Consider the following 72,089-nt stretch of genomic DNA (forward strand, 5'->3'; position numbering starts at 1 on the left):
ATTTGGGATCAATAACTAATTAGATCACTGTTCTGGTCTGTGGATGCCAACCGAATCCTCCAAATACCGCTTGCTCCTGGGCGGGAGGATCTGATCGCATGACAGTTTGTTTTCAGTAAAATCTGCCAATCACTGTCAGTGGAGTCATAGCTTTGGGAATTATATCCAGCAACCCGGGGCAAGTGGAATGGGGGCGGCGTCAGTATGGAGACAGCTTTGGAGTCTATCGCTACCGAGCAAAATCAAAATCTTTGGATGGCGTGTGCTTCACCGTTGCATTCCGTGCTTTGTTACTTTGGCTAACAAGCATATTATGACTTCAGGAACTTGCCCGATGTGCCAATCAGAAGTTGAGGACGTGAGACATGCTATGTTTGCCTGTTCTCGTGCTAAACAGGTTTGGAGGGCACTTGGGATTGAGCAGGAGATCGAATCGCTCCTGGCAGTAGACAGATCGGGCTCTGTCGTGATTCAAGAAGCCATCGGTCGGGGTCGACGAGCTATGCGTTGGAACAATATTGGTCTAGCGGAACTTATTTTGACAGGGTAACGAAGACAAACTGTCCATGGAGAGGACATCCAGTCACCACCACGGTCATCTGTGTCCATTGCCGCGATCACAGCGAATTATAAACTGACTTCAAAGAAAACCACTGAGATAAACAAGGGGTGGAGGAAACCCTCTGAAGGTATATTGATGATTAATGTCGACGCAGGTTCTGATGAAACTAAAGGAGCGGGTAGCACAGGAGCTGTCGTTAGAGACTCCACGGGTGGATTTATTGCTGCTTCACATATTTATATCCCGCATGTGGTGGACGCAGCCATGGCTGAAGCAGCAGCTCTAAAAGATGGATTATTAGTGGCACAACAAATTGGTTGTAACCGTGTGGAATTTCAATCAGATTATATGGAAGTCGTCACAACAATGCAAGGGGAAGGTTTTTCGGCCACGGCAGCTGGAGCAATCTATGATGAATGCTATCAATATTGGAAAGCTTTTCATTCTATTTCCATTAGCCATTGTAGTAGGGATTGTAATGTCGTGCCTTATGAGCTAGCTAGGCAAGCTTTGATGATAGACAAAAATTCTTTTGTTTGGATAGATGAACCCCTACGTCTATTCGGCAACTGCTTGTATATGACGTAACTATTTTGAATGAATAAAGCTTGCTCCGAGAATTTAAAAAAAAAAAAGCATTCCCAGGGGGCACCTTGTTGCTCGCAAGTGAGATAATTAACTTTTTACCATTATAACGGATGGTGCCTCCTCAAATAACAGCTTTAGATTTGGCGCTATACTTTTAACAGCAGAGAGAGAAACACGATACATATTTACCACTTGTGCTCGCGTAGCACGCCTACTCCGCTGTCCAGCTCGGATCTGAGTCAGCAGGCTCAGGTAAAATGGCCGCCCCTGCCTCTGGCTTCTCCCTCCCCCGTTACAAACACATGGGCTCCACAAGTCATATTCTTCATCAACCTCCAGCCATCACCACACAACGAGGAAGGGGAGGAGCTCGTGCAGCCCATGGGCAGCTAGCCAGTCAGGCACGAAATCGAAGCGATCCAATTCAAATCCCCTTCTTGGCTAGCTGGTCTCCGAAATCGTTTTCGCTGCAAAATCAAAAGGATTTATTTACTACGCCTTTGTAGATTTCCTGAGCTGAGTGCTTGACGACGAGGTCGGAGGCATGGTGGCGGAGTCGCTGGTGCACAAGGTGCTCTTCATGGCAACAACGTCGCCAAGGGCGGCGCCGAGGCGGCGGCCGCAGGCGACGGCAGGGTGGGCATACTGTCCTTCGAGGCGGCCAACGCCATGTCGCGCGCGGCGAACCTCTACCGCTCCCTCTCCGACGCGGAGGCGGCGTGCCTTCTCAGCTCCCACACCGTGCGCGTGCTCGTGCCCGGCGACGACGCGCGCTTCCTCGCGCTCGCCGAGAAGCTCGACGCGCTCAACCGCGTCGTGGCCGTGGCCTCGTGCCTCGGCCGTCGGTGTGCAGCCCCGGCACTCATGGGCTTTGACCACGTCTACGCCGACCTCCATGCTGGCTACTCCGACGCGGGCGCGTTCGCCTTCGCCTCCGACGCCGCGTCGCTCGTGCGCAGGCTCGACCGCCTCGCTGCCGCCACTGCCACGCTCTACGCCGAGCTCGAGGCGCTCACATGCGCCAGCTGCGCGCCAACTGGAACCGCGCCGTGGCCGCGCTCTCCTGGGTCGCCGACATGGCGCGCTGGATGGAGGACACCTGCTAGCGGGCGGTGGTCAGGGAGCAGAGCGCGTGAAGCTGCGCAGGCACAGCATGCAGAAAGCCAGCTCTTGAGCCATGACATCATGATGATGTCATATACGTTCTTTTTTCCTTTGCAAAATAAAAATAAATATATTAAAAATACAAGTATACGTATCTCTGTCTGCGGCTATCCTAAGCCGTCCATCCTTTAATCTATGGCAATGAGGGGAGGGGCATGACCGACTTTTCGCATGGGGCTGCTAACTCGAATCCGAGCTGGACAGCGGAGTTGGTGTGCCATGCGAGCACAAGTGGTAAATATATATCGTTTTTTTTTTCTCTGCTGTTAAAAGCGTACACCAAACCTAAAGCTGCTATTTGAGAATGCGCCGTGCTTTATAATGGTAAAAAGTTAGTTGTCCCCTCGCAAATGGAGCTAGAATGGTGGCTGAAATAGTGAAATGGTACCCGAAATAGAGAAACGAGTGGAGGAAGCGGGCAACGCCAATCTCCCGTGCATGCAGCGAACGGTTCGTCGTCATCATTCATCAGTTTCAATTCGAGGAAAAGAAAAAAAAAATTAATGGCAAACCAAGAGATTTGGAATGTGTCCGCCTAATCCCGATCTCATTCTCTCCATTGCAACTTGACGGCCTTATCATCCGGCGACAGCAACGACCCATCCCAGTTGGATCGATTGAATCCAGTTGAAGCTAAGCCTCCATTCACACGTTGATCTGAGGCCAGCCGAGCAGCGGGCCGCGGCGGCGACATGGCGCGGTCGAGCGCGGACGACATGGAGCTGAAGCGCGGGTGCGAGGCCGGGATCCTCGCCAAGGGGGACCGGGACAAGGTGGTGATGTGCATGCGCGTCGCCAAGAGCCGCGGCGGCGGCGGCGGCTGGGCCAAGGGCAAGCTCACCTCCCGCCACAATATGGCCAAGCCCCGCGTCCTCGCCGTCACCGGTCAGTATGCATCCCCCCTCCCCGCTTCTAATACATGCATGCACGTTCCGAACCATGATGATGATGACATGCTCATCCACTCGTGCGTGGCGCAGCCAAGGTCAAAGGGCACAAGACCAAGTCGTTCCTGCGGGTGCTCAAGTACTCCAATGGCGGCGTCCTTGAGGTGCGTGTGATCTTCCTCCAGCTGTCTCTTTTTTTGTTTGTTTGTTGTTCTTCCCCAGATTGATTGTTTCGCCAGAATGGAAAATTATTGTAAAGATGGATGATTGATCACATTCTGATTGCCCATGCATGTATCAGCCGGCAAAAGTGTACAAGATCAAGCATCTGCACAAGATAGAGGTCGCCCAAAACGATCCCAGCGGCTGTACCTTCGTCTTGGTATGCATGCCACTTCCCCGTTCTCCGATCCAGAATAAATACCAGAAGATCAATGGATCCAGAGAATTTGACGGTGGCCCAGATTTCAACTTTAGAGTTGTAAACAACTGGTTAAAATTAAATTGCATTTGGTTTCTAAGGGAAGCAGCGCACACACACATAGTAACTCCTTACTAAGTTGTTTACTATAACGTTATGGTAAATATCCTCATATGTTACTAGTAACCCAACTATCGTAAATATGTATTGATATTATCGTAAATTAGTATATAAAATTATTGTAAATAGAGGTGGCTACAGAATAACTTATTTTATAGCTGGCTACTGAATAATAGCCAGCTGCAGGGTAGTAATTATATATATATATATATATAATTACTACCCTGCAGCTGGCTATTATTCAGTAGCCAGCTATAAAATAAGTTATTATATATATTCCATTACATATATCCTTTCCTTGTCATGACAAATCGACTGTTGTGCTTTCTCGAAATTAACTGTTGTTCAGGGGTTTGACAACCTGAGAAGCCAGAGTGTCGCACCTCCACAATGGACCATGCGCAACAAAGAGGACAGGTGACCGACGCATCAGCATCACGATTCCTAGCCCATCCTACTCCTGCATGTGACCTCAGTTCAAGGTTGTACGCCCTGTTTATCTGTTGCAGGAACCGCCTGCTGATGTGCATCCTCAACGTGTGCAAAGAGCACTTGGGAAGCATCCCCAAAGTCGTCGGCATGGACGTCGTCGAGATGGCTATCTGGGCAAAGGTATCATGTCTCTTGCTTAATTAGGCGTTGCCGATACATGTCTTTCTTTTGGTTTACAATGACCAAGCTGGTTCTGAATGTGTGCAATGGTTCGTAGTCTATATTTGGTCACTATCTCACTGATAAGGTATCATATACTTCAATGACGGTAAAAGCTTGGCAAGGTGATTGCATAATAATCAATTATTCCCAAAGCAATATAATGGCAAAAATGTATCAAATATTATTCTCACATGATATTATGGTTGTCGCACTCACACTCTCTTTCTCCTGTGTGGAACACGAGTGATGATGGAAAACCATACACCATTGCTCAACCTATCTTCTGTGGTTATGCTCTGCCCGCAATTTTAATTATAGCTTAGATGAGATAACACTAATTCATTCCCACATGTGAAAATTAGTTAAGTTTTACTTCAATCCGTAGATTTGCAATTTGCCAAACGCCACCAAGGTCCTCCCCGTAGCTCCGCTATAGAATGCCATGGCACCCTCCACCACGCACCCTCGCGCGTCCGTGAGTGCCGGGTTACGGCACATCTTCCTGGCCGCCAGCACCCTCCCCTCCGACGCGAACAGTGTGGCGGCGATGGTGGAGTGGCACCTAAGTGGGACCGCGCGGTGGCGGTGGTGATTGTTCTGGGAGTGAGCGCGCCGTAGCCATGGTGGAGCAGGGAAAGGGAAACGTAGACGGTGGCGTCAGTCGTGTTTTGCGTGTGCCAGCGGAGCTTCAGCTGCCTGGGGCTGTCATTGTGGCCGCGGCTTGGGTTGCGGGGCCGCCAGTGACCTCGATATTGGAGGCAGCATTCCTGTAGTGCAATGCCATGGCGGCTGGAGCCCTTGCTGAGAGATGAATGGGCCTATCGCTTTGTTGCATAATGAGGTTGAGGATACGTTTTCTCTAAAAAAAAAGGAGATGAATGAGCCTTGCTGCATCATTGCTCACCAGCAATCGACACAGTTTTCTGCCTAGAAGGTGTTTGGTGAAATGCTTCATACAAAGAATTTTTGTATTGGGCCAGTCAAAGTCTGTCGTCCTTGTCATAGTGGCACTTTCAACTGTGGCGTGCAAAACATTACCAGCAGATTTGCAATTAGTCGTCCTTTTTCCTTGGCACATTTTCTGCAGCTGTAATGCATAAAGACATGTACTAGATTGTCCACTTGAGGTTAAAATTACTAGACTGTGATCTACATGTTTGAAGGACCGGAAACGGCGACCAGAGGGGGGGTGAATGGGAGCCTCAAATTTCTTTCGAAATCTTCAACCACTGTCCCAACATCAATCCCCAAAAAGCATTCACGAAAGACTTGATGACCACGACCCTAGAGAAGGGTGGATACTCCCTCAGAACACAGCGGGTCACCACAGAGCAAACGGAACAAAGATCGAAGCCCAAACGAGCAAACTCCCAAAAGAAAACAGCACTGCTCCTGCAAATATCGGACACGTCCGGTATTATATCGGACACGTCCGGTATTTTCGGACACGTCCGGTATTATCTCGGACACGTCCGGTATTTTCTGCAGCAAGCTGACCAAAAGAGAAAAATCCAAAACCCCGTCAAATGGTGTCCAAAAATCATGAAATTTTAACCATAGCTCTTTAGACACCAAGGGAAGGTCTCCACCAAATTTCAGCTCAAAACTCCAAAGTGAGAAATATCGGACACGTCCTAGATCATATCGGACACGTCCGGTATGAACGAGCAGTTTCTCGAGAAAAATCAAATCAAGCCATAACTTGATCAAATCAACTCCAAATGACTTGAAACTTTGCACAAGGGTTCACAAGCGAGTAGAAAGGCAACCTCTAAAGAATCATGGCCCGAAACAAACTCTAACTCCGTGAATCGAAGGAATTGAAGAATCCCCAAAAAAATAGGTCAAGAACTTAAATTGCTCGGATCTGCGATCTCGTGAGGAATTAGTGGATTTCCTTCAGTGGAAAGCTTCTACTCATGTCATTGATCGATCCAAGGCAACAAGAACGAACCAAAACCATCCCAAAACGAAGAAACGAGAGGGGAAACAAGAAGGGACAAAAGGAGCTCGTGAAGAACACCAAAATCACATCAAGAACACAACTAAATCATGAATCCCGGAGGACATACGGTGGTTACGGCCACTGATTCCTTGAAAACCAAGTCACAATTTGAGTTGTGGACCTCTCTCATACATGGAAGCAAACTAGATGAAGAAACCCTAAAGGAGAAAATGAAAACTGGAGGAGGTGAGGAAGATGGGGGCTCCCTCATCCTATTTAACAGGGCTATTACACATTCCCAGTTTTGCCCCTGGATACAAATGAGTCGAACCGCTAAGCCCAAGGGCGTTGTTGTCCAACCCGGTGTAATCTTGATCCGATGGCCACCGCGCCTTCTCACCGATAGCTTCGCCTCGACGCAAACTCCCCGATGCCGCCACGTGCCGTCCGTCCCTCCTCGGAACCTCCGCCCGGGTTTTGAGGCCCAAACCCGTAAACCGTCCATCCGATGGTTTTGAGGTCCAAACCATCAAACCGTCCGCGAGTAGCGTACTCCATACGCGTCCCCCGCCATCCGACGCGTGTCACCGCCGTCCTCGACCGGCCGGCCCGCCAAGTCCTCCTGAGCCTCGCTCGACTCACGCGTCCGCCGTCTTGACCCGGTCAACACCGTCACTCCATGTCTTCTTGCACTTGTCGATGTCCCAAGTGTCAGCCACCGCGGCTAGTCACCCGGCCTCTGGGTCCCTCGGTCCAAGCCTCATGTCCGTCCTTCACCGCTCCCGGTCTGTCGGCACGGCACGTCCTCCTTGACCTTCACCTCGCCGTCGACCACCGCATCCGAGCTCCACACCTGCACAACACAAGCCAAAAGACATGTCGCACACATAGCTTTCGCCATGGTAAGGTTAGTCACCACTCAACCCACTTCGTGGATCACATTGACAATCACTCATCACAAAATAAACACACAAGGGTACTTGTCAACCTTGTGTTCGCAATCTCCCCCTTGATGAGTGCATTGTCAACACCAATACACGAACAGCTTGAGCAAAAGAAAAAGAAGAAGAAGAGAAAAGAAAGAACTCACCCAAATGACCAAAAGCCAAAGAAAAGCCAAGAACCGGGTCATTTGAAAATGAGCAAAACTTGGTCCCCAAAGACATGGGCAACGGCTCGACGCAACCAAGTAAAACAAAGCTAGCCCTCAAGAAGAGGCAACGGGCTCAACACCACTAGCAAAGCTCGAAAAAACGAAAAACTGCTAGACCCTCTAGAAGAGGCAAAGGCTCAACACATCTAGCAAAACACCTCAAATGCAACTCCCCCTGAACAAGTGCAATCTCTCTCAAATGAATGCATATCTCTCAACTTTAGGTGAAATTGGAAGTTTGAAATTGGAAGTTTCTTCCCCTTGTGTCGTCCGACGGCCACCGCGCCTTCTCACCGGTAGCTTCGCCTCGACGCGAACTCCCCGATGCCGCCACGTGCCGTCCGTCCCTCCTCGGAACCTCCGCCCGGGTTTTGAGGCCCAAACCCGTAAACCGTCCATCCGATGGTTTTGAGGTCCAAACCATCAAACCGTCCGCGAGTAGCGTACTCCATACGCGTCCCCCGCCATCCGACGCGTGTCACCGCCGTCCTCGACCGGCCGGCCCGCCAAGTCCTCCTGAGCCTCGCTCGACTCACGCGTCCGCCGTCTTGACCCGGTCAACACCGTCACTCCATGTCTTCTTGCACTTGTCGATGTCCCAAGTGTCAGCCACCGCGGCTAGTCACCCGGCCTCTGGGTCCCTCGGTCCAAGCCTCATGTCCGTCCTTCACCGCTCCCGGTCTGTCGGCACGGCACGTCCTCCTTGACCTTCACCTCGCCGTCGACCACCGCATCCGAGCTCCACACCTGCACAACACAAGCCAAAAGACATGTCGCACACATAGCTTTCGCCATGGTAAGGTTAGTCACCACTCAACCCACTTCGTGGATCACATTGACAATCACTCATCACAAAATAAACACACAAGGGTACTTGTCAACCTTGTGTTCGCAATCTCCCCCTTGATGAGTGCATTGTCAACACCAATACACGAACAGCTTGAGCAAAAGAAAAAGAAGAAGAAGAGAAAAGAAAGAACTCACCCAAATGACCAAAAGCCAAAGAAAAGCCAAGAACCGGGTCATTTGAAAATGAGCAAAACTTGGTCCCCAAAGACATGGGCAACGGCTCAATGCAACCAAGTAAAACAAAGCTAGCCCTCAAGAAGAGGCAACGGGCTCAACACCACTAGCAAAGCTCGAAAAAACGAAAAACTGCTAGACCCTCTAGAAGAGGCAAAGGCTCAACACATCTAGCAAAACACCTCAAATGCAACTCCCCCTGAACAAGTGCAATCTCTCTCAAATGAATGCATATCTCTCAACTTTAGGTGAAATTGGAAGTTTGAAATTGGAAGTTTCTTCCCCTTGTGTCATTGTGAGTGTGGAAAACTTCTCCCCCTTGTTGACACATGCACTTATCAAGCTAGAGCCCAAAGATTGCATCTCCCCCTCAAATCATGCTATGAATGCAGAAATGCACGAATGCAGAAGCTTCAAGATTATAGTAAGTAGATTGAAAAGAGGCTCTAGTTGATGCTGTCATGTATATATAGCAACACATACAAGTGCTAGCAAATGCTCAAAGTGACCAAATGAGACGAAATATGGCATTTAAGCAATTTTGATCAAGTTTGAGCAATTTTAAAAGAGAGTTCACCACCAAAGGAGCACATAGCAAAAATAGACAGGAGATCGACCTTGTGCTACACATGTATGCAAAGTGAACTACCCCAAACAAAGTTCACACATCATGTCATGAGACAAACTTGTGGTTTGATCAAATTTTAGACACCAATTGAAATTTATCAGAGTTATGCAGCTTATTACCAAAGTTTGTCAGACAAGTGTGTGCGGGAGGTTATCTGTGCCATCAATACCTGACTTAGCGACCATGTCAAGCCTATGCCAAAGGCAATCAGAAGCTTAAGACAATGATCTCGGTATCCATTACAGAGCTCAAGTTCACCAATAAGTGCAATTTGGAGCTGTCTCGATACTCTAACATAGGATAGTACAGACCCATCCCGATCTTTTCAAATCACTTAGTTTGATTTTCAAGTTTTAGCACAAATTCAAGTTTCTCAAGCAAGTGTGTAACTCAAGGTATGAGCCGTAGCAACTAAGCATATATATGAAGCAAGAAAAAGATCTCGACACATTCTACACAAGCTAGTGCCACAAGTAGTGGTGAACACATTTCATGTTTCAACAAGTTTTAATCAAGTTCACAGTTTGGAAAACAAGCTTAGCTCATAACATGTATCAATTGATCAAAAGGAGCCTAAGCCAGAAGCACATCATAGTATATCCATAACATCCCCAACAAGAGCATAGTGTCAATCTAGCTACTATAAGGATGAAGCTCAGGATGCAATATGATACATGATGATATGATATGCAAGAATGATATAAAAACAAAAACAAAGGCTAAACTACAAAGAAAAGCAAAACTAGAATACAACAACCAAAGTTCCCCTCCTCTAAAAAGGGAAACAAACTCCAAGTTCCCCTCGCAAGCGAGCAAATTGGGCTTGGTCAAGAGGCTTTGTAAAGATGTCTGCAAGCTGGTTTTGGGTGGTTACATGGATGAGATCAATGTCGCCTTTTTCATAGTGGTCTCGGAGAAAGTGGAAACGGACTTCGATGTGTTTGGTTTTGGAGTGAAGCACTGGATTCTTGGCTACACTTATGGCACTGGTGCTGTCACAAAACAAAGGCACTCACCTAAACTCTAACCCAAAGTCTCTCAGAGTAGCTATCATCCAAAGCAACTGGGAACAACAAGCAGCAGTAGTAACATACTCAGCTTCTGTGGTGGATTGGGCGACGCTAGACTGCTTGCGAGAAGACCAAGACACAAGAGAAGATCCAAGAAACTGACAAGTCCCCGAAGTGGACTTCCTCTCAACACAACAACCAGCATAATCCGCATCAGAATACCCACAAAGAGAAAGAGAGGAGGAGGCTGAAAACCAAAGACCAAACTCAGGTGTGAAACAAAGGTACCTGAGGATCCGCTTGATGGCTTGACGATGAGACGTGCACGGCGAAGACTGAAAGCGCGCGCACAAGCAGACTGCGAACTGGATGTTCGGTCTCATCGCCATTAGGTACAGCAGGGACCCGATCATGCTTCGGTATTCCTTCTGGTCCACGGCTTCTCCCTCCTTATCCTCATCCAGGGCCGTCGTGGTTGACATGGGCGTCGAAAGAGGCTTGGCCTCACCCATATCAAATTTCTTGAGCACGTCCTTGGTGTACTTGCCTTGGTGCACGAACGTCCCCTCACGAGTTTGCTTGATTTGCAGCCCGAGGAAGAAAGTCAATTCACCCATCATGCTCATCTCAAATTCCCTGCTCATAGTATCTGAAAACTTGGCAACAAGAGCATGAGAAGAGCCACCAAAGATTATATCATCCATGTATATCTGAACCAAAAGGATATCTGTGCCTTGCTTGAGGAGGAACAAAGTCTTATCTACGGAACCCATCATAAAACCCTTATCAAGCAAGAAAGCTTTTAAACGCTCATACCAGGCTCTCGGGGCTTGTTTCAAACCATACAAGGCTTTGTGGAGTTTAAAAACATGGTTGGGGTACTTTGGATTTTCAAAGCCAGGGGGTTGCCTCACATAAACCTCTTCCTCTATGTACCCATTCAAGAAGGCACTCTTTACATCCATCTAATACAGCTTGAACCCTTTCAAAGCTGCAAATGCTAAAAGAATCCTAATGGCTTCTAGACGGGCAACAGGAGCAAAGGTTTCTTCATAGTCTATTCCCTCTTTTTGGCAAAAACCCTGAGCCACTAACCTCGCCTTGTTTCTCACCACCACCCCATCCTCACTCTGCTTGTTCTTGTAAACCCACTTTGTACCTATGGGGTGGCACTCTGGTGGAGGTGGAACTAAAACCCACACTTGGTTCCGCTCAAAGTTCTCTAACTCCTCGTGCATAGCATTAACCCAATCGGCATTAGATAGTGCGTGTCCAATATCTCGAGGCTCAAAAGAAGCTACGAAAGCAGAATGAGTGAAATAGGAAATATGATAAGACTTGGAACGCGTTACCCTTTCGTCAATGTCGCCGATCATGGTCTGAGGAGGATGGCGTCGCTGGATATGTCGAGGTGCACCCAAAGACGAAGTCGCCTCCCCCTCATCCACAGCTGGGGCCTCCTCAGTCGATTGAGGAAGTGGCTCGCACGGACCCCATGAAGTAGAGGTGGAGGGCTCGGGGCCATGAGCCGAAGTGGTCGAAGCTGGCTCGATCGGGGCAGCCGGTTGAGATGGCTTGGGATCATCCCAATCGACGTCATCGTCATCCTCAACGAAAATGCTATCACCCATCTCGTCATCACCTGCACATTCAAAGACCGAAATAGAAGAGGGCATGGTTTCGTCGAAGGTGACTTCACAAGTCTCCACGACACGGTTAGTCTCAAGATTAAGCACACGGTACGCATGTGAATGAGAAGCGTAACCGAGAAATATACCGTCCGAAGATCTAGATTCAAACTTGTCAAGATTACCTTGCTTAAGAATGAAGCACCTGCAACCGAAGACTCGAAAATGACTCACCTTGGGTGGACGCCCAAACCGCAACTCGTAGGATGTCTTCTTTAAGAAAGCACGAAGAAAAATGCGGTTTGAAACATGGCAGGCGGTGTTGATGGCTTCGGCCCAGTAACGCCTAGGAGTCCTATGCTCATCGAGCATCGTCCTGGCCATTTCAACCAAAGTCCGATTTTTGCGCTCAACAACACCATTCTGCTGAGGGACATAGGGCGAAGAAAACTGATGTTCAAGATCCAAGGAAGCACAGAAGGTGTCAAACTGAGAGTTTTTGAACTCAGTGCCATTGTCACTGCGGATAGCTCGTATGGCATTCTTTGGTAACTCAGTTTGCAACCTCAAGATCAAGTCACGAGCATGAGAAAACGCTTCGTCCTTGCCCTCCATGAAAAACACCCAAGAATAGCGAGAAAAAACATCCACGATCACAAGAACGTACCACTTCCCTCCCTCTGACCGAACCCAAGCCGGACCAATAGTGTCCATATGGAGTAGCTCACCGGGTCTCGTGGTCATGACCTGAGTCACTGGAGGATGGGAAGCAGCCACCATCTTTCCATGGCGATAGGGATGGCATACCAGATCCTTCTCAAACTTAAGTTTGGGCAATCCTCAGATCATGTCAAGAGAACTCAACCTCACTAGGAGATCGAAGCTCAAGTGACCAAGTCTCCTATGCCACTTCCACAAATCAGAAGAAGATCCGGCAACCAAACAGCGAGAAGAACCGAAAGACTGAGAGAAATCAGCTCTGAAAACTCGACCGAAAGGAATGATCTGACAAACTAGATGCCCCTGAGAATCGAGCACACGAGAAAGTCCAGTCTTAAAGCGTACCTCAAACCCATCTTGAAGGAGTTGCGAAACAGAGAGCAAATTGAAATGCAGGCTTGAAACCAAAGCAACGTCCTTCAAGATAAAAGACTCATTGACCCGAATGGTCCCACGAGACAGCACCTTACCTTTGCTATTGTCCCCAAATGTGATGTACTCCTTGTATTGCATGGGGTCGAGGCTGGAGAACCATTTGGAACTTCCAGTCATGTGGCACGAACAGCCGGAATCAACAAGCCACGTGTTCTCCAGGCCTCCGCTCTGCATCAATAGAAAGATAGGGGGTGAGCAAATGGCACAACACTGGGGTTAGTGAAATGAGGGGAATACCAGTGTTGAGTCATTTGCCCTGGAAAAGTGTTAGGAAAAACACCATACATGCCATGTCCCATTGGAGAGAAGCGATCACCATGTGGGGGAAAACGTGGTCCGCTAGGAGTGTGGGACTGAAAGCCACCATCGCGAGGTCCAGAGTCATATAGATCATGACTTGGGCCACGCCGGGCACGACCACCACATGGTCTCACCACCTGAGGCCTAGCACCTTGAGGCATTGCACCTCTAGGCCTAACACTATGCCTCTGAACAGGCGGTACATGTACGCCATGGGGAGGACGGTACATGTTCCGGTTGTTCAACTCGTACTCACGCCGCTCATCTCTCTTCCTCCTAAAGCAAAACTCAGCCAAATGACCATCTCTATGGCAATAGTCACAGTGGTACCTCACCTCTCTCTTGGATGGTGGTTGACTCACTCTCTTGTGGATGTGGTTCACTCTCTGAGGCTTTTTGGCTTTAGGAAGGGGTGCACTAGAGATGTTGGGTAGAGTATCGAGTGAGTTCCGAAAGTGGTTCGGTTTGGGAACCCAAACTTGCTTGGATGGTGGAGCTTTTGGTGGTTCTTCAAACACACCATCTTTGATCATAGGCTTGGTAGACTCTGGTGGAGGGATCTTGATCAATTTGGGAGTGTTGGTGGGTTTCTCACTTGGGTTCAAACCACTATGTTCACCAACCTTGCCATAGACATGCTCACCCTTCCCACCTATAGCAAAGCCTACTCCTGATGAGTCAGTTCCCCGCCTGAACTGGCTCACCATCATGCCCAACTGAGGCTCACTGCACGACACCTAGCTCAAGATGGACCGAAGTTGTGTGTTTTCTTCCTCGGTTCCCATCTTGTCGTGCCTGCAGGACTCAAGCTCCAACACCAAAGCTTCACATCGAACATATGTAGTGGTGGTGCTATCTGAGTTGGCCTTCTCAAACTCAGCAAGTTTGGCAACCTTCTCTGCCAACTCAGATTGCAAGCCTGAGTAGGACTTGCATGCACCGAGCAACCCAGAACGAGACTTCAGCTCATCACATTCATCAAGTAAAACAGCATACTTGGATTGCAAGTCAGAGAGGTTAGACATGTGTATAGCGCACTCATCGCACTCCTCCTCCTCTGACACCACTACACCACTCTTAGCAAGCTCCAACTCCTTCAAAGCAACCTCTAGCTGGTCCTTAAACTCTTTTCTCTCGCGGGCAGCACGCTTAAGCAACTTATCTTGACTCATCAATGTATCATTCATAGTATCAAGCTCAAGCATAAGTGAGTCAAGTGTGGGCGGTACCTCATTTTCGTCGTCGTCGACGTCGACGTCCTTTTTGAGCTTTGCTCCACCGTCAACCGCCATAGTGCAAAACCCACCACGGTTTGCACCGGCAACAAAGCAGAGACCGTTGAGCTTGTCCTCGCGCTTCTTCTCGGACTCATCGTCGGTCGAGGGAGAAGAAGAGTGATCATCGTTGGAGTCGTCGTCGAGGTCGCTGAGGGAGGCGAGGAAGGCGCGTTCTTGAGCTTTGGCCTTCCTGCGGTACGCCTTCTTGATCGCCTCTTTGTCGAAGCCGCCCTTGGCCTTGTGCTTGCCGGAGGTGTAGTCGCGCTTATCCTTGCGCTTGCCGGAGTCGTACTTGTTGGTGAAGGGCTTCTTCTTGGGGCAGTGCGCGACAAAGTGGTCCGGATCTCCACATCCATAGCATCCCTCCTTCGGGCCACCACTGCGTCGGCGGTTCAAACGGTTGTTGTGAAACCGAGAGAACCAATTGATGACGAGTGCCAACTCATCATCCCCAAGAGACTCCAGCTGCTCCTCTGTGACTGACATCAAGCACGACAAAGAGAAAGAAGCTTGTGAAGGGTTAGTCAATGAACTTGAACCACTACCTGAGACCAAAGCCATGGTTGGTGCAGAAGGATTCTTGAGCTTGGCTTGGGTTTGGTAGTCGATCTCTGTGGACTTGAGCTTGCTAAAAAGCTCGTCGACGGTGAGGGTGTCGTAGTTGGCCGACTCGATGATCGCCGACACCTTCACATCCCATACCTTTCGATCAAGGGCATAGAGAAGCTTGAGCGCCCTCTCATGATCACTATAAGGTAGGTTGGCCTTGTTCGCTTTCATTTTGTTGACGATAGTCTGAAAGCGGGAAAACATGGCATCGATGGACTCGCCATCAAGCTGAGAGAAATTCTCGTACTCGCGCTTGTACGTCTCATAGAGTCTGGTCTTGACCTGTGCGGTCCCCTCGTGATAGCTCTGAAGCCTCACCCAGATCTCTCGAGCTGTAGTACAATCGGAGACACGCTCGAACTCAGAGAGCGAAAGACTCGAGAAAAGCACACTGCGAGCTTTGCTATTTGCGTTGTGCCGATCCTTGTGATCCTGGGTGGTACGGGCCGCGACAGGGAGCACAACGTAAGTAGCATCCTCGCAAATTTCCCAGACGAGCCAATCAATCCCCTGAAGATGCGCAGACATGCAGATCTTCCAATAAGGATAGTTGGACCCATCAAAGTGCGGTGGTTTGCTAGAACCACGCTCCATGTCGCCTTCGTGGATCACGGACCGATTAAGGTGGAATGATCCTTAACCGGCTCTGATATCAATTGAAGGGCCAAAAACGGCGACCAGAGGGGGGGTGAATGGGAGCCTCAAATTTCTTTCGAAATCTTCAACCACTGTCCCAACATCAATCCCCAAAAAGCATTCACGAAAGACTTGATGACCACGACCCTAGAGAAGGGTGGATACTCCCTCAGAACACAGCGGGTCACCACAGAGCAAACGGAACAAAGATCGAAGCCCAAACGAGCAAACTCCCAAAAGAAAACAGCACTGCTCCTGCAAATATTGGACACGTCCGGTATTATATCGGACACGTCCGGTATTTTCGGACACGTCCGGTATTATCTCGGACACGTCCGGTATTTTCAGCAGCAAGCTGACCAAAAGAGAAAAATCCAAAACCCCGTCAAATGGTGTCCAAAAATCATGAAATTTTAACCATAGCTCTTTAGACACCAAGGGAAGGTCTCCACCAAATTTCAGCTCAAAACTCCAAAGTGAGAAATATCGGACACGTCCTAGATCATATCGGACACGTCCGGTATGAATGAGCAGTTTCTCGAGAAAAATCAAATCAAGCCATAACTTGATCAAATCAACTCCAAATGACTTGAAACTTTGCACAAGGGTTCACAAGCGAGTAGAAAGGCAACCTCTAAAGAATCATGGCCCGAAACAAACTCTAACTCCGTGAATCGAAGGAATTGAAGAATCCCCAAAAAAAATAGGTCAAGAACTTAAATTGCTCGGATCTGCGATCTCGTGAGGAATTAGTGGATTTCCTTCGGTGGAAAGCTTCTACTCATGTCATTGATCGATCCAAGGCAACAAGAACGAACCAAAACCATCCCAAAACGAAGAAACGAGAGGGGAAACAAGAAGGGACAAAAGGAGCTCGTGAAGAACACCAAAATCACATCAAGAACACAACTAAATCATGAATCCCGGAGGACATACGGTGGTTACGGCCACCGATTCCTTGAAAACCAAGTCACAATTTGAGTTGTGGACCTCTCTCATACATGGAAGCAAACTAGAGGAAGAAACCCTAAAGGAGAAAATGAAAACTGGAGGAGGTGAGGAAGATGGGGGCTCCCTCATCCTATTTAACAGGGCTATTACACATTCCCAGTTTTGCCCCTGGATACAAATAAGTTGAACCGCTAAGCCCAAGGGCGTTGTTGTCCAACCCGGTGTAATCTTGATCCGACGGCCACCGCGCCTTCTCACCGGTAGCTTCGCCTCGACGCGAACTCCCCGATGCCGCCACGTGCCGTCCGTCCCTCCTCGGAACCTCCGCCCGGGTTTTGAGGCCCAAACCCGTAAACCGTCCATCCGATGGTTTTGAGGTCCAAACCATCAAACCGTCCGCGAGTAGCGTACTCCATACGCGTCCCCCGCCATCCGACGCGTGTCACCGCCGTCCTCGACCGGCCGGCCCGCCAAGTCCTCCTGAGCCTCGCTCGACTCACGCGTCCGCCGTCTTGACCCGGTCAACACCGTCACTCCATGTCTTCTTGCACTTGTCGATGTCCCAAGTGTCAGCCACCGCGGCTAGTCACCCGGCCTCTGGGTCCCTCGGTCCAAGCCTCACGTCCGTCCTTCACCGCTCCCGGTCTGTCGGCACGGCACGTCCTCCTTGACCTTCACCTCGCCGTCGACCACCGCATCCGAGCTCCACACCTGCACAACACAAGCCAAAAGACATGTCGCACACATAGCTTTCGCCATGGTAAGGTTAGTCACCACTCAACCAACTTCGTGGATCACATTGACAATCACTCATCACAAAACGAACACACAAGGGTACTTGTCAACCTTGTGTTCGCAATGTTTGAGTACCTTATGTGTGTCTCTGTATATATGTACTTTTGCTTTTGACTGTTGATTCTACAAGCACTGACAAAAGGATTGTTAGCTTTCTATAATTTAGGAGAACACTCCAGCAAAGGATTGTAGCATTTGTATATAAGATTGTACTATGATTTGCTGTAACAATGAATTGAATTTCAGAACACTCAAGCAAAGGTTACACAAGTGAGCAGTAAAGATGGGCCTGTGGAATCACTAGTATTAGAGGCTGAATCGCATGTTATCGTTGAGAAGGACCTGGTTTCTCAGGCAGAAGAGGAGGAGATTGAGACTCTTCTTGGCAAGTAAGTTACCTGAATCCGATCTAAACAACTTCAGATATCTCCTTGGCAGTTGGCATGCCACCTTCTGTGCTTGCAGATCCTGATTATTCAGTTTATCTATCTTGTGCCAAACTGCCAATTGATTGGATATGCTGGACTCCTGGACTAATACCTTAACATGCTCCACGTCTCATACCAGAAATTGCAGTGAAAATGTCATAATTGCCATTGTGTGCCTCTAACGTTTTGGCATGAGTGCAAATGGATTCTTTATGTGTCTATGGTATACCTTTGCTTGACAATATAACTGATGCAGCGAACTCTTTTTTTCCAGTTATGTTATGGCCATTGGTGAAGCAGAGGCTTTTTCAGAAAGGATGAAGCGCGAACTTGTAGCTCTAGAATCTGCAAATGTTTATGCCCTGATGGAAACTGAATCTGTTGTCGAAGAGGTATGCGCTCTTCTTAACATTTTTAGACTAAGGAATATAAAATTTCGGCCTTCAACATCCACGAATGAATGTGTCCAATCATTCAATACAGACACATAGTACTTAGACCACATTTTACCACAAAGTAAAGTTTAAGACACAAGACTAAGATACTAGACTTAAGCCTTGATCCTATTCTGATTTCACCAGCCCATTTGTTGAGCAATTCCAGCATCGAAGTCTTCAATAATCAACCGCAGTCTGCCTCTAGAGACGCACAGTGCATCTGAACAAACTCAACGCTCAACTAGGAAGAGCTTTGGCAGGCCCCTTATCCTCATCCAAACTATTCCTCCTTCCAGCGTCCAAAAAACGAGAGCCTCACACCGATCTGTTAACACCACCTAGCGGGTCAGGAGATAAGCACGAAGGACGCAAGTGCTTGCGATGAAGGCCCTTAAATCCGTGAATCGACACCTCACCCAGATTATCTCGCCATTGGGGGTCGGTCACCGTTGAGCTAAGAAGGACGGCAAGTGCCTTTGACGAAGGCCCTTAAGTCCCTGAATAGGCGCCTTACCCAACTTATCTTGCCCATTGGTGGTCGGTCACCGGTGAGCTACTGTTGTCGCCCATATGCCCTCGACCCTCCATCTCTACTTTCGTGTCTTCAGCGTGGGATCCCCTGGGCGGTGCCTCAAGGAGGGATACAACGCCGAGCACCGCCACCCGCCTATGCTCTAGGTGGAGTTTCCCCTAGAGATTTACCGCGGTTTGAGAATGGCCACTCCAACGATGGTTCCAATGAAGATAGTCGCACCGTAAGGTGTCACCATAGTTGGCTCCAACCGGAGCTAGCTGAGGCTTTCGCCCAGGTCAACCCACCCCAACCCCACAAAAGACACCACAAATGACCTAATGGATGGTGCGGCAGTGCTGGTGGCTAGGTTCCTTTGCTGCTTGAGCGGGCGATGCGGGATCACCCCCTGCACAAGATGCTGGAGCCGTGCCCCATCATCCGGAGGCCACCGCCGAAGCAGGCAACACGGATTAGCACCCCTTTAGCCGCCTCACGCCATCGTTGCCAAGGCAAGCCACGTTCAGATTAATGAGCAAGGTGAAAACTCCTGTTACATTCACGGGGTTCCGAGCGGGTGCATTTCCCGACCGTCGCCGCTGTCAAACAGCACCACAGGCCTGGATCTGACCTCCAACCGCTAGCCCAACACAGGGTTTGTGCGCATTGCCAGATCCACCCGCATGGCACGAGCACCTCGCCGTCGTGCCCGCAACACGGAGAAGAGGCCTGTTAGGTTTCAACACTGCAGGATCATGATTTACCTTATATGTTGAAATATATTGAAAAAATGAATTCATTACCAACCATATGCCAAAACTATTTCGTTTCGGTAGGTTCTATTGAGTGCCTGTTATCTCATCCTTAAATATTTGACTGGTTATATACAACTATTTTATTCTCAATGGTAATTCCAATAAATTTAAAAAATCCGTATTCTTTTCCTGCAGGTATTGCAGGGTCTAGAAATAGCCAGTATATGTGTTGAAGATATGGATGAATGGCTAGGGATTTTCAATATAAAGCTCAGGCATATGAGGGAGGATATACAATCTGTATGCTTACTTTCACCTTTACTAATGTATATGCGCAAATTATATTTCCTTAGGGTTGTTGTGATTAAAATTATTTTCCCCTTTAATGCCTGATACATTTGAAACCGAACTCTAGGGTTGTCTGAGGGAAAGAAGCCCAATAAGAGCTTAATGAAACAAATTTGAATTGCTTGTCACAGGCTTACAGCTTATAGTGCATCTTGGCTGTTCAAATTTACACTTAGTGTTGTCTCTACTGAAGACATTAGGGCAATCTCCTACCATATTCATATTAATTGTTTAAAAAATGAACATATGTACAAGATGAAGTTGCAGGATCATTAATAAATATTCATTTATGACCTGCGATGGATGTTACCCTTCACATTTATATGAAGTAATTAGAAACTTATAATTCGAGTGGAGAAGAAGTATATTGGTACCGATCTACAAGAATAAAGAGAATATTCAAAGTTGTACTAATTACCAGGGAATTAAGTTGATGAGCCATACTATGAAGCTATGGGAGAGAGTTATCGAGCATCGCTTGAGAGCAATAACGCGGGTCTCTATGAACTAATTTGGTTTCATGCCCGGAAGGTCAACAATGGAAGCCATTTTCTTAATAAGACAAGTTATGGAGCGGTATAGGGAGAAGAAGAAGGACCTATACATGGTTTTTATCGATTTGGAGAAGGCTTATGATAAAATACCAAGGAATATTATGTGGTGGGCTTTGGTCAAACATAAAGTCCCAACGAAGTACGTCGGGCTCATTAAGGACATGTACAATAATGTTGTGACTAGTGTTCGAACAAGTGATGGAGACACGAATGACTTTCCGATTAGGATAGGACTACATCAAGGGTCAGTTTTGAGCCCTTATCTGTTTGCCTCAGTGATGGATGAAGTCACAAGGGACATATAAGGGGACATCCCTTGGTGTATGCTTTTCGCGGACAATGTAGTCCTAGTTGATGAAAGTCGGACAGAAGTGAATCAGAAACTGGAGTTATGGCGGGAGACTTTGGAGTCCAAAGGTTTTAGACTCAGTAGAACTAAAACTGAGCATATGAGATGTGACTTTGGCACTACTACTCGGGAGAAGGAAGATATTAGTTTGGAAGGTCAAGTAGCGCCTAGGAAGGATACCTTTCGATATTTAGGATCAATGCTACAGAGAAATGAAGATATTAATAAAGATGTTAGCCATAGAATCAAAGCAGAGTGGATGAAGTGGCGCCAAACATCTGGTGTCCTATGTGACAAAAGAGTACCACAGAAGCTAAAAGGCAAGTTTTATAGGACGGCGATTAGACCTGCTATGTTGTATGGTGCAGAATGTTGGCCTACGAAGAGACAACATGTTCAACAGATAAGTGTCGCGAAAATGCGTATGTTGCGTTGGATTTGCGGTCATACAAGAAGGGATCGAGTTCAGAACGATGATATACGTGATAGATTAGGGGTAGCACCAATTGAAGAAAAGCTTGTCCAACACCGGTTGAGATGGTTTGGACATGTCCAACGGAAACCTCTAGAGGCACCGGTGCGTAGTGGAATCCTAAGACAGGATAGTAACGTGAAGAGAGGCAGAGGAAGACCGAAGTTGACTTGGGTAGAGGCAATAAAAGGAGACTTGAAAGGATGGAATATACCCAAAGACTTAGCCTTAGATAGGAGTGCTTGGAAAACAGCTATTCACGTGCCTGAACCTTGATTGCTTCTGCTGGGTTTCAACTCTAGCCTACCCCAACTTGTTTGGGACTTAAAAGGCTTTGTTGTTGTTGTTGAATTAGAAACTTATAATTCCAGTTTATAGTGAACTTCAAGGTTGTAGAAGATGATAATGCAACACACAAGTCCAATTGTAATGTGGCCTTTGTAATCTGTGCAGCAGTGTTATCTTTTTTTCTTTTTGGTAATAATGCAGTAACGGGGCTAAAAGAATTTCCTACCTCCTTGCCTTTGTGCTGGATGGGGAACAGTAGCAGGCTTACGATTGGCTGGATCGTGTTTGTCGTTTGTCATCGGCGATCTGTGCAACCTTTTTAAACTAATCTGAACTGTTTTTGTTTTCCTGTAATGTGTGTTTGTAAGGGTTGTCACGTTCTTAATGCAAAGAAATGCAGCTCTTCTGCGTTTTGGAGAAAAAAAAGGAAGCAAGGTCAAGAAACCTGCAAGAGAGTTGGTAGAGGTGTTTGTAGGCAACATTTGTTCTGTCGTTGTGTAATTTTGGATCTTCTTTCTCTGTGAGGGCATTCGTTCTATGTTATCTTATAGGTAAATAATATGCACCATCTGTCAGAAACTGAATTCAAAATACCATAAACTGTTTCACTAACCAGATCTATCTACGTGTCTGATCATGCCGAAGCTCCCCAAAACTATTCCATTAAAATGTACGAGTTCATGCATGAACTGACAGTAGACATATATACCTTATGGTTTTGCAGATAGAATGGCGTAATAACAGACTGGAGTTGCAATCTGATAGTAATGTGGCTTTGATTGATGAGGTTGACAAATTGCTTGTGCTGCTGCAGATTCCACCTGAGGTGTGCATTCTATTGACCTATTAATTCCTTTTTCCTGTATTAATATTTATGCTACAATAGTACCAAAATTCCTGATGCTATTGATCATACTGCAGTATGAGGCATCATTAACTGGAGGATCATTTGATGAAGGAAATATGGTTAAGAACATTGAAGCCTGTGACTGGTTAACCAGTGCTATAAAGAACCTAGAAGCATCCAACATAGACCCAATCTATGTAAAATTGCGTGCTGTAGGTCCTCTCCCTTGGTACAATTAGCATTTCTTTTCCTATTGAAGATTTACATGCCTGAGATTTTCGTTTAGTATTGCAAATCAGTGGATATTAACTTAATCCTTATTATATATGTATTAGTATGTTGCTCCTGTAGCATTTGAAGGACTTTTGGGGATATTGAAAGATAAATATATTGATCGGAGAAAAGAAGAAAAATTCGCGAGACAATTAAATTTATTTCATATGGAAGGTTAGAATAATTTCCGTTTAATTAAATACATCTTGAAAAAGGATGCCAGCTAAAGTGGTTTTACTTAAATAATGTTGAACTTTGATTCAAGCCGAATCCAGAAGTCAAATGTCTATTGCCTTCTTTTCTTTCTATTCTTCTTGAAATTTGGGTTCCCACTCATGATGATACGGTATTGAAATGGAAATCTGGATTATGGCTATAATGTTATGGATAATGCACAGCTTTTACGTAATTCTTTTGTGTTATTTTAAACAAAAATGTGGCTTAACTAATTTGCATCTGATTTGCAAAAATATACAGGTTAGGGAAAAACGTGCAGAATTTGTACTTCTAAAGTGCACCTTCGTTCGGAGGGCATCAGAATTTTTAAGGAATTACTTTCCTAGTTTGATTGATTCTATGCTAAATGACAAAGGAAACTTCTCTCAGGTAAATCTGGCTTCAATAGCTGTAATATTGAAGTGTTGAATTACTTTCCTAGTTTGATTGATTCTATGCTAAATGACAAAGGAAGCTTCTCTCAGGTAAATCTGGCTTCAATAGCTGTAATATTGAAGTGTAGGATAAAATCAGGATCTTTGTAATCACACTCCTAAACACTTGCAGCGAGGTCAGCTGCAGAGGCCTGATCACGCTGATATGAGGTACAAATGCAGGACTTATGCACGGCTTCTACAACACATCAAGGTTTTTGCATAATAACTCGATGTGAAAGTTTTTCCTACTGATAACTAGGAACAAGTGGCTTTTAGCTAGTAAAATTTGGTGCATTCTAATGCCCTCTTTATACTCTGTTTTCAAGAGTTTGGACAAGAGTTGTATGATGCCTTTGCGGAAAGCTTACTGCCATTCACTGAACGTGCTAATTCGACGTGAGGTGGGGTTCTATGAGTACTTTTTTTTTTTAATTTTCTCTTCAATACTGAAAGTTAATTAAAATTATTGACTTCTGCTTAGTATACATCATTAAATTTTCTAAGAAATTCTAGGACTCTAACTTCAAAAATTGCATAACAAAAACAATGGTCTGACATAATAATCTCACATTTGTTTTGTAGTCACGTGACTTTTCTAATGAACTCCGTAATAGTTCAAAAGCGTCAAAGAGCAGCACACCATTGTTTGAGGGTCCTGCAGGTGCAAACCAGCCTGCAAGTATTACAGATAGTCCTGCAGATGCATACTCCAAGATGATTACTGTTTTCATTCCACTTCTTGTAGATGAGGTTGTTCTGTATTTCATTGCATTATTTTTGTTAAGACTTAATAATATTAGTATCCTAATGACACTATTCATGAATATCTGCGACTAGAGCTCATTCCTTGCACATTTTATGTGCTTCGAAGTTTCCGCACTTTCTCAATCTGATGCTTCAAGTAGCAATCCTAATGCTGAATCAACTAGTACTTCGTCGGTTGCATTAGAAGCTTCTGCAAGCATTGGCAAAACAAGTAATATAAACCACCACCTCCCAAGTTAAACAGTATTTTTTGGAGTGAATGTATTGATTTTCTTCCTTTCCGAAAAGTGTAAAAGTTAATATTTTTCCAGGTAACAATCCAGCCGAGCTGGGAGCGCTAAATGAATGCCTTCAGGAGTTGCTTGATGGTATTCAGGTTGACCTTATTAGTTTTCCTCACATATTGCATATAAATGCCGATGAGCCAAAAGCTGAATTAACAACATTTTGGACTGTACTGTTGAAACATCACTTGTTTTATATGGTTCCTTCTCAGGAGGACTTTTATGCTTTGGTTGACTGGGCATTCAAGCTAGATCCACTGAGTTGCATATCTATGCACGGAATAACAGATCGGTATCTTTCTGGTCAGAAAGCAGAGGTCTCCGGATATGTACAAGTGTTGCTTGATGACTTGGAGACAAGAATAACAATTTTATTTAGCAGGGTTTGACTCTACTATTAGGCTAGCCTTTTTTCTACTTTGGAGAGTTCTTCCATATGTTCCTTACTCTTTCATATTCTTGGTCAGTGCAGTTTGTTGATGATGCCTGCTACCAGATTGAGAAGTATGAGCGCAATGTGCGGCAAGTTGGAGTTGTTCCCTATATTCCCAGGTCTGTGTTATGTTTAAAATTGATATTTGTAAATTCTGAAAAATTCTGCCATAGGTTCTATGGGTATACATAACTATGTTTATCTGAATTTGTTCATATTCCTTTCTATTATATAGATTCTCACAACTTGCAGCACGTATGGAGCAATATATCAATGGATCCAGGGATCTAGTTGACCAGGCATATACTAAAATCGTATGAACTTACTGACCCCTCACCATCCAATGTTAAAAATAATTTAACAAATTATGCGCCAACTACTGATGCATTTGCAACCAATGTTGGCCATTTCATACCACTCCGATTTATATTTGTTTCCTCAACCACACCTCTAGTTAACCATATGTGACTGAAACAGGTCAGTATTATGTTTGTTATACTGGAGAAAATTGCTCAAGTGGAACCTAAATATGTTGATATTGTACTTTTGGAAAACTATGCAGCTTTTCAGCACAGGTTTAGTTCTTTTTTCTCCTGGTGCTCTTCTGTGTGCATTTGTATGACTGTGCCACTGTTTTATGGCATTTACAGCTCTATAATGATGCTTACATCCTTCATTCATAACTTATTTTATGGAAACTACAGCAAATAGGTTCCAACCTCCAACTAATGGCTAAAGCTTTGTGCAACCTTGATTGGTGCAACTGGGATATTGCCATTCCTTTATCTAAATTTTAGGAACTAATTGGAAAATCCACACACCCTTCAGCTGCCTCATCAACTATAACAAAAAAGAAATAAAATACCTAAGTAGTAAATATTAACACAGCATAGTAACTGTTGTACATAGGAAAGCCATAGAGCTTGAGTGCATGACCTTAAGAGGCTTAAGATGTGAGAAAGAGATAAGCTCCCTCTTCACATTTGTCTTATCTCTTCATATACCCGCTTCACAAGTTCACTGCCTGGGCACCTTGCCATTTGATCTCACAAGTAAGTATGTGCTGGACCGTTTCATCTTTCTGATCACACAACACACAATTATGAGGGTGTGAAAGACCTCTTCTTGCTAATCTATCTGCAGTCCAACATTTAGTTTTAATTGCAAGCCAATTTAGCCAAATGAACACTTTGCATTTAGACAAGGCCCAACCTTTGGGAAGCAAGTGCCAAACAGTTGGGCCTAACCCCATAATATACTAGATCCCTGAGTCTTGGGGGGCCAATCTTGGAGAAGCAATCGCCAAACAGTGCTTGTTCAGCATTCCCCTCTCACTCACCAGTTTCTTTATTGAGGCGTGCATCCTATACAAATGAGCTGATGGCAGCAATGATGCAACCCACTCCTTCAACTTTGTATTGAACCTGTCCTGTCCATATGTCCCACTAAATAGCATTTAGTTATTTTTATGATCTTCCATATAATCTGTCACTTGCAATCTGCTCAACAACTATTGACTCCAAGTGACAAAAAAAATCAACACTTTCATGTAAGAATTAAGAAAAAAAATAATGAAAATGAGATGTGAACATCTCATGTCCAATGCAAACATGGAACTTTTCTTTAGCAAAAAAGGTTTGAAAACAGCAACACCAAGTTTTTGTGTTTGCGGAATGAAGGTACATATAATGTCATAAACTGCACCAAGTAATGCTGGAAATTTACCCGTAACAGTTGTGAATACCTAGCATTTTGTAGAACCAATTAACGATATAATTAATTGGATATGCAGCTTGTATGATTTGGCAAATGTTGTGCCAACACTTGCTAAATATTATCATCAAGCTAGTGAAGCCTATGAACAAGCTTGTTCACGCCATATCAATTTGGTCATATATATTGTAAGTTGTCTGTAACTCCTTTCGGTTCCATTCCCATTTCCCAATGAGACGATACACTAAGGCATTGTTTGAATGTTATCGGATTCACCTCAATCCACATGTGTCGGTGTGGATTGGGGTGTAATTTAGTTCAAGTTCCACTCCAATCCACCCTAACACTGTGGATTGATTCGAATCGGACTACATCCTAACAAGGCCTAAGGCATTTATATTTACTGCTTGTGTCACGGAACTTATGCCTGTTTGCGTTTTTTAGCACTTCGAAAAGCTATTCCAATTCGCTCGGAAAATTGAGGAATTAATGTACAACATGAGCCCTGAGGAGGTGAGTCACGTGATTTGGTTCTGCATTGTCTTCCTAAAAGTTTATGCCATGTAGTGACCTAATCTCAGAGCTGGACTATTTTCTCTGGTAAATTTGTCGGCATTGTTTTAGCTTGGACTTGTGTGGTATTAAAATATATTCATCAGTGTTTTCAGATAATGATCCGTCTTGATCATGTGCCTTCTATTTCTTGAGAAACAAAATTAATTAGTTACCACATCCAATAGTAACATGTTATTCAGTTAAGATGTATTTCCATAGACATAATGATATGGAAATACCCTTAATGCTTTTACTAATGAACTCTGCACTGTTCTAGATCCATGCTTTGCTATGCTACGTAGTCTATCTTCTACAGTCCATGACCGAAAACTGTTTCCTGTCTAATGCATTTTTTGCTCACAAAGTTATTTCAAATGTCTAACTCTCTAGGCTTAGTGCCCAGTATTGTTCTATTGGTAGAAGTATAAAGTGTATATTGTTGGATACTTCTAACTGCCACAGATACCCTTCCAAGTTGGAATGTCAAAGGTAGATTTTCGCAAGATGTTGAAGTCTAGCTTAACTGGAGTAAGTTGAGAGTAAATTCGTCTTTAACATCTATGAACTTTCATGAACTTAGTCATAAAGCAATATCCCTTACTCTCATTTTATCTGGTTGACAGCTTGACAAGACAATCAATGCAATGTATAGAAAACTACAGAAGAATATGACTGCCGAGGAATTGCTGCCTTCACTATGGGAAAAATGCAAGGTATGTTATCTTCATAATGGTAAACAGTGAAATGAAGAGGGGAGCTATTGTAATATCTTTAGTGAGACACAGAAGATGCTGTACCTCTCACAGTGTTTGATCTTTGTTCTCCTTAGCCAAATTTGTCTTATAAAAGAAATGCCATATAAGTTTGATTGAAGTAGGGGATGTTAGAACCAAATCACAGGTTTGGGGCTAGGTTTCTGATTTCATTAACTTTACCACAAACTATGGCAGGTTGGGGATACATATAGGGCTGCATATTTGGTCCTTAAGAAAGGATTACAACATATTCTAGAGATGCTAAAGCAAGATAAGATAAATATAAGGTGCTGACATATGCACCAACTATTCCTAAGATAAGCATCCTAGATAGATAACAACAAGACTTATGCTTTCATTCTCCCCCTAAGTCTTGTGTGGCATTTTCCGGGGAATTTGAACCATCCCAATCCTGGCGCGAAGCTCTTGAAACTTGACCCGCCCAAGGGACTTGGTGAGAAGGTCGGCGAGCTGGTCCTGGGTGTTGATGTAGCCGGCCTTGATGCTCCCCTTATTCAAGCCACTTCAAATGAAGTGGTACTTGATGCGGATGTGCTTGCTGCGCTCATGGAAGACGGGGTTCTTCGCCAAGGCCAAGGCGGACTTGCTGTCCACCCTGAGCTCCACTGCTTCTGCGTCTTTGCCCAGGAGATCTCCCAGCAGCCGAGGCAACCAGAGAGCCTAAGTCGAAGCGGTAGTGGCAGTGATGTACTCTGCCTCGCAACTAGAAAGGGCCACCACCTGCTGCTTGACCGACTGCCAGCTGATTAGACACTTGGCAAGGAAGAATAGTGTCCTGCCAGTGCTCTTGCTTGTGTCGATGTGGCCGGCGAGGTCGCTGTCGCTGTACCCGATGAAGTGTTCCACGCCAGGTTACCTCGGGTAGTGCAAGTCGTAGTCGGAGGTGCCCTCGACGTACAGGAGGATCCTCTTGACAACCTGTTGATGCTCCATCGTCGGGCGTTGCATGAACCGACTGACGTAGCCAACGGCGAACGCTAGGTCCGGCCGTGTGTGGACGAGGCAGCAAAGACTGCCCACAATGCGTCGGTACTGCGTGGCGTCGACCACCTTCGCCGTGCTGTCGCGGCTCAACACCTGGCTCACCACCTCCGGTGAGTCCTCCACCGCCTACACCAGCGAGTCCTCCACCAGCTCCACCACCGGCTACACCCCAATCTCCTGCATCGGCACCCACACCTCTGAGATCGGCACCAGCAGCTTTGGTCTGTGACAAGCAGCGCACGGTGGAGTTCACCAATCCGCTGTCCAACGACGAGGATCGCGTCGATGCCTACCACGACGACGAGCCTCTACGCTACCGTACCTTGGACAACATCTTCGGTGATCAGCCCATCCCTAGACTAGCGATGCATGACTTCGAGGCTGAAAGGGACCGTGACGCCTAAGAGGGGGGAGGGTGAATTAGGCAACTTAAAACTCTAACTCTAAACTATGGCCTCTTTTTCTAACCTTAGCAAAATCTATGCAAAAAGGTAAATTGTCTAAATGTGCAACTATGGTTTTGCTAGTATGTTGCTATCTCTACCGTAAAAAGAGTTATGCAACCTAGGTTCCAAACATATCAACTAGCCTATCACTAAGCTAGAAAAATAAAGCACACACCAAGACTAACATGAGAGAAAATTTGGGTCTATAGTATTCACTAACCCACTTAGTAATTTTCTTGTCCATAATGATGCACCCCATGAAATGCACCCATACTTAGCCAAGTCTCTAAATTCCCCGAAGTCCATCGGACTTCTCACTTCTCTTTCAGGATCCAAACCTTCTTGGTGCTCTTCATATTGAAAATGATCTCCTTTGGCACCCAAATGCATTTGGCCCCATTGTTGGCTTGCTTGTTCACCTTGATGGCCACCACCTTGTCATTTTTCTTCTTCAAGAGATAAGGTGTGGAAGCATTTTTGTCCACCTTATTGGTGTAGGTGTTGGAGAGCTTGCTTGTTTCATTTTTGTTTCTCTTTCTTCTTAGCTCCTCCCCCATTCCTTATCTTGCACTCATAGGACTTGTGGCCTTCCTTGTGGCACACGTAGCAAACCACGGTTTGTCCTTCATCAAGCTTCTTCACTCCCTTAACGGTGTTATCTTGATAGTGTTGGGCTTGCTCCGTTTTGCCTTTTACTTGAGTCAAGTCCTTCACAAGGTGAGCCACTTCTTGCTCGTCATTGATTGTACATGCATTTGTTGTTGCACTAGCCTCAAGTTGCTCAATTTTAGTAGATATTTCAATATTGAGATTAGCAAATGTCTCATATTGTTCAAGCAAGGTTTTATATGCTTCTTGTGAACTATCTAGCTTTTCTTGTAATATTTTTAGCTTCTTTTGTTGGCTAGTGCAAGACTTAGCATATTTAAGATTTTCTTGCACAAGTTTATTAAAAGAAGGCATTTCATCATCACTATCACTCTCACTAGAGGATGAGCTTTCGTTACCTCATGCCATAACGCACACACGAGAAGAGCTTGATGATTAGTGCTTGTGGCTTCGCCTCTTTTAATGGTCTTCTTCTTCACTTGAAGAATCATCCCGTGACCTTATTGATGTGAGGGCTTTGTCCTTGCACGTCTTCTTTGTCTTGGGTGTAGGTTTGTTTGGATAAATTTCCACAAAGTGCCCCAACTCACCGCATCCATAGCATCATTTCTTTCTTTGCTTATTTCTTTGATTGGTGAAGATGAAATTTTGAATTTGGATGAGCACACATTTGACATTGAGTCTTTGTATCATCTTCTCCATCTTGTTGATAAGTTTGATTCTTTATCAAGGTCGGAGGTGGAGGAGGAAGATTGATCATCATCACTTGAATCTACATCATCATCATCTTCTTCTTCATCTTCACTTGAGGAGCTTGAGCTTGAGCTTGTCTCAACTTGCTTGCCCTTCATCTTCTTTTTCTCACTACATGCGAGAGCTTTGCCTTTGCTTGATGATGAGGCTTCTTCTTAACCCATCTTTCGTGACATTTCAAATGCTACTATCTTGCTAATGATTATGGCCGGGGTCATGGTGCTCAAGTCCTCCATGTTGTGAAGAATGGTGATGATGGTTATATATTTCTTTTGTGGTAGCACAGAGATGATCTTCCTCACGATGTCCGCATGATCTAGCTTTGTTAATCCTATTGAATGGAGTTCATTAATAATTAAATTCAAACGAGAATATATATCATAAACAAGCTCGTCATTATTCATTTTAAAGGAATAATAATTTTATTTAGCTAGACAATGTTTTTGCTGACGGACATTAGTTGTGCCGTCATGGGGCTCTTGGTGTTTTAACCAAATTTTATGTGCCGTATTTAAAGTGAATACTTGGTTAAACACATCCATGCTAAAAGATTCAAACAAGTAATTTTTAGCTCTAGCATTGAAATGAATTTTTTTTCTTCACTCTTTGTGGGTTTATCAGGATTCTTAATGGGTTTCATCCCGTCACGAATGACTCTCCAAACACCCAAATCTACCACCTTAAGGTGATAAGCCATTCTAGCTTTATAGTAGGGGAAGTTGGTGTCGTCAAAGTGTGGAGGCCTAGAGGTATCCATCCCAACCACTCTAAATAGCGTCAGCTCAACGGCGGTGAAGCCAAAGGTCCAAATTGAGCCAACCAACCTCTGATACTAATTGAAAGGGACCGTGGCGCCTAAGAAGGGGGTGAATTAGGCAACTTAAAACTCTAACTCTAAACTATAGCCTCTTTTTCTAACCTTAGGAAAGCCTATGCAAAAAGATAAACTATCTAAATGTACAACTATGGTTTTGCTAGTATGTTGCTATCTCTACCGCAAAAGAAGTTATGCAACCTAGGTTCCAAATCTATCAACTAGCCTATCACTAAGCTAAGAAAGTAAAGCACACACCAAGACTGCAATGTAAATGCGGAAGCTAAAGAGTAAGGTAGAGATATGCAAACTCCCGTCGATGACTCCGGTATTTTTACCGAGGTATCGAGAAGCGCGCAAGCTTCCCCCTAGTCCTCGTTGGAGCCCCTCGCAAGGAATCCCTCGCAAGGGCCAAGCTCCCAGTCGGGTAACTCCGTGGATAGCCTCGGGCCTTCCCCACGCACAAGTGGGTCTCCGACGTGCCTTCCGGCAAGCTTCTCCCGGATGCTTCCCGCCGTCTTCACTATCAAACTTCCGGCCGAAACGCCACGGGCCTTGTTTCCTTCGGTACACGGTGGCGGCCACACCACAAATGCGGTTGGTGTGATCTTGCAATACTACAAGCCCTTCCGATGTATAACAATGGTACGCGCAAGCATCGAGTGATAAGAGTTATGCAAACCTCACTAAACACTAGGCCTAAACCTAGAGCAATTGCATAAGCGGTGGTCTAATCAATCTAAGCACTTTGCAATGCACCTACGCTAATTACCTAATGAATCACTAAGCACTATGCAAGTGGAGATCACTAAAATGGTTTATCAACACCCTTGGTATGTTTCCTCAACTCTCCACATCTCAAATGGTCAGTTGGGGGTTCTATTTATAAGCCCCATGGAGAAAGTAGCCGTTGGGGGCGAAACCCAGCTTTCTGCTACTGACCAGATGCTGATATCATCCTGACCGGATGCGTTCGGTCGTCCCGACCATTGAGCACGCGCGTAGAGATCAGATGCACTGCCTAGTCCGGTCATCATCAACCGGACGTGTCCGGTCGTATTTGCGCCACTCTAGAACCTCTCTGGACATGATCGGACGCTGCACTTTGTGCGTCCGGTCATCTAGTGCCGCTGTGTCCGATCCTCACTGAGTTGTTGCCGCGACGATGAATAGTGAAGTCCGTGTGTCCGGTCACTGCTTCGCTCAGCATCCGGTCGCTGCTGCTGACGCCTGTTGTTGCCGAGCAACTGATCAGATGCGTCTGGTCCTCCTAGGGCCGCGTCCGGTCACCTCTACCGAGCTCGTTTCTTCGCGATCTTGTGTCTAGCTTGGTTCCCATCTTCGTGCTTGGACTATGCTTGATATATTGGGTCTTCTCTTGGCTTCTAGGGTCTTGCTTAAGGTGTTGATCATCGGATCATCATGTTGCCTTCGTCCAAGTCACGTCTTGCACCTTATTGAACTACAAAACAATGACTTACAAATTCATTAGTCCAATTTGGTTGTGTTGGTCATCAAACACCAAAATTCAAAGTAAATGGCCTAGAGTCAATTTTCCTTACAGAGGCGGAGCTACACCTGGTGCACGAGGACGGTGAGCCTTGCTCCGTCGCTGAGGTGGAGGGAGACGCGGCATGGAGCGCCGCGATGCAGCAGGAGATGGACGTGGTCGAGCGGAACCAGACGTGGGAGCTGGTGAATCTTCCTCCCGGCCACCGCGTCATCACCCTTAAGTGGATCTACTAGCTCAAGAAGGATGAGGCCGGGGCGGTGATCAAGCACAAGGCGCGTCTGGTGGCGCACGGTTCGTTCAGCAGGAGGGAGTCGACTTCGATGACGCCTTCGCGCCCATCGCGCGAATGGAGTCCGTTCATCTCCTTGCGCTGGTGGCCTAGGAGGGTTGGCATGTGCACCACATGGACATCAAGTTCACCTTCCTCAATGGTGACCTGAAGGAGGAAGTCTACATCCACCAATCGCCAGGATTCGTCATCCTTGGCAAGGAGAACAAGGTTCTCCCCCTGCGCAAGGCCCTCTACGGCTTGCAGCAGGCGCCACAAGCTTGGAACGCGAGAGCGGGGTATAGCCGGTGGTGGAGCTATTGGAGGACTTACTGGTGTAGGCGGTGGAGGACTTGCCAGAGGTGGCGAGCCAGGTGCTGAGGTAGACAAGCTCGGTGAAGATGAGTTGCTAGCTCCCTCGGCTCCCTCGAAGTGGACGTAGTCGACGACGAAGTCTCTAAGGGTCGAAGCTGAGCCGTCGTCCACCGCCTTGTCCTAGGCCCAGCCTCGCCCTTCGTCGATCACAACGCCCAGGAGATGCGGACGCGCTGTGTTGCAGGGTCGAGGATGCGGTAGGCCTTGACACCCTCCGCGTAGCCAATGAAGACCCCCAGCGTGCTTCGGTCGTTGAGCTTGCCTACGTGGTTGAGCTCCTTGGCGAAGGCGAGACAGCTGAAGACGCGGAGGTGGCTCACCACTGGCTTGCGCCCATGCCAAGCCTCGTATGGTGTCTTGCCGTCGAGGGCCTTGGTGGTCGAGCGGTTGAGCAGGTGAACGGCGGTCATCACCGCCTCACCCCAGTAGATTGCTGGCATCCCTCTTTGCTTGAGGAGGGTGTGGGCGATGGCCACCACCGTCTGGTTGTGGCGCTCAACGACGCCGTTCTGCTGCGGGGTGTACGGCGCAGAGAAGTGGCGCTGAATCCCCTCATCGGCGCAGTACATCATGAACTCACCACCGTTGTCAGTGCGTAGCACTCGACGCTTGAGGCCATACTCCTTCTCCGCAATAGCTTGATGGCATCCGCAGCTGCCGCCTTGGTGTCGAGCAGGATCGCCCACATGTAGCGGGACACGTCATCGACGAGGAGCAGGAAGAAGCATCGGCCTCTAGGTGTGGCCGGTGTCACAGGGCTGTAGAGGTCGCCATGCACGAGCTCCAGCTTCTCCTTGGCGCGGAAGCTCACCTGGCTAGGAAAGGGAAGCCACCGCTACTTGGTGAGGATGCAGGTGTCGCAGAACTACTCCACGTGCTCGACTCATGGCATGCCCTGCACCATCTCCTTGTTGCCGAGCTGCTTTAGGGCCTCGAAGTTGAGGTGCCCAAAGCGCTCGTGCCACCGCCAGGCATTGTCGTCGCGGCGGGCTACAAGACACACGGGCTACACCACCTGTATGTGGAGGATGTAGAGGCGGTTGGTGCCTCTATTCACCTTGGCGAGAAGGTGACGATGGTGATCCCAGATGCGCAGGACCCTGTGCTCGTTCTCCACGCGCGAGACGTTCTCATCCAGCTGTCCCAAACTGATGATGGAGTTCCTCAGCGTAGGGATGTAGTGGACACCAGTGAGCAGTTGGTGCTCACCGATCTTGGCAGTGAAGACGACGGAGCCGACGCCCTAGATCTCCACGGCGGAGGCGTCCCCAAACTTGACGGAGCCTCGAACACCAGAGTCAAGCTCGGAGAAGAACTCCCGCCGCCCGGTCATGTGGTGGGTGGCGCTGGTGTCTAGGTACCACCCATTGATCTTGTCGCTGCCAAACCCGTTGCCGAGGAAGACGTGGGCTTACGGCTCATCGAGGTGGAGGAGCGCGGTGGCGGCCGATGCGGGAGAGAAGTGCGGCTCGATGCTCCCGTGTACGAAGAATAGAGCCGACTCGTCACCCTCTTGCGTTTGCGCAACGTGTACCACCGCTTTTCGCCTGCGGGTAGTCCTTGTCCCAGTGGCCGGTCCTTCCGTAGTTCTTGCAGGTGTCATCGCGGGTTGCCTTGCGCTCGCCGTCGACGCCGTCAGGAGCGCCACCACGCGCCTTGTCCCGCTTGCGCGACCGACGCTTGCGGCTGCTTGACGAACCTGAAGCCGAAGAACCCGAGGCCTCCCCCTTCTTTCGCTCCCGCTGGCGAGCGAGCCACTGCTCCTCGATGAAGAGAAGCTTGCCACCGATGGTGACCGTCTCTGAGGGAGGTTGCTACTCGCAGTTGTCGATGGCCTTGAGGCGACCCATCACCTCCTCGATCGACAGCTCGAAGAAGTCCAGCAACACCTCGATCATGATGGCGACCTGCGAGTACTTCTTTGGGAACGGTGTGGAGAAATTTCTCGATGGCTCTCTCCTCATCGATGTCGTCGTCGCTGTACCACGCCAACTGCTGCATCAGGGAGTTGAGGCGGAGAGCGAAGTCATCGACGTCGTCGCTCGGCTTGAACGCTAGGTTCTCCCACTCCTGTCGCAGCTTCAGCAACATGGATCTGCGAGCATGGTCGCTGTCGATGCGTACCGCGGCGATGGCGTCCTTGGCGGTCTTCTTGTTCGCGAGGGAGGACTGCATCTCCGTCGGAACAGCAACAAGAAACGCCTCTAGTGCCCGTCGATCCTCCTCAAAGTCGGCGTCGCCGTACCAGACCGCGTCCCATATGTGTCGCGCCTGCCTCTTCACCTTCATCACCATGGACCGCTTGGCGTAGTTGGTCTTGGTGAGCATGGGCCAGCCACTGCCGCCGGTGGCATCCTTGAAGACGGTTTGGACAACGAGAGGGGAGCCAGGTCGACCACGGCAACCACGGCGCCGGTACGGGGAAGGGGAGGTGCGCCGCCTGCGAGGGCTCCGTGCGCCAGCATCCCATCCGCGCTGCTCCCTGTCGAAGTCCAGCTGCGCCGCCTGCTCCCGCAGTCGTTGGGCCTTTAGTGCGCGATCGATTCCCGGATCCCGCCAGGCCCATGCACTAGCGTCCGCGTCGGCTCGCATGCCTGTGTCCTGCCCGTCGCGACCACATCCGCCCTAGTTCCGTGCCTGGTGTGCCTCCCACACGGCTCGCAGGTCTAGGTCGAGGCCGTCGTCGTCGGAGTCGTATCTGCCCAGTCCATTTAGGTCGCCCGCATTGGGTTAGACCCGCTCGGCCGCAGCTCCTATGCGGCCCGCGCGCGCCCGCAGCCGTACCCGCTCGGCGTCGCGTCCGCCCACGCCCACTCGTCCACCCGCGCGCGCTAACTCCATGTCCGTGTCCGCGTCGTGAGCCTAGGCGCGTTTGTCGCCGCGCCGGCCCGCGCTGACCTCCCGTAGGGCAGCCGCCTCCGCTGCCGTGGCCTGAGCAGCAGCAGCCGCGACCGCGGCCCGCGCTGCTGCGAGCTCGGCGGCCGCAAGTCACTGCTGAGCAGCCGATGCCCGCTCGCGTGTCTCCGCCGCGACCAGCTCAGCGGCTTGCTTGTGCCGTGCGCTGGAGGTGGTCGAGCGATTGGAGGAGTGGACGGACATGATGGATTGGGATGGGTAAGAACACAGGGAAGATAACTAGGCTCTAGATACCATTTGTTAGAATCCAATCACAGGTTTGGGGCTAGGTTTCTGATTTCACTAGCCTTACCATAAACTATGGTAGGTTGGGGATACATATAGGGCTGCATACTTGGTCCTTAAGAAAGGATTGCAGCATATTCTAGAGATGCTAAAGTAGATGCTAAAGCAAGATAAGATAAAGATAAGGTGCAGACATATGCACCAACTACTCCTAAAAACAAGACTTATGCTTTCAAGGGAAACAACTTGCTAATTTTTCTTGCTTGATGTGTCGTTTGTTGCAGAAAGAGTTTCTTGATAAATATACAACATTCCTTAAGTTGATTTCGAAAATATATCCTGATGAAAAGGTGACATCTGTGAACGAAATGAGGGATATTCTAGCTTCACTGTAGCTGTTTCATTAGAAGGTAACTTTCTGCTCTCTGACTTCTACTACTTTGCCCTTCCACTTGTTTTATTGCATTGTTCATTGTTTGTGCCAGGTTAGCATATTTTTGTTGGTTTGCTTGCGCATAAGTTGACCTGATTCGCATCATCTCAGGTTCTTGATCCTTACTGAACCAGCTCCGAAATGTGATCCTCTGCCAGTTATCTGATTCATGTTCTCTCGTGGAACTGTTAAATAAACTCTGGTTGACATTGATGTTAAACTATTTGTTTATTTGTGTTTTTACTGCCAATAATGTGCATTAGTCAAGGTTAGATACGATGATTGTGGACACTTAACATAGGAAAAAGACGACATATACTGTTCCCCATGTCGCTCATGGGCACCAAAACCACCGCACCTCGCACTTAACTAGCATCGCCGCGGTCAGAGCACACGAGTGGAAGCCCGTGCCGGTGCGAAGACGGTGGCGGGGACGCTCCTCCTGCATGTGCTTGGGCTGTTGTTGGCGCTTCTGCGGGTACTGATACGGCGACCCATGGCTAGATTTGTTGGGACCTAGCCCCTAGGCCGGATCTTGCTTGCCCTTCCCCCTGGCCTGCTTCTAGGGTGGCCTAGGCAGCAGACGCGGATGTGATAGGTATTCTTGCATAACGGTGGTTAGTCCGGTGCAGGACAATGTTGGCAAATGTCGCAAGGGGCAACAATGCCGCAACTACACAGCTTGCAGCGGCCTGCAGCGACTTGCCTTGCATGACAATGGCTTGCTTGGTGTGGGACATCGCCTTTAACGGCGGTGCAAGCAACTTGGTAATTTTATCATCCGATGATAGTGTTGGGATGATTGCGGAGTGACGTTGCTTTGTGCCTTCTTTTGCTAAGGGGAAAGTGGTATGGTTTGGTGGTTTATCCTGCTTGTGCGGGTGTGTTGATGTCTCAATGCAACCGCCAACCACCTGGTGTAGTCTTTGTTGTTTTTAGTTATTAGTTTATACTAGCTACTTTTATCCAATCTGGATTTTTCTTTTTTATATAATAAACAACTCTCTTGCCCGCTTCTTTTTTTTTTTAAAAAAAAAGATGAATGTGGACACTTGTATTGAGAGAGATTATTTAAAATTAAGGCATACTCTCTATGTCCCAAAATAACTGCACATATTGCTTTTTGAGGAGTCAAAGTTTTTTAAGTTTCACCAAATATATATACATAAAAAAGTGCTAATATTTATGATTTGTAATAAGTATTAGTAGATTAATCATGAAATATATTTTCATAAAAATATGTAAGAAAAAGTACTATTATTTATTATGCGTAATAAGTATTAGTAGATCAATCATGGCATATATTTCTATAATAAACTTATTTGGTGATACAAATGTTTTAAACTTTAAAAAGTTTGACTTTTCGAGAAACGTGATGTGTACTAAGGACGGTACACGTGAGAACCAAAAAATGGTCTTGTGTACAGGTTCTTTGGAGAATAGTTATCAATTAGCGAAGAAATGGAGATCCCCTTGCCAGGTTGGGTTGCCTAGGACAGACACTGTATTTGGCTGCTGGAAAAGAGAACAATGCACGTCTGACCCAAGGATCGTTGGTAACTGAAGAAGCTTAGGACTGTTGTCTGGTGACATGGTGGTGCTAGCTTATATCAGGACACTAGTAGGTTTGTTTTAGCTATTGATGTTAATACTTTCCGTAGCTATTTATCTTTAGCCCAATTTCCATGTTTTATTGTATATGTATTTAATTTAGTAATTGGTATTTGCACACAAATGGAATAAACTGCAGGCACGCCAAATTTATCATATATGGACATGCTACGTGTGACAAGAAACGCAGCCACGCAAGCATACCTTGATATGTCAGTCCAGCGCAGGATGTATGTTCCAACTGATTAAGAACATATTTTGTCTATCCAGTGTTGTCTGTTATTACAAATAAAGTTATGCAGCGACATGTTTGGCTTTTCTATATGCATCGGTTTTGCTATGCACTTAGATGTACATTATGTCTAGATACATAGTAAAAGTAATCTATCTAGAACAACCAAAAACATCTTATAATTTACAACGGAGAGAGTACATATACATCAATATTTATGGTGCATAATAGTATATTGTTTGATGTTGGAAATATTGGTACATTTTATAAAATTGGTTAAACTTAAAAAGTATGACTTAGGTGTAACTTAAACCTCCTTAGATTCGACTTTAGAATAGAAGGGAGCATCTAAGTATATAGTTATAGTAATTAATTACTCCAATTCAAAGAAATTACTAACAGAACCGGTAGCTTGGTATAAAACTATGAGCCTGAGAGCACCAATAGAGTAGTAATTCAAGGAGTTTATATAGTGATAGTGTTGTCGAGAGGAAGGCAGTTGGTGTGCATAGCCCTGATTTCTTGTGAGCAAAGGATATCTGAGGTCAACATGGCATGGCCGGATAGGATTGTCGTTAATTAAGAACAAATCATCTGTCGATTCAAGAAAGCGGCACTTTAAACCAATGTTTCGTCCAACAATTTGGTACTTCATCCAAAAGCGTGATTTCCCAAAAGAACCTTGCAACCACCATATTTATCAGCTGCATCACTAGGCGACTAGAAACATGTGTTCAGAATTATAATCAGTCTTTACCCAGTTTCAGTCCTATGATTCTAGTGCACAGTACTTCTCAACAACACTAAGGGCAACATTGGATCTAAGCATGGTAACACCCTATTCAACAGACATATACAAAGGGAGAGATCCGAGCATCAAACTGCCTGGATAACATTATTAGAGTTGCACGTGCATGACTATAATTATTCACAGGAGCTAGTGCTCGGCAGGGCAGATATCTTCCAAGCTGCAAGGTGAAGATCGAGCGCATCAAAACGAAGAACTTCAGTACAGATTGTTAAAGATATGGTGCAGGCACACAGACCTTTTGCCCAAGAACTCAATGATATCAGAGGTGACAGTTGATCTCTTGTTCTTTTCAAAAGCATATGATGCAGCTTTCCTGAGTAGAAGAGAGCCAGCTATGCACCCAAGGGTCATAGGATTAACTCTGCATTGGAACAAAACCAAATTGAACCCTTGGGATTCCATTCTGAAAGGAAGGTATCCAGCATTACCTTTTTTCTGTAGGCTGTTCATTTGTCAAGACAAAATGCCGTGCCCATGATGCAAATACCGCCACACTGCCACCAACAAATAGTGATAGAAAACAACCAAAGATACTGTTAACTGTAAGGTGTTTGCTGTTTATGGGAAATGAGAAGTACATGTTTGGACTTTGGAGTACAAAGAAGAGCTGTGTATGATTTTGATCCTTAAAATTATTTTCACTAAAAAAAACTTTAATCTGAAGGGCGGGCCTGGTGCAAGCGGTAGAGTCTTACCGCCTGTGACCGGAAGGTCCCGGGTTCGAGTCGCGGTCTCCTCGCATTGCATAGGCGAGGGTAAGGCTTGCCACTAACACCCTTCCCCAGACCCCGCACAGAGCGGGAGCTCTCTGCACTGGGTACATCCTTTTTTTAAAAAAAAAACTTTAATCTGTTTATGCTAAAACATGTGCTACAACACAACACATTTTAATCACATATACACTTTTAGAACTGGTATATTGAGATTAATATCTTACAGAAATCACAGAAATAAAGAAAAAATAGGTTGGAATTTAAAATAGCCTGGCCTATTCACAACACAATCATGGGTACACAAGCAATACATTCTAGTTCCCTAGGAGAATTTTTTTCAAATTTGGGTGAAAGCTAGCAAAATAAGAAATTAATCTATATTTCCAATTAACTAATTTGGGTGAATCTACGAAAACAACAAAATATGGGAAAGTGCTCAAATAATCTGCAATCAATCAGCACCGATGCCTACTGTCATGTGCATTCGAGGGGGGGAGGGGGTAATCGGCACCAAGAAGGTAACACTATAACAGACCTTCCAGAAAGGATGTCACCTTGACCACCACATCGTCTTGGGGAACCAAAAGTACTCACTTGCGTAACTTCAGAAACATGAAAGCAACATATCTATTAGCTCAAAATAAAAAATAAATAGTCAGGAAATAAGCCAAAATTATAACAAAGGTGAAGCTGAGGCATCCGAGCAGAGCCTTTTTAGAAATTTTAAAAAATAAGCTCTCTAATATACCTGTTTTACCATCACTGATAACATCAGCTTTTCCTTTCTGCATTATTGTTACATCACCAATTCTAAACAAAAAATAATCAGAAAACATTAGTTACATAAAAAATGATGAAAAAAGCATTCTAAAAAGTAACAATAATGTTATGTTCATACTTTTGGCAAAGTGTGATTAGCTGCTCAGAAGCAGTTTCCTCATCTACGTCACAGTTAAGAACCTCCTGAACAAGACGCTTGTACTCATAGACATTTGGTGTTAAAATGGCAAGAGGGTTTCCTTCAACAAGAGTAAGGTTATTGGTTACAAGAAACAGACCATCCTGAAAATCAAACATACCGAATTTAAATGACTCATAACTCAAGCTAAGGGAAAAAAAGAACAGATAAATAACTCCAAGTAGTACCCCATCTACAACAGTTGGAATATTAGCCTGCCGTGCATGCCTCATGATATTACTCACACAATCCTACAAATAAGATATGTTGAGGAGATATCAGAAAGTATGGATCCTAATATTACTTTTGTATCAAGACAGTTCCTACACAATCTAAACGAATAGAACAACAACAACAACAACAACAACAAAGCCTTTAGTCCCAAACAAGTTGGGGTAGGCTAGAGTTGAAACCCAACAGAAACAATCAAGGTTCAGGCACGTGAATAGCTGTCTTCCAAGCATTCCTATCTAAGGCACAATCTAAACGAACAGAAAGTTACAAAAATAACACTTACAGGGGGAATTGAGGAAAGAATCCAAAATGAAACTTTTGGCCTGTTCGGATTGCAACTGGAGGTTGCCACGTCTAGCCTTAGCCAGCTATAGTTTTAGGCCCTGTTTGGTTGAGCTGTGGCTGTGGGAAAAAGCTGCTGTGGGCTGTGAGCTATGGAAAAGCTGCTGTGGGCTGTGAGCTGTAGAAAAGCTGAAAGCTGTTTGGTTAAACAAGTATAAAATATACCTTTTATCTTTATCTCTCTTGAAACAACTATGGAAGAGCTTTTTATTCCACCAATTTCAAAAAGCAGAAAGCCAAAAGCCAAAAGCAGGGTCAAACCAGCTTTCAAAAATGAACTACGGAAAAGCAGCTGCTTCTGAAAAAGCACCCTCCAAAAGCAGCCCCTTTGATTGGGCTTTTGGCTTTTGGGGCCAAAAGCCAAAGCCAAAAGCCCAACCAAACAGGGCCTTAGTAGTCGTTCTAGTTTTTGCCACAACTTAGCCAGCCTAACTTATTCATATGTATTTAGAGCCAAAAGAATACTTCTCTCACAGGGTTCTCACATCTAGTTAAGGTATATTCCTAGATTCTATACAAATATAGGAAATATTATCAAATTAGTTGATCTTTTTTTTCTCTTTCCTATCCTTTTGCCAGGAGTCAATCTTGCTTATTGACTTCAACAAAAAGTTAAAAACTGAAGTATAGCACAACTAAACCATGAACTGCACTGAAGAAGTGAAGAACTAAACTGGACAGACAAAATTACATAGATTTTAAACAAAAGCAGAAAAGGTTGTGAATACAAAAAAAAAATGGAACAATCCAGAATAAAGTAAATGTTTCTAAATTGCTGTGCTGGAAGCAACCAATAACACTCAATAGGACTGAGGTACATATTATTGTTCTTTAAAACAGCAAACTAACCAGAAGAAATGAGTCCCTTCCAAGGCCAGGACCAACAACAATGCAATCAAAGCGCTCCATCCACTTTGCAACTTCAGTAAGAATTTTAGAAGAAACAGATGCTCGTTCATCATCCCTGCCAAAACGTTTTACAGAAGATTCTTATAAAGATTAGAATGCTGCACCATGAGATTGCATACATAAATGAAACTTCAGTTAACATTTCGAAAAAAAAATGAAACTTCAGTTACCTTACACTGTAAGATTCTTCTAATACTGGATGTACAATAAGTTCAGGGCTATAGCTCTTAATTACTGTAGCAGCGTCTTTTGTGCAGAAAACATGTGAAAGATCTGCACCCTGAAAGACATAATGTGAAATATTGGCAATGATAGTTTGAACTTTGAAGTCATGAAACTTTTTAGATGATACTGACAACTTTCAAGGCAGAGATAGCAGCAAAATAAGGAGCACCAGTGTACTCACGACATCCTCCGATTACTGCTACCTTCCCTGAGAACATAATCATACATAACATAAGGAACATTTAATAATAACTAAAATTTCATTTGACACACACCAGAGTTAAGATTCAAAAATTGACTGAAAATAATAAGCTGCATATCCAAAAAAGACAAACAAAATGTAAATTCGTTTAATATTCTCATGTTTTGTACAATAATAGCTCTAGCTTAAAATTACTTCTGTATGCGACAACTCTATACCCAATAACAAGCTGCCACAGGTTTCCCGACCCTGAGCCTGTGCATTGTGACTTCTCTACCGCTGATTACATCACAACAAGTCAACAAGCAAGGCCCATCCTGGAACCTTAATGGCTGGTGAACACTGCGGTTAAACCGAACCTACTTTAATATCCATCAGGAACTTCCGTCACATTCCCACATACCGAACAAGGACTTCAATTTCAACACTAACCAATGCTCCTGAATTTATTTCAGTGGCAGAGAGAATGATATGCTTAGCTCCAGAGAAGGGTTCTGAGACTTGGGCCTACTCAACAGAATTGTCAACCATCCAAACCAAAACATTGTACATCGAATTCGGATGAGCACACCCCTATTGACGCGATTTTTACTACGCATGTCCCCAATTTACAGCATGGGAGAACAATGAACCACTGTCCTCGAAACAAAACACCAACAGCCTGTTAACTGAACCCAGCATGGCGCATCCCAGAGCGCTGCACTCAGCACAAGGAAATTCCATCAAACACCCCGCGCGCATCAGCAGCCTCACCGCAAGAAACACACTGCCACACAGAGCAGAGCTTGTGAGGAGACAAAGATGGGCGGGGGCGGTACTGAGTACTGACCTGCCTGGCCCTTGTGCCTGGCGCGGTCGAGCGGCGGCGTGATCCGGCGCACGACGGCCTCCGCGTCCGCCTCGTACACCGTCCCCGCGGACGCCGCCATCGCGTGGTTCGCCCGGACCCGGAGGAAGCTGGAGCACGAGGGGCAGGATGGGGGGAAGCCGGCGACGGAGGAGGGGGCAGGAGGAGAAGGGAGGAGGGAGCGGAGCAGGACGAGCTGCCTGCGGAATGCCGGGGAGGCGGCCCACATGCGCCCCCGGTTCGGCTGCTGCTGGTGTCGCCGCGCGTGAGTAAAGACGCGTGAGGGCACGCGCCCGTTGGTCGGCTCATGAGGCTGCCCTGCCGTGGGAATCGAAGGCAGTGGATTCTAGAAACTGCTGGCGCGGTGGACAACGGAGAGTGGTCAGTTTCTCTTTTTTTTGTTTTTTTTTTATATTTTTGGAGCTCCGCTGGGGACAGTATTTGGAAAATGGCTTTTTTGAATTGCTACCGTTATTATTTTTAAAATTTAGAGAAATATCATTACTATTTATCTATTCTAAACCTGAAGATTACAATTTTTGTTATGTTTGAAATATACCACTGTATACGTCCGGAGAGGCCTTGGGCCAACTGCAAGTGAACACGACGTCTTCGTATTTTCGTATGGACAAAACTACCCCTTCCACCTTACTGGTCATCTTCTTCCTACTTCCCTGTCTTTTCCATGACAGCTTCTTCCCCCCACACCCATGGCCACCAAGTGGCCACCAGCCGCCGTCGTGCCCCTCGGCCATGGTGGGGCGGAGCTCCCGCACGGCCATGGCGGGCTAAAGCTCCTCTGCCTCAAGCTCCCACGCGGCCATGGTGGGCGGAGCTCCCGCGTGGCCATGGTAGGCCGAAGCTCCCGCGCCTCGAGCTCCGTCGACGCCAATGGGAATGGGCAAGCAAGCAGCAGCAGTAGCAGATCCGTACGAGAATGACGAGGACAACGCCATGTCCAGCGCCACCGGGAATGGGCGGGGCTTCTTCTCGCGGCGGCCGGAGCCGGAGGTGGGCCTATCGCCGTCCTCGTCCGCGGAGCCGACGCTCCGGAGCTCCGGCGGCCCATGGGAGGGGTGCCATAGGGTGCGGCGCGTGTGCTTGAACCGGAGCCAGCCACACGGACCCGACGAAGCTCACCTACAGCTTGGGGATCTCCGGCACGCCACTAGCGAGGTGCCTACTGAGCGCGGCGACCACGGCCCTGTACGCGGGGGTGGCGAGGATGGTGAGGCTAGTCCCGGAGTCCGGAATCGCGTCGCCATTCCGATCGACGTCCCACACGTCCGCGAGGATGTCGAGCGCCTCGCCGGTGAAAGCTCTAGTTTGGTTTTGGTGAATTGATGAAACCCTAAGTGCTAACCTAGTTTATCAAGTGATCATGACATAGGTAGCACATTCCAAGTGGTGAAGCAAATGAAGATCATGACATGATGATGGTGATGCCATGGCGATGATCAAGTGCTTGGACTTGAAAAGAAGAAAGAGAAAAACAAAAGGCTCAAGGCAAAGGTATAAATGGTAAGAGCTATTTTGTTTGGTGATCAAGACACTTAGAGAGTGTGATCACATTTAGGTTTGATAGCCGTACTATTAAGAGGGGTGAAACTCGTATCGAAATGCGGTTATCAAAGTGCCACTAGATGCTCTAAATCATTGCATATGCATTTAGGATCTAGTGGAGTGCTAACACTCTTGAAAATATTTATGAAAATATGCTAACACATGTGCACAAGGTGATACACTTGGTGGTTGGCACATTTGAGCAAGGGTTAGGAACTTAGAGTGCGGACAGTCTGACGGTGCCACCGGCGCCCTAGACAGAAAAGACGGAGGTCACTGTAAGTGACCGGACGCTGGTCTCGGTTGGACCGGTGCGTCCGATCAGTGGCAGCAGAGGGCGTGCGTTTCGGTCTCTTGACCAGACGCTGGGTCGCTCAGCGACCGGACGCTGGTCTTGGTTGGACCGGCGAGTCCGGTCAGTGGTAGCAGAGGGCGTGCGTTTAAGTCTCTTGACCGGATGCTGGGTCGCTCAGCGACCGGACGCTGGAAGGCTGCATCCGGTCATGCTGATGTGGCAGCACAGAGGAAGACACCATGTGATCGGACGCTGGCTGTGTCCGGTCAATCATTTCTGGAAGCTTACTGGAAACGACTAGACGTTGGGGGGTTCAGCGTCTGGTCACTGTTAGCTGCTGCGTCCGGTCGACTGTTGACCGTTGAGATCGGGCGAACAGTATTCAAAGAGAGGGGACACATGGCGTGTATCACGTGACCGGACGCTGAGGGCCAGCGTCTGGTCAATCCGACCGAAGCGTCTGGTCACCCCGAGTTGTGCCCAGTGAAGGGGTACAACGGCTCTATTTCGTGGGGGCTTCTATTTAAGCCCCATGGTTGGCTCAAGCTCACCCTCTTGGCCATTTGCATTGACATTGCAACCTTGTGAGCTTAGCCAAAGCCCTCCCACTCATCTTCATCATTGATTCATCATCTTTGTGAGATTGGGAGAGAATCCAAGTGCATTGCTCGAGTGTTTTCATCTAGAGACACTTGGTGTTCGTGTTTCGCTGCGAGATTCACTTGTTACTCTTGGTGGTTGCCGCCACCTAGACGGCTTGGAGCAGCGAGGATCGTCGAGCAGAGGGTGGTGATTGTCTCCAGCTCCGATCGTGGTGATTGTGAGGGGTTCTTGACCTTTCCCCAGCGGAGAGCCAAAAGGTACTCTAGTGGATTGCTCATGGCTTGTGTGATCCTCATCTTGTGTTGGTTGTACGGCACCCTATTGAGGGTTTGGTGTGTGATGCCAATTAGCACGTGAACCTCCAAGTGAGTGAATCGCCACAACGAGAAGTAGCTTGCCGGCTAGCAAGTGAACCTCGGTAAAAAATCATTGTGTTCATCATTTGATTCCGAGGTGATTGGTCTTCATTGATATTTATTCTTGTGATTGATTGGCTCCTTCCTCGACACGGCAGTATAAACAAATTGTTCACTCTCTTTACATTACCGTAAACTAGTTGTTAAGCTCTTTAGTGTAGCTAGTTGTGAGAGCTTGTTAGTTTGGTTAGTGTGACTCTTTAGTTAGCCTTTGAGAGCACGCTAACTTAGTGTAGTGACATAGTTATTGTGTGGATAGAAACTACATAAACTAGAATTGTGGTAGGTGGCTTGCATTTTTAGTAGGCTAGTGCAACACTCGCTTCGCCTCATAATTGTCTAACCGGTTTGTTAAGTGTTGTTGTAGAAATTTTTAAATAGGCTATTCACCCCCTATCCATTAGGACCTTTCAGCCGGCCACATACACAGCGTCGACCGTCACAGCATAGAACGGGCTTATCTGGTGATCGAGCAGCGGCGGCGTCTATGCGGCGGGCGCCTCGGTGGAGTTGGAGGACGCGACGTCCTCGGGCCCCGACCCGAAGGTGAGGTAGCTGGTGGCGTTGCACGGCGCCAGGTGGTCCATGAGGCAGTAGGAGAAGTGGCCCCTGAAGCGCGCGGCGGCGCGGGACGCGAAGGAGATGTTGTTGCCTAGGCTCAACACGCCATCCGAGGATTGGAAGCTCTGGTCATGATGACATGGTCGCCATGGGAGTTGGGGTAGAAGCTCTCATGGAGAAGACAAGGAAGCAAGGAGGAAGAAGATGACTAGTAGTGGGGTCCACATGTCAGTGACATAGAGAGAGTAAGGTGGAAGGGGTAGTTTTGTCCATATAAAAAATACGATGACGTCGTGTATGTCTACTGTGGGGCCCAATGCCTCTCTAGACGTATACCGTGGCATATTTCAAGCATATGAAGAATTGTAATGGTGAGGTTCAGTATAGGTGAATAGTAATGGTGTTGGGTTCATAAACCCAGGGTCCCTCATCAACCGGCTTCCCAGTAAAGGCTCGGCCTAGCAGACGATGTTGCGAACGACGCGCAACTCCTGGGCCAACCCAAAACTACCTGAACAATAGTCCAGAAGAGCGATCTGCCTTTTCGACCGGAAGGCCTCGACTCCAGCCGGCCTCGCTTCTGACTCCAGCCCGCCTCTCCGCCCGGAAGGCCTGGCCAAACACCGCTTCCGACTCCAACCCGCGTCTCCGATCGGGGATACACCGAACCTCTGCTTACAGCTCTTCTCTGACTGGCATAGTTGGAGCCGACTATGACCAACCGCCCGGGGACGCCTGCTCGGTGAGGACCAGGAAAACGGACGGAGCAAGTAAGGCAGGGCACTCAAGTTAAACCGCAATACCGAGGACCGTACCCTACACACCTACAGGACCAATAGGACATGACAGAAGGGTGCCCTACAACCTTCCAGGCAAGCCAGAACCCAAGCAATGTTGTGGGCATCGATATTTTACCACAACAGTGTTATGGACGCCATCAATTCCCACACCAGGCAAGCACGATAAAACCCCCCACATGGCTCTGGGCATCAACAGTGTTGTTGGCCCCATCATTTGCCATATACAGTGAGTACGGTAAAACCTCCCACATGCGTCTGACATGAATAGTGTTATGGGCACCTATAATCATCTTGTACCTGACGACATGGGCAACAAGGCTTAGTAGCATACGTACTCTCTCTCTCTCACTTGTAAGGCCGTCCCCTTCATCTATAAAAGGGGATGCGCTCTCTCTCAATGGAAGAGGACCCATCGATTCAACATACAACAACAGAACCACCAGGTTCAAACCTCGAGCACACGCTCAAACACTTAGCACATAGCGAAGCTCCTGTCACTCTGGTCCCTCATACTAGAGTCCGACCGGGCCTCTTGCACCCCCATCTTACTCTCTTCCGTTTGTAACCCCACAACAAACTTCGAGCACCTGGCCTCAGGAATAAAGTCACCGACCGACTCAAACTAGACGTAGGGCACGTTGCCTGAACCAGTATAAACTCTGTGTCATTGAGTGCTAGGCCACATCCGATCACAACGTACGGCAACACTACAAATATTTACGTGTTGGTCACTTTCTGCACCGACAGTTGGCGCCGTCCGTGGGGAAGACATTGTACGTTCACACTTTTTGGTCATCGGATGGCCTACTTTTTCGCCATCTTTGCCATGGCGGGCTCAAGCGATACGACTCTCTTCGGCTCACTAGAGTTCCCCGCACTCCCACCTGTTGGGATGTGGGGGCCTCCCGTCTTTGAGCCATCCTAGGCCTTCCTCTTCGGAAGCCTAGACTTCATCGCCGATCGCCTCGGCGTACTACACCTCTGCAAAGAGGCACTTGTCCCGGCACCCGTCGGAGGGGCGCTGTAAGGTTGAGATGGTGGACTAGAGGGGGGTGAATAGTTCTTTCTAAAATTAATCACGTCGGCTAACCGAAATAAGTGCGGAATTAAAACTATCAGTTTAGTCAAGACTACACCCCTCTATCTATGTTCTCTAGCACCTTCCAAACATACTAATTAAGCAACAAAGGTGCCAAGCTAGCTAGAGCTCACCTAACCAATTCTAGAAGTAAGGTCACATAAACCTATACCACTAGTACTTCAAGCAACAAGGAAGCTCCTACACATGCTAGTAAGCAAAAGCACAAAGCCACCTAATGCTCACTAACAATGCTCAATAACAAGGCAACCAATGCCAAATTAGAGAGCGCAAATACTTAGCTACACAAACTAAGCAATATGACTAACAAGGTTACACAAACCAAATTAGCCATGCAAGGGAGCTACTTCTATGCTACACAAGCAAGAAGATAACTAGTGAGCTACATAAGCTAACTAATTACAAGAGCAACTACACAAGCACAATGTATATAAAAGTAATCACAAGCTTGTATAAAGGGATTGCAAACCAACGGGAAGAACAAGGTTGACACGGTGATTTTCTCCCGAGGTTCACGTACTTGCCAACACGCTACGTCCTCGTTGTGTCGATCGCTCACTTGGTGGTTCGACGGCTAATTGGCATCACCCGCCAAGCCCGCACATCGGGCACCACAAGAACCTACCCCGAAAGTGAGGGTAGCTCAATGACACGCTCAACTAGAGTTGCTCTTCGCGGCTCTCGCAGGGTGAGCATAATGCCCCTCACAAAGCTCTTCTCCAGAGCCCCGCATAAGCTTCTTGCGGGCTTCGACGGAGACCACCACCAAGCCGTCTAGGAGGTGGCAACCTCCAAGAGTAACAAGCACCACCGGCTTGCAACTCAATCACCTAGTGCCACTTGATGCAACCTCACAATACAATCGCACTAGAATCGCTCTCTCACACAATCGGATGATCACTATCAAGCATATGTGAGATGGATGACTCCTAAGCACTCTCAAGCATGGACACAAAGTCCCCCGAGGTGCTCAACTCCAGCCATGGCCGAGACCACCTTCTATTTATAGCCACATGGGCTAAACTAGCCGTTACCCCTTCACTGGGCAAAACTCAGGACGACCAGACGCTCCTGTCAGATTGACCGGACGCACCCTGCCAGCGTTCGGTCGCTCTACGTCGTCCATGTGTCGCTTTGCGTTCAACCGGAGCCGCCCGATCTCAACGGTTAAGTTGCGATTGGACACTACACATTCAATGACCGAACGTTGCTGCGCCTGAGTTCGGTCGTTTCTAGAGAGCTCCCCGAGCCTCTGTTTTGTGACCGGACACATCCGGTCCACCATGACTAGACGCAGACCAGCGTCCGATCAGTTCTATGCCTGCACGCCTAACTCCAACGCCGCCTACGTCAGCACTAACCGGACGTAGACCCTGAGCGTTCGGTCATGAGACCGAGACCACGCGCTCACTGCTGCCACTGACCGAACGAGTCGGTCCTGTCGAGGCCAGCGTTCGATCAGTTCTACGAAACCCTGTCTTTTCTGTATAGAGCACTGGTGGCACCGTCGGACTTCATCTCCTTTATAAATGTGCCAACACCACCAAGTGGAGTTTTGAACCTTTCTCGCCTCTGTTCCATTGCCGAGTTGAACCACATCAACTCCAACTTCATCTCCTTTATAAATGTGCCAACACCACCAAGTGTACACCACCATATGTATGTGTGTTAGCATTTTTACAATCATTTCCCAAAGGATTAGCCACTCAACTTGCTACATCACTCAATCCTAGCGATGATGTAAAGTTAGATCACTCGAGTGGCACTAGATGACCGATATGCAAATAAGTTTGCCCCTCTTGATAGTACGGCCATCTATCCTAAACCTGGTCATAAACTTCTCTACACACCTATGACTGGTGAAATGAAATGCCCTAGGTTATACCTTTGCCTTGCGCATTTCATTCCATCTCCTCTAATGTCGATGCAACACATGCACCAACACGATCAACAATGATATGATCTACTTCATATCATCACATGATCATATTGGTTGATCGATCTTGACTTCACTTGCTTTTCACCATTGCCTTCGTCCATCGGTGCCAAGTCTTGCTCAAGCTTCACCGCCACGCGGTCCATCGCTCCAAAGCCTCCGACTTGCCCTTCATGCTTTCAATCGGTCCATCAAGCCAAGTATTGTCTTGATCTTCTCCACCTTGATCACATGACTCAATGTCATGTCTCATGTGCAATAAGCTCCTTCATCATAACATGTGTGAGCTTTGCAACATCTCCGTGACATTTCCACCTCCATGGCATATGTTGCTCACACATATGTACCTGTGGACTAATCACCTATGTATCTCACATAAACACAATTAGTCTACCTAGGTTGTCACTCAATTACCAAAACCATACAAGGACCTTTTAGGCGCCCTCCGTAGGCTCCGGGACTCCCGGCAACTTCAACGACGAGGTGCCTATGCTTCGTTCTGAGCATACGCTCTGCTTAAACCCCGCTGTGAGTAACATACGTACTATTATTTACTCGTTGTTTACTATCTTTCGACAATTATCCGGAGGGACCCCATTGTCCGTCCTGCGACCACCATGCGATGGTTCCCCTATGGCCTCGCATCCCCCAAGGACGCGTACGCTCGGGGGCTCCAAAGGACGCTGGCGCCGCCCCCTCTCACATCCAAGTTCATGGGAATGGCGAGCTATGCTCCCACCAGTTTCCACGAGCTCCTAGATGACGAGATTGAGAGTGATGGCTCCAGCATCGGCGATGTGGCACCTAGCCACCGTCTGTCCCTGGAGTGCGCTATGGCGGACGCTCTAGGACAGCCGCTGGTGGTAGCAGAGTCCATACAGACTCACACCCCTCTAGATCCTTGCATGGGGGCCCTTGTGCTCGCACGAGAGCACGGCGAGCAGCTACGACAATGGCGACAGAACCAGCTGCCACCTGCGCCGACGCACTCGACATAGGACGTTGCACCGCGCACACATAATCTGGCGAGCGGTGCTTGGGGTCATGCCCGCCAGGTCCAGCTCAACATCATGGATGCAGGGAACGATCCCCCACAGTTCGCTTGGGCCGAAAAGAGCATCACCGTTGCGGCGATGCTTTTGCACGGCATCCCCAAGCCTGTCGACCCCTAAGACCGGCAGGTCCACCGGAACCTCCGGGTGCTTGGGGAGACCGCCACTGTTCAACAGGCAGAGAGCTCCGCATCGCGACACCGACTCATGGCCTCACTCCCCACTAGTGGAGTGGGAACACATCGGATGAATCAGTCCATCCGCTCACCACTATAGCCACCGAGCGTGGCACAGGAGGCCGCAGCCGCACCACGGCCTGACCTGGCACCCGCTCCACACCGACCCCCTATGCGTGAATGGCTCGGACCGAACCAAGACGCTCGTAACGTCATTAGCAACCGACGTCGGGCCCAACATGATGATGACGTCCATCGAGCGGCAGTAAGGGCGGTCGACACGGACCCTGGCCGGACCATCAAGGGGAGCGACAAAATACACCCCAAGCATGGTCGCTAGCCGGACGACCAGATTCCTAGCCCAGATGGCCCAGGACCATGGTCCTTTGGGCGACGCATCCAGAGAGTGACGTTCCCATAGCGCTTCTGACCACCCACCAACATCGCCAAGTACACCAGGGAGATGAACCCCGGTATATGGCTCAAAGATTTCTGGCTCGCCTGCCGAGCCGGAGGAGTAGATGACAACCACTTCATCATTTAGTACCTCCCCATTTACGTGGGGGAACATGTTCGAGCATGGCTTGAATTCCTACTGCATGACAACATCCGCGACTGGGCGGACCTCAAGAGGGTCTTTGTCGGGAACTTCTACGGGACGTATGTCTACCCTAGGAACTCTTGGGACCTCAAGAGCTGCCAGCAGGAGCCCAGTGAGCCCCTGTGGGATTACATCCATTGGTTCTCCAAAAGATGCAACTTCCTCCCTGATGTCATCGACACAAACATCATCAGTGCATTCCTCTCTAGGACAACCTACCTGTCCCTGATCCACAGGCTTGGCTGCCTAAAGCCCCGTACCACACGCGACCTGCTCGACGTCGCCACGAACCATGCCTCCAGCGAGGAGGCGGTCGGAGCGGTCTTCAACGGAGGCCAGGACAAAGGTAAGGTCAAACGTGAGGATCAAGACGAGGGCCCCTCCACGCAGAGGGGTAAAAAGAACAAGAAGGATCGGCGCCAACCGGCCAACTCCGCGTTGGTCACCGCGGCTGATCGCACGGGCAAGTAGCCCCAGTAGGGCCTGCTAGGCCACTTTGACGAACTCATGGAGAGCCAGAGCACTAACAACGCCTACCCCGTCAAGCACCTCTACAAGGACTGCGAAGTCCTCAAGCGCTTTCTACGATAGGCCGGCGGGCCAAAGGAAGGAAAGGGCAAAGAGGTAGCGGCCAAGAAAGGGGCATGGTGGGCAAGGATCCGGACAACTGAAGGTCCCTATACGGCGACCGAGGTGATCCGATAGGGCACCTACCGACCGAAGGACGACAACGGCAATGTTCTCACCAACACTTGGAACATTGAACAACTACGTCATTTTTCCCCTAAATTCGGTCTTACCGCTTTTTACCAACGCTTGCTCCTATAAAGCGCCCCAGCCTGAACACTTTTAGCCTGGGTCGCTCGGGAGCTCCATGAGGGTACAATACCACCTCTCTTTTTTATCACATGGTAAAAATTTTTCGCTCGAACGAAAGGGCATTTCATTCCTTTGATTATCCTACGTAACTTTGTTTTTACTCCCGACCAAGCACACCCCGCCATGACCTACGGTTATGAGCAGCCAAGCCTCGCGGGCTACGCCTGGGTTCTTAAAGTTGCACCCTACAGAACAAATGGGCAGGTGCAAAAAAGAAAGGATAAAAACAAAGCTATGCTAGGATAAAAAAACAAGGAACAGATAGTGATTCTATCACAAAACAGAACTAATGTAATCATTGATACAAAAATTGTTCACACAGGGGCTCCCCCATGAACTTAACGATTACATTTGTTGACTACTTCTACTCCAAATGCTACTGCGGCCGCTCGGCGGTTTTGGCTGATGCCAAAGGTGAGGCCATGGCACATACCGCTAGACATAACCACCACCGCAAGGGCCCCACCCGATTTTGCTCCCTCGACTTTGGCGAGCGCAACGGGTACCTTAAAGACGTCACACCCATAGATGCTCAGCAGAAGAGCATGGAGCTCCAGACCTTTTCATGCAGTCGAGGCAACTCCTGGACAGGGACACTACCCGCCGAAGTACAACCACCATGGCTAGAGGATGTCTCATCAAACTTTATGAACCGGCCAACCTGAGCGGCTGCAAGGGGGAAACCCCCCACTAGTGTAGTCCTGGGCAGCTCCCCCTCCAACAAGGCTCGCCCGGAGAAGATTCACCGAAAGGAATCCACGTGCGGCTCCAAAGTGACGAAGGCCTCACAGACAGTGACAAAGCCAGTGACGTGTAGCACCCTCCAGTGCGTCACCTCCTTCGGCGGAAGCAGCCCCTTCTCAGCGAAGGCGGCCAGCACCATCTCATCTATGTTGGGTGACCTCCAACTCGACATTACGCTCCAGAATCATGATCAAGTATGTGAGTCTCCTTTCCCTCTCCCTTCCCCTATTTAAAGAGGAGGTGCAACAGATTTAGGAAAGGCAAAAGGATTGGGGCGAGAAACCCTCTCCCTTCCCCTATTCAATGCAGACGGGAATGCGACGAGTCATGATCGATGGGGTGCACCCTGCTCGATGAAACATCGCTCGATTGGATGAAATGTGGCCTGGGCATGGCCCACCACTACCGCACGACCGGGCGCGGGAAACAAAGCGCCGCCACGCACAAGCGGCCCTCCGCCTTCCTAGGCAAGCCTTGGAAGAGCCCAACGATGAGATCTCCATCCAGGAGAGACCAACGGGTTTCCTGAGTCGATCGGACGGCTCATGCGAACACTAAGAGATAGGTAAGGAGCAGAGGAATGCCCCTTGTGGGCCATGCTGACTCTGTCACGATCGACAAGCACGGGTCCTGATCAAACATATTCGATAAAGACTCCTCAAAACCCGTCACTCGAGTCATCAAGGTAACTTTACCAAAACCTTCTATTTCATTTATTTACATCCACATATTCATCCATACACGCATTCATTCATTTATCCCATACATCCAGAGCATTGCATATGCAGTTAAATGCATCACAACGCTCTGTGTTGCATCACGAAGCGACAGTTGCCTCATTCAACATGAGCAACGACCGATCGAGGTTCGAAGGCTAGCCCACGAAGGGCTCAAGGCCGCCTCGCGTCAAACAGAGCCAGGGGAGAAAACACAGATAAACCCCGAGCGGCCCTCGCCCAGTCTGCCTTGAAACATGCAGGGTCATCTCAACCTTCTCATTCGATCCTAACCTCGAGCCATGCCCATAGAATCTCCATTGAGGGGAGGCCAGCAGGCCACCCGGGTCGGTCTCCGGAATGACCCAGGCATCTGCCGGGATGTGGGTTAAGGAGCAGTGAAGTGCCACATGAGGGCTATGCTGACCCCGTCACAAACGTACGGACCCGAACTTCACTCGAACATGCCCGTTAGCGAGCTCACCGAGCACCTCACTCGAGCCATCGAGGCAAGCGACATTAGCTTAGCCCCTCCGGTTGTGGAGACCGTGGATGGGGTAACGCACGAAACTCGACCTGACCCCTACCAAACCCAACGGGACTCGGGGGCTCAAGACGCCAAAACGCCTCGGCTGCGCCTAGGATCCACGACTCTGACTTGCCTGATCCCTAAAACTGCCTTGGCGCGCCCAACACCTGCGTCCACGAGTCCATCTCGCCTGATCCCTAAAACAGCCTTGGCTGCGCCCGACGCTAGGATCCACGAGTCTGTCTTGCTCGATCCCTAAACTGCCTCGGCAGCGCCCGACGCCAGGATCCACGAGCTCATCTCGCGCGATCCCTAAAAATGCCTCGGTTGCGCCCGACACCAGGATCCACGAGTCAGTCTCACCCAATCCCTCGGCTACGCCTAACGCCTGGGTTCGCGAGCTCATCTCGCTCGATCCCTAAAACTGCCTCGGCTGTTGCGCGACGGGTCTGTGAGTCCGTCTCGCCCGATCCCTCGGCTGCTCCCGACGCTAGGAACCGTGAGTCCGTCTCCCGCGATCCCTAACACTGCCTCAGCTATGCCCGATGCCTGGGTCTATGAGCTCATCTTGCCCGATCCCTAAAACTGCATCGGCTGCGCGCGATGGGTCCGTGAGTCTGTCTCGCCCGATCCCTCGACTGCGCCCGACGCCAGGATCCGCGAGTCCGTCACCCATGATCCCTAAAACTGCCTCGAGTATGTAGTTTAGATAACAAGAATTAGGGCCAGACTGGTGGGAGCAAAAGTGTATACTACAGAATTAGGGTATATAATAACGCGTCTGTAATAAGGACTTATTATAGACGTGCAAAAGTGTGTCTGTAATAAGCGTATACACATACGTGTGTTACTAACACGCGACTGTGATATATAAACACACGTTCGTGGTTATGTTTAACACAGACTGGTGGGTAAAGACGCATCTGTAGTAATTTTTTACCAGAGACGCGTGTTGCAAAGACGCGACTATGATAAGATCAAGACGTGTCGTAGTAATTTTTTCTAACTACACGCGTCAACACATGTCTGTAGCAGTCTTACAGACACTTGTTACCAGCACGGGCCTGGCACCCCCAACATGCTGGTGCCTCCATAATGCTTCCTCAATTAGTTAGTTAATCTCCAACTGCATGTATATTATTTATGACTAATCTTTATGTTCTCTTTCTCATCTCTTTTGTTTCTATTATTATCGTGATATTTTTCTGGCCTAAGATTTAGATTGATAAAATTAGATACCCCATGCTAACTAAAGTTTGTTCCCTTTTTTAATATGCACAAGATTTTTTAGCTTTTATGTATAGGGCAAAATATACTTTTATTTGGATATATCTATGTTATTGTCTTGTATGCATTTCATCATGTATGATTGTTGTCGGTCCAACTGCCCCCTCCCCTCTGTACTTAAATCGTGGCTCCATCCCCTCTGCGCCTACGTGTGCCAGGACTAGGAATTCTCCCCTTAATTACCCACCAGCTTCCAGCGTGGAACATGCGTCCACGTCGCCTCCATTTCTCTCATCCGTTGGATTTTCCGTCCTGTGGCCCAGAAAGCTCGGAGCAGCTTTCGCTGGAAGCAGCTTCCGCTGGAAGCAGCTTCTGCCGCTCCTTCTTGCCTTCCACCGGCTTCCTCTCTGTTTCTCTGGCTGCTATCCGACTTCTCTTCTGGAGCCGGCCCAACAAATATATACGTGGGCTTCCGATTCTCCATTGTGATCCTAATATAGATGGCCAACGGGCCAGCCCGGTTCGGCACGGCACGGGCCCGTGCTAGGCACGACACGATAGGGCACAGCACGGAAGGGCCCATCGGGCCGCTGGGCCATGCCGCACCAGTCCATCGTGCCTGGCCGATGGCCCAGGTACGGCCTGTTGGGCCAATTTCCGTGTCGGGCCGGCCTGATGAGCCCGACCTTTTTAGTAGGTCAGGCCGGCCCGAGGCCCACCAAATGCGACAGAGAGGAGGGGGGGGGCAAGGAGTGGAGGTGGCGGCGGCCGCTGGCGAGCTCCCCCCGGGTCGCTTGATGTCGGATCCGGCGAAGTAGCTGGCGGAGGAGGCGAGTCCGGTGAAGTAGCGGCCGGATCGAGGGCATAGAAGGCCGGATCGAGGCTGCTCCGCTCGAAGCCGCTGTAGGGGGACGCGGAGGAGGTGGCTAGATGTGCGGGGGGGTCATGGAGGAGACGGCCGTTGCCATGCTCGACGCCAGCGCTGCTGTCACGCTGGACATCAGCGTGGTCGAGGGACAGGGAGGAGCCGAGGAGGAGTGGGGTTGGCGCAATGGCGCCGTGGAGGGGATGGAGGCCGCTCCGCTCGAAGCCGTGTAGGGGGCGCGGAGGAGGCGGCCATAGCCAGACGCGCGGGGGCCGTGGAGGCGGCGGCCGCCGCCGCACTCAATGCCGTCGCGTGGTGGAGGTGGAGCTCTAGAGGCGGCGACATGGGGATGGGGGGAGGCGGAGTGGAGTGGAGGTGGGGGCGACGGCATTGTCAGATCTAGATCCCGACTGGGGAGCGGAGGTGAGGAGCCCTGAGCCCAAGGCGGTGTACCTCACCGGCGGAGTGGAGAAGGAAGGACGGAGGAGTGAGCCAGGCGGGACGCGGGGTGGAGCGAGAGTGCGACGCACGTAGGGGAGCCTACAGTGGCGCACCTGGCCGGTGAACGAAGAGTGGGAGCGAGGGAGAGAAGAGATGCGATAGGGTTAGGGGAGCCGGGGAGGTGAGCTGGGGCGCGGCCGCGCGGGGTTGGCAGGCCGGGCCGCCAGCGGGCCGTGCTGTGCTGGCCCACGTGCCTGGGGTCAGGCCGGGCTTGGGCCAGGCAAAAAAATGGGCCTTGGGCCGGGCCGACGGGCTCGAGTTGCATGGCCAAATATATCATTCCCGCAGAAAAAAAACGCCATGCCTCCGCCTCGTCTCGTCCTCGTCCTCGCACGCTCCTCCCGCAGCGTGCCGCCGCCGCTCGCGTCCCGCCCCCGCCCACGCCTGCGCCTCCCCTTCCTCTCCCTCCCTCCCGACGCACCGGCTGGGCCCGAACGCGGCCGCCTCCATGCCCCGCGCGGCTCTCCCCAATGATTTGTTGGGGATCCCCCTCGATTTTGGGTTTCCCCATTTTATGTCCATTCTGATTCAGTTAATTAGTTCATGTTTTATATTTAGAGTATATTTATTGAAAATGTTCTACTAAATCGTGAGCTTGTTAGGTGGTTTATGTTATTGTGGTAGTGTTTTATTTTCAGTAAGTAGTCAATGGAATGGGGGAATTTTTGCAGACATTTACAGCAACTAAAGTATATAATATATGAGAATAAGAGGATTGGTGCTCTTGTTATTGCTTGAATAATAGGTTACAGGATTAGTTTTTACATGACTCGCTGGTTTGCGGATGTAGGTCACAAAAAACAGCTTATGTGGATTACAATCGGCTTGAATTTGTTTCCTACTTAGACTGCTAGCATGGCAGCTTGCAATCCTGGATTACAATTTTATTTTCAGTGCTCACTATTTCCGAAATTGCCTTGTTGGTTTGCCAATGTAGGTGCTTTGTGTTTGAGAACAAATAATTTGTACACGTGGATGGCGAGCAACGCAACAAAAAAAAATGGCGATGAGGATTACAACCAGCTTGAATTAAGAGTTACCCTTCCTTTCATTCTAGAGAGATTAGGTAAGTGCTAATGTCACCTATTTGCTTTTGTTTGGATTCTGTGAGCTAGGAGCTAAAACAAAGATTTTTCTGCCAAGGGTGATTCCTCTGAATTTGAAATATCAGGTGATTACTATGCAATCTTAAGCTTGGCATAGGATTGCTAAATTTTTATAAACAATGGTCCAATTGTCTAACTAAAATTTATCCAACAGAGAATACTGAGAATATTGCACACTCTCTTTTATTTGTCCAAGTCTGAGACTTTATCTGTAACGCTCACTCTAGATTTCTACTCAGTTTATAGGTTTCTTGACGAACATTTATTAATCATGCCACTTTGTTTTATGCTTCTATCACAAAATAAAATAAAATAAAATGGTTCATGTCCTTATTCATGTGACTATTGCTGAGTCCAGCGACTGTGATGTATAAATATAGCATCAATTTCATTGATTCGAACACAGTAAACATACCTCTTGCCGCAGCTATGTTTATGTTGTCCTTGCTTCCTCCTACCTTCCTATTCTAAAAATCTTTGACAGATTTATTTTTTTAGTCCTAAACTGATGCTCCAATTTGTGTGCACATTTTCTACAAGTTTCAGTATGCCACGAGGGTTTTAACTCAGCTTCGTAACATCGAAATGATTTCAGGTATGTTACGACTGTCAGGTTTTTAATAGTGTGGAAGTTTTTAATCACCAGTGTTAGCTTACAGTGCTTTGTGTGGCCTTGAGGTGTTAAGACACTTTTCTAAAATTTACGTTGTAAATTCGGTGCCTAGGTTACCGTACCTGTACCTGTGTGAAGACAACCTCGCCACCTGATTCATCCTTGTAGGAAACTACGTACCCTCTACTGTCATATGAGACAGGGTCTGCTCACCTATCACTCTTTCATTCTATGCTACATGGCTTAGTTCCCATAAAGCATGCTGATTCGATTGAGATTATTTGTGGCTCCTATACATAAACAATTCTAGATGGAATAGTAATTTACATTTAGTTATATTAGATGTTAAACAATTCTTCGGTCGTCACTTTCTAGCTGGAATAGTAATTTACATGTAGTTATATTAAATGATAAACAATTCTTCGGTCGTCACCGCTACTTGCTTCTCTCTATTGTGTTCTGGTGGAGGGAATGGCGTTGGGGATTTCATCCCTGTTGCCTCACTCTATTGTTCCTCTGTCACCATCTTTTTCAGATTAGAACACTTGCAGAACTGGACAATGGCATGGTGGATGGAACCGATGCACAGTGCCACCCGCCAAGCAGGCTGCAAGCCTCCTAAGAGCACACATAGTCTTAAACATTTGATTTGATACATTCATGTCTTGATCCGATGAACCTCAAATTTGATTTGATACTCAAATGGTACATGTTGCTACGTTCTGGCTTCAGAGATACAGGTAGAACTACCCCTCAAGTTGTCTTTCTGTTTAGGTCTGTGCCGAGACTATAAATCATCATTTATCTAGATGTTTGAATTGCTTTATAGAATAGTTTTCTCATTGATATATTTGTCTACAGATAGAGTAGTTTTTATATCTCAAGTTTCTAGCAGGAAGGTAGCACGCTCTTGTGGATTATGAAACAGTTATATTTATTTTAACAAGAGATTCAACATTCTGTATAAATGAAGAAGGTATGATGTTAAGATCTATAAATAGTTAATTAGTTGCTTTTGTATGGATTTAGAATATTCAAGCAAGTTCAGATGCCTCATCACAATTCACAATTTGACTATTTTTATTCCAAAATTGTTTTTCCCAGAGCTGCTGTACGTAAACTTACCACTAAATTTATGACTGATGGCTTAAATGCAGAATTCATGGGTGTAGGCCACGAAGACACAAAAACACAGGTAAGGTAAATGGCATTTCCTTTCTTCTTTCAATTTCTAATCTCTATGTGATGTTAGATAATCGGATGCATCCCTTGTATGAATGTGCAGCAGGGGAAGGCGGCGCCGAAAAGGGCACCCTACTGCTGCACTGTAGCAGCTGCAGGAGCAGACGCCGAACGGCTCACCCGCCGCACTGTAGCCACAGTAGGGGGCAGGCGCCAAAGTCAGCCCTGCCGTCATATCTAGTCAGTGTAGCAGCATAGCAGCCTGACATGTCTGTACTAGTGTTAGATGGATAGAGTTGTATATATAGTTTGCCACTGCAACTCAATAAAGAGAGCGAGTTCAGATTTGTCATCTCCTATACAGAGCTCCGCCCAACACTGGTGTCTCAGCTGTGTGTGTATACTCTGTTCTTCCTCCCTTCCTCTACCTCTAGCCATAGTGTGGTCGGCAACGACAGTTCATGGTCGGCATCACTAGTGTGTGCTCGGCAACACTAGAGAGTGGACGGATATCTCCGTACCGGAGATCGAGGGGCTAACAAGTGGTATCAGAGCCGTACAAAGCACCGTCCCCGGACTAACTGCTGGCGATGACGAACGGTTCGGACATTGGCGATAGCAGCGGAGCTACTGTGGCTGCCCAGCCACGACAGGAGGTCGTTGTTCATACAATGTGGGAGGTCAGCGGCACTAGTTGGCTGGGCTAACTCGCACCAATTATGGAGAGTGGTCGGTGACCATGAAGGTCAAGCTCAGAGCCCGACAGCTCTGGAATGCTGTTGACAATGGCATCGACAATGAGGAAGATGACATGTCAGCGTTTGAGGCTATCCTCGCTGCTATACCGGCGGAGTACAGGGAGCCGTTGGGGGCAAAAAACTCTGCTAAGGAGGTGTGGGAGGCTATTGCGGCAATGCGCATCGGTTCTGACCGTGCAAAGAAGGCGATGGCCTAGCTTCTGAAGTAGGAGTATGCAAACCTCAAGTTCAAGGATGGTGAATCGGTGGAGGATTTCTCCCTCCACCTGCAGACGCTCATCAACAAGCTGAAGAACCATGGCATCACCATCGATGAAGAGGAGGTGGTCTCCATGTACCTCCACTCCATGCCAGCAAAGTACATCCAGATCGCTCTCCATAGAGACGATGCTGGACTTGTCCACCCTCACCATTGAGGATGTGACAGGCCGTCTACGGGCGGTGGACGAGCGCTTGGAGCAGGCGACCGCAACGAAGGATAGCGGTAAACTGCTGCTGATAGAGGAGGAGTGGGCTGCTCGGAGGAACTCTGGGGTAGCCTCCTCTAGCTACGGTGGCGATGGCAAGCACTGCAGCAAGGCTTCTTCGGAGAAGAAGAAGCGGGTCGACCCCAACGCCTGCTGGCGCTATGGGAAGACAAGCCATTGGGCACGGGAGTGCCCAAATCGCAGGCTAGAGAAGAAGGCTGAGGCTCATCTGGCATAAGCTGATGATGATGATGAGGCCACTATCCTGATGGCGATGTTCTGTGCACTGCACGATGTTGAGGTCGAGGAGAAGGGAGAGGTGACGACGGTGGAATGACCTAGAAAGGCCTTGAAGGCTATCAACCTTGACGAACCGCATGCCCAAGTCCACCTCGAACGTGTGGGCGGCGAGCAGGAGCAGCGGTGGAATCTGGACTCTGGTGCCAGCAACCACATGATGGGCTCCAAGGCAGCCTTCTCTGAGCTCGATGACGATGTTACCGGTATGGTGAAGTTTGGTGACGGCTCAAGGGTGGCTATCCGAGGGCATGGCACCATCATCTTCAGGTGCCAGAACGGGGAGCACCGCGTGCTAACAGATGTATATTACATCCCACAACTGTGTTCAAGCACCATCAGCATTGACCAGCTCCATGAGTGTGGTAGCGTGGTACTGATCGAGGATAGAGTCCTTAGGATCAGGGACTAGGAGCAACGACCTCTTGCCAAGGTGAAGAGGTCCCAAAACCTGTTGTACCTGCTCGACCTAAAGGTAGAGCAGCCGATGTGCCTAGCGGTAAGGCACACCGAGGAACCATGGCTGTGGCATGCCCGGTTCGAATATCTCAGCTTCGATGCACTTGGTTGACTGGAGAAGATGGTCCGAGGGCTACCCCACATCGAGCACGGAGGTGAGCTGTGTGATAGCTGCCTGGCCGGGAAGCAGAGGAGGCTACCGTTCCTAAAGGCGGCCAAGTATCGCACGGAGGACAATCTCGAGCTCGTCCACAGCGACCTTTGTGGGCCGATCACGCCAGCCACAAACAGTGGTCGGTGGTACTTCCTCCTGCTCGTGGATAATTATAGTCGCTACATGTTGCTGCAACTTTTGACGAGCAAGGATGAAGTGGCGGTAGTGATCAAGAAGTTTAAGATGCGCGTGGAGGCCGAGAGCAGCAAGAAGCTCCTCGTGCTGAGGACTGATCGCGGCAGCGAATTCACTTCGGTGGAGCTCGCTGCGTACTGCACGGATCAGGGTGTGGTACGACACCACACCGCACTGTACTCACCACAGCAGAATGGCATGGTGGAGCAACGGAACTAGACGGTGGTCGGCATGGCATGATCCATGATGAAGGCTAAAGACATGCCGACAAGGTTCTGGGGTGAAGCGGTGACCATGGCGGTGTTCATCCTCAACCGCGCGCCCACCAAGGCTCTGGCAGGCAAGATGCCATTTGAAGTTTGGTATGGGCGTAAGCTAAGCGTGTCCTTCATCCGGACATTCGGCTGCATCAGCCACGTTAGGAAGACGAAGCCGATCATCACCAAGCTGGAGGACAGGAGCACACCGATGGTGTTCCTTGGCTACATGGAGGGTACCAAGGCGTACCGGCTGTATGACCCACTCGGAGACAAGGTACTTGTCTCGTGTAACATCGTGTTTGATGAGAAGGCGGCTTGGGACTGGAACAGTCCGAGCACGGGGGAAGCTAGCGGCTTCACCAGCACCTTCGTCATCGTGGTCATCCACGGTGGTGGAGACGCTGGGGAAGAGGTGCTGAGCACTCTAGGAGGGGTGCCGAGCACTCTAGTGATAGAGCCAAGCACTCCTGGGGACGTGCCGAGCACTCCAGGAGTTGAGTCGGGAGGTCCTGCAGTGATGGCGACCACTCCGGGATGGGTGCCGAACATTCCCATAGCGGAATCGAGGGGTCTTGCATTAGTGCCGATCACTACAAGACGGGTGCTGAGCACTCTAGGAGGGGTGCAGACCAGTCCAGGAGTAGCGCCGAGCACTGCAACCGGGGTGCCGAGCACTCCGGTGGAACAGGGAACTCCATCGACGCCGATCGAGTTTGCCTCACCTCCAGGTGACATCACTGAGTTCGTGGATGCCTTCCACGATGGTGAGGAGGTGTGGTTCCGCAGGCTAGATGATATCATCGGCAGCACAGGGCCCTCAGGCCTGGCGAGACGACTGCTCAATGACCCAAAGCTGCTTCTCGTCTGCGTAGAGGAACCACCCATGTTCGTGCTGTCCGAGCGCGATGGAAACTGGTGACGGACGATGCTAGAGGAGATGAAGGTGATCGAGGAAAATGAGACATCAGAGCTCGTCGATCCACCTCCAGGATGCCGTCCGATTGGCCTGAAGTGGGTGTACAAGGTCAAGCGGGATGAGCTCGGTGCCATTGTCAAACATAAGGCGCGCTCATCGCTCGAGACTTTGTCCAGCACGAGGGCATTGACTTCGAGGAAGTCTTTGTGTCGGTAGCGCGCATGGAGTTTGTCTAACTGCTTCTGGCTTTGGCAGTAGCGAAGGACTGGCGCGTCCATCATCTGGACATAAAATCAGCCTTCCTCAATGGCGAGCTGGCAGAGACGGTCTTCATCAGGCAACCTCTGGGTTTCACCATCAAGGGAGCGGAGTGCAGGGTGCTCCGACTAAACAAGACGCTCTACGGGCTGCGGCAGGCCCCACGAGCATGGAACACTAAGCTTGACGCCACGCTGGGAGAGCTTGGGTTCCAGCAGTGCGCAACCGAGCACGCGCTCTACACGCGGCGACGGGGGAAGGAAGAGCTTGTCGTAGGCGTGTATGTAGATGACTTGATCATCACCGGCGCATGTGTAGAGGACATCGACAGCTTCAAGTGTGAGATGGTGGCTCGTTTTTGAATGAGCGATCTCGGCGTGCTCTCCTACTACCTCGGCATCGAGGTGAGACAGGGGAACAAGGCGCTCACGCTTGGTTAGAGCACACACGCCTCAAAGCTGTTGGAGTGGAGTGGCATGGCTAAGTGCAAGCCATGCGTGACTCCGATGGAGGAGCGGCTGAAGCTGACAAAGGCCAGTACTACGGCGAAGATAGATGCAACACTCTACCGGAGCATTGTCAGCGGTCTACGCTACCTAGTCCACATGAGACCGGACATTACATTCTCCGTGGGCTAAGTTAGTCGCTTCATGGAGGATTCCAGAGAGGATCACTGGGTTGTGGTGAAGCGGCTACTACGCTATGTCAAAGGGATGGTGGATCAGGGAATCATCTTTCCCAAGACCGGCGAAAGTAGGCTGCAGCTCACTGTGTTCAGCGATGTAGACATGGTGGGGGACATCGACGGACAGCGGAGCACCTTTGGCGTGCTCGTCTTCCTAGGGTCAGCTCTAATTTCATGGCTATCGCTGAAACAGAAGGGGTTGGCGTTGTCTACATGCGAGGCAGAGTACGTGGCAGCGGCCATAGCGGCGTGCCAAGTTGTGTGGCTGCGCCGGCTGCTGGGCGAGCTGACCAGTGCGGAAGCTCACCCACCAGCACTGATGGTGGACAACCAGCCCACCATCGCCCTCGCAAAGAATCCGGTTCTCCACGACTGGAGCAAGCACATCGACGTGAAATTCCACTTCCTTAGGGACTGTGTCGATGGAGGGCAGATCGTCATCGACTTTGTCGAAACTGGTCGGCAACTCGCAGACGTCCTCACCAAGCCGCTCAACCGTCTTCGACTCACGGAGCTGAAGAAGATGATCGGCATGGAGGGGGTTCTAGGGTTAGCAGCAGGATTAGGGGAAGAATTGTTAGATAATCTGTTGTATCCCTTTGTATGAATGCGCAGCAGGGGAAGGCGCCGCCAAAAAGGGCACCCTGCTGCTGCACTGTAGCAGCTGCAGGGGCAGGCGTCGAACGGCTCACCTGCCGCACCGTAGCCACAGCAGGGGCAGGCGCCAAAGTCAGCCCTGCTGTCCATCTAGTCACTATAGCAGCATAACAGCCTGATATGTCTGTACTAGTGTTAGATGGATAGAGTTGTATATATAGTTTGTCACTGTAACTCAGTAAAGAGAGCGAGTTCCGATTTGCCATCTCCTATATAGAGCTCCGGCCAACGCTGGTTTCTCAGCTGTGTGTATGCTCTATTCTCCCTCCCTTTCTCTACCTCTAGCCATAGTGTGTGGTCGGCAACGACAGTTCGTGGTCGGCATCGCTAGTGTGTGCTCGGCAACACTAGAGAGTGGTCGGATATCTCCGTACCAGAGATCGAGGGGCTAACATGTGACTCTAGAGAAAAAAAAACATCAATACTCTTGGTTGATTGTCGGTGTGAAAACAGAAGCTTTAGAATATTGCTCATACAGTGTGAAGACCTGAAATAGTTTATTACATTGGCTTCTATGTTTTTGCTAGAAAATGTGATCTGCCACATAAGCATTTCATGTTTAGAATTCTGAATAGTTTTCCCATATTAAATGATGGCAATATATTTTTGCCTGCAGATGCACAGGTAGGATATGTGTCATGCAATGGCGCATCAAAATAGAATTGCACCAATGTTTTGTTGGAGTAGTAAAGGTCCGTTATGCCATGCATGATGGGAAGAAACATGATCTTCCTAATGCATGAACGCTGCTGAAATCACCAACAAATTCGACCTGCACTCTCTGCAACAAATATGTTGCTCAGTTTGCAGTAAGGTCAGCTCTTGTTGCCACTGACAAAATACAACTGTTTGTGAGTTGATCCAAATTATTCAGGCCTGCTTATTCCAGGTACATTCAGGGCACATGTTTGTTTTAGAATTTCCTTTAAATATAGGAGCTTATGCTTTGAAAAAAGGGAAACTTAATAGGTTGCATGCTTCTACGCAGTGGGCTGCATCGAGGTTAGCGCTTATGAGTCGTAGGCCAACTGCCTCCACTAGCTGCAGCAGCTAGCAGCCCAGCCCTCTCTGTGGCAAGATTTATTGCTGCCAAGGCCTTGTTTAGTTCCCTTCAAAATTCCAAGTTTTTTCACTCTCTCTCCATCACATCAATTTTTAGCCGCTTGCATGGAGTATTAAATGTAGGTAAAAAAAATAACTAATTACACAGTTTAGTTGGAAATCACGAGATGAATCTTTTGAGCCTAGTTGGTCCACGATTGGACAATATTTACCAAATAAGACGAAAGTGGTACTATTCATCCGGTTGGAAAAAGTTGCAAACTAAACAAGGCCCAATTTCTGTTCAGCGTTTGATGATTCGAATAGAACATCAATCATGTTCCTTGGTGATTGATAAGTTCACTTTTCAGTCCTCCCTATTTTCGGGCCTGGCCAGCAGATCAACAACCCGAATAGGACAGCTTCTCCATGAAAATCTGCCTTGGCAACTTTGTTGCCTCTGAAGATAGATGCTTGCTGCTTAATACCCATGTTTATTACCAAACAACTTATACCTCCACTAAACATACTGCTTATACTTGAAAAAAAATGAAGTACTGTTTGTTGTTCCCTCGGTTTGATTGATTTTTGTTGATTTATGAACTAAAATGATGTGATTTTTTTATTCTCTTGCTCACTTGGTGGTCTTAGCCATACCCTTCCAAAATTATATTGTTTTGTTGTGTAGTTACGTCACCAATCAATATTGTAAATGCCTTTTATGTTCCAGTTTTGCATTTTTGGTTCTCCAACTTCTAATGGTTTCATCCTGTCTGCTTTGCATTGCAAGCTTTGCATTTTTTTTTCTGTTCGTGCCTTTTTTCTAATTAGCAAAATGCTCTGTTTTGTACAGGTGTCAGCATGATCGGCAAGCATTATTTATATGTCTACTATGCACTATAGGCCAAAGCTTATTCACATGTCTACTATGCACTATAGGGTTCTATCTCTGCAGGTTTGTGTGAAGATTTTGTCTATTTTTTTTACATTAAGAATTTGTCTATTCTACAATGTAATGCAAATGTAAGTTGGCTATGATATCATTGTCACTCTTAGCCAATATTTCTTCCCTTAATGAAGTCTGAGGTACAAATGTTGTTTAGCTATGTTTTCCTCCCAATTGCCTAATGTATGCATCCTATAAATGTATACCAATCATGTTGCCATAATTAGGTGCATCACCACTGCATCTACAACATATGAACCCTACCTGTATAAACCCAAACATAGTCGCTTGTCGTCGCGCGCGATGGCCCGCGAGTTATACTATATGTATACAAAGGAGCTGGGGTTGGCGTGTGCAACCAGCCCCTCCATGTAACCCGGAAAAAACACGTATGTTCGCCCGGTTTTCAAAGACTGAATTTACTGTGATAGATAATGGTATGCAGGGATTGGTTCTTTAGAGAAAAATTGATCAGGGTGTTCTTTACAGAAAAAATGGTCAGGATGCTCTTTCCATTGCAAATAAGGCTGCCCAGCTAGCTCCAAGGGGTTGTGTAGCAAGTGCAGGACATTAAGTGCTACATAGTTCTGAAATAGTTGCCTGTACATAGCATTTCCTGTAGGATATTACCTCTGTTAATCGAACTCTGACATACACACATTACCTAATGAACCTACTTCATATTTTCTTGCCTTCTCTGGGTTGCCACCTGGGCTTTCTTTCTTTGCATCATCAATTTGATCTGTCAGCACGTGTCTATTTTTATTCGCTTTTCTCATTAATGTAGTTACCATTGTGACAGGTTTATGCACAAAGAGATGACACGTTTAGTCACAGTTAGTTTCACTTTTAGTTATTTCCTTTTTGTCGTCCTGTTCTATTATAATAAAGTTTTGTCTAATGGTAGGACATTTCTGCAACGCATCAGGTTTCCTCGGTTGCACCTTGGCCTTGCACTGACAATGAGCGAACTCAAGATGATAAAGTACCCATGGCAGTGTTGCTATCATTTGGTATCTAGGGCTGTTGGTCTTGATGGTGAATATGAGGAGTTGATGTATTCCTGTGATATAAGTACTTTTCGGACACCCGTTGTACACCACACTAACCTTGCTTTTATTATGTCTACAACATGAACAGTCATCCAGCACGCAAAGCACAGCATCCATTAACAGTGGCCTTTCCAATCGTGAGACAAGATAAGGTTCAAACACAACTCCAACTTCCTTCACCAATTGAACAGAATTACCTGGCTGGGAAACTGCGGATTCATTCGCGAACTTATTAGATCACTAGCCAAAATCGTTAGGGACTGCTCCAGCAAAGCTGCGGCCATAACCTGAATGTCAATGTATATAGTACAACTGGTTCCGTGTATCCAACATGTAAAATATGCTTGTCAATCACCGCAATCCCTGCACCTGAAAAACATATCACATACAAAACATACTTATTAACTGCGCTGCTCAATCTTCAAATTTTGCCTGCATGTGCGCGCGATGGCGCGCGCCCTTCACTAGTATACTTTAGTAACCGGTGGGAAGCTTGCGGGCTATAGAAGTAGCATAAATGCAGGAGGCCTGTCGATAAAAATGAATGGCATCCGTTGGAATAAGCCCTCTCTTATTTCACCTTTACATTTATTATGGAAACGAAATCGAGAAGGACAGAAATGAAAAAAATGGATTAAGTGGAAATAGAAAACGAGTCAATTTGAGTGGAAACATGTCTATAACGATCGGGATATATAAAGACAAAATGGGAATACCAACACATAGAACCAAGAAACCTAACTTCACGTACTGACCAAACCGATCTGGCATGGTAACACTGCTAACACATAAACAATTCTAATTCCTAAGAGTATAAGAGTCAAGACCATAAATGCATAACACAGCAGGCCAACCACCGGTTTACCATGGATAGGGCTAAAACCAGATATCCTATACGGGTAAAAACAGATAGCCTGGCAAAAATAAAAAGAACAGTCATACCATTTTCGTCCTATTTTTAGGTCAAGAAAACGGAAACAAAAACAGTTGGAATGATCATCAATAGAAATTCGAGTGGGTTAAATATATAAATCAGGACGAACAATAGGATTTCTCTCGATCGTTGTCACACCCCTAGACGCATGTAATATAACACGAAGCTGATCAATGCGCAACCATGCACTCTCAGAATCAGATACCGGACGGTGGATGGGAGCTTGGCCGAGTCAGCAGCCACCTTCGATTCCTTCTCAGCAGATTCGCACACCACACGCAGGAATCGAAGAAGATGGCGAGATGCTGATGCCGCCGATTCCCGGCCACGATATGTTATTCTGAATGAACCAACCTTCCGGCTTCAGGTCGGGCCATCGTCGATCGCTGCTTTATTGTTTTCTCATCCATCGGTTGTTGCGTATCGCGCTGCGCCTACGTGGAGCTGACTGTATATATTGCCTTGTCATTCTTCATTCACGGGCATATCATCATCACTCTTTCTGCAGCCCTATACTTTACAAGTGTGGCTTCTCTGCTGTGTTCAACAATTTGAAGGCTGCAGGCATGCTTATCATCAGTTACCGCCGCTGTATTTGTTTTCCATAACGGCATGCAGCAAGATACAATAAAATTGATATTAGCAAGTTCTGGAGGGAATAGTGATATACGTTTTAATATTGTACTGTAGACAGAAAAATTATGAAGCGGTATGACTTTTGGAAGCATTTGTAAATAGCAGCATATTCTGAATAGGGTAACGAAAATTATAGGAGCTGTTTGGTTCTACCGACAGTAACGGAAACAAAAGCAATTTAAAGCTGCAGACCTTACCGTCGGGAAATGCAATTTAACTAATTTTATTTACGTCTACGTTACAGTTGAACCAACCAAACACTATCATAATGTTTATATGTAGAGGGGAGAGAGTGAGTAAAGGAGTAATTGAGGGTTTGTTTCTATTATGTCAGGAAACAATTGAATAAAATTCATTGCATTATTTGTCTGAAGAAGATTTAGAGACAAAATTCTGTGTCAGGAGATGCTAATTTATACTATGTGTCATCTCAACTATAATGCTACATCATCGTGGTATAATTTTCCATCAGATATTTTCTCCTTACAGCGACATCATTAGATGCAAGAATAGACATTTCTTTTTCACTGTACGATGAAATAT

The 72,089-nt window shown here is 47.7% G+C and overlaps 2 protein-coding genes across 9 annotated transcripts; one reads left to right on the plus strand and one right to left on the minus strand.

The window, feature by feature from the left end:
• Positions 1-2,730: 2,730 nt before the first annotated feature.
• Positions 2,731-39,144, plus strand: LOC136486705 (exocyst complex component SEC3A-like). 8 transcript variants are annotated; one of them, XM_066483663.1, is made up of 27 exons: positions 2,731-2,764; positions 2,907-3,199; positions 3,295-3,365; positions 3,503-3,583; positions 4,092-4,159; positions 4,252-4,354; positions 17,753-17,895; positions 18,209-18,326; positions 19,833-19,937; positions 22,373-22,474; positions 22,570-22,707; positions 23,246-23,374; positions 23,552-23,632; positions 23,748-23,822; positions 24,004-24,171; positions 24,259-24,397; positions 24,498-24,562; positions 24,683-24,853; positions 24,943-25,022; positions 25,139-25,217; positions 25,381-25,478; positions 26,696-26,804; positions 27,061-27,129; positions 27,634-27,699; positions 27,795-27,884; positions 37,135-37,260; positions 37,336-37,503. In XM_066483663.1, the coding sequence occupies exons 2-26, from the start codon at positions 3,007-3,009 to the stop codon at positions 37,243-37,245; spliced, it is 2,652 nt and encodes an 883-aa protein (XP_066339760.1). In that variant the 5' UTR covers positions 2,731-2,764; positions 2,907-3,006; the 3' UTR covers positions 37,246-37,260; positions 37,336-37,503. The 8 variants fall into 8 exon arrangements, 5 of the variants coding, with proteins under 5 accessions (XP_066339760.1, XP_066339763.1, XP_066339762.1 ...); XR_010766928.1 differs by lacking the exon at positions 2,731-2,764 and adding an exon at positions 39,034-39,121 and having other exon boundaries at positions 2,815-3,199; positions 37,336-37,394; XR_010766926.1 differs by lacking the exon at positions 2,731-2,764 and adding an exon at positions 38,711-39,014 and having other exon boundaries at positions 2,815-3,199; positions 37,336-37,394.
• Positions 39,145-39,737: 593 nt separating this feature from the next.
• On the minus strand, positions 39,738-44,676 carry LOC136486707 (ATP-dependent (S)-NAD(P)H-hydrate dehydratase-like). Its single transcript, XM_066483667.1, is given in 12 exon segments — positions 39,738-40,094; positions 40,173-40,298; positions 40,366-40,431; positions 41,186-41,252; positions 41,399-41,460; positions 41,549-41,712; positions 41,797-41,859; positions 43,034-43,148; positions 43,264-43,373; positions 43,450-43,526; positions 44,350-44,635; positions 44,638-44,676. Coding segments are annotated over 12 exon segments (1,206 nt in total). The 3' UTR covers positions 39,738-40,063.
• Between the last annotated feature and the right edge of the window lie 27,413 nt (positions 44,677-72,089).

Source organism: Miscanthus floridulus, chromosome 10, assembly GCF_019320115.1.
Source record: "Miscanthus floridulus cultivar M001 chromosome 10, ASM1932011v1, whole genome shotgun sequence".
Taxonomy (NCBI): Eukaryota; Viridiplantae; Streptophyta; class Magnoliopsida; order Poales; family Poaceae; genus Miscanthus; species Miscanthus floridulus.

Bases quoted from the DNA above. Each gene is read 5' to 3' on its own strand.
- LOC136486705 (XM_066483663.1), top strand. From the start codon at position 3,007: ATGGCGCGGTCGAGCGCGGACGACATGGAGCTGAAGCGCGGGTGCGAG. The intron at 22,708-23,245 runs GTAGGTCCTCTC...AAAAATATACAG, and splicing joins TCTATGTAAAATTGCGTGCT to GTTAGGGAAAAACGTGCAGA. The intron at 27,700-27,794 runs GTAAGTTGAGAG...TCTGGTTGACAG, and splicing joins TGAAGTCTAGCTTAACTGGA to CTTGACAAGACAATCAATGC.